A 72,089-nucleotide genomic window follows, 5' to 3' on the forward strand; every position below is an offset into this window, starting at 1 on the left:
GTAAGTGGATATTTGGATACCTCTAACAATTTCATTGGAAACGGGAATATCTTCATATAAAATCTAGACAGAAACATTCTCAGAAGCTTCTTTGTGATGAGTGTCCTCCACTAACAGAGTTCAACCATTCTTTTGATACAGAAGTTTGGATACTCTCTTTTTGTAGAATCTGTAAGTGGATATTTGGATACCTCTAAAGATTTCTTTGGAAACGGGAAAATCTTCATATAAAATCTAGACAGAAGCATTCCCAGAAACTTCTTTGTGATGTGTTTTCTCTCCTTACAGAGTTCAACCTTTCTTTTGATACAGCAGTTTGGAAACACTCTTTTTGTAGAATCGGCAAGTGGATATTTGGATAACTGTGAAGAGTTCGTTGGAAACGGGAATATCTTCATATAAAATCTAGACAGAAGCATTCTCAAAAGCTTGTTTGTGATGAGTGTCCTCAACTAACGGAGCTCAACCATTCTTTTGATACAGCAGTTTGGAAACACTCTTTTGGTAGAATCTGAAAGTGGATATTTGGATAACTGTGAAGATTTCATTGGAAACGGGAATATCTTCATTTGAAATCTAGACAGAAGCATTCTCATAAACTTCATTGTGATGTGTGTCCTCCACTAACAGAGTTCAAACTTTCTTTCAACACTGTAGTTTGGAAACACTCTTTTTGTAGAATCTGCAAGTGGATATTTCGATAACTGTGAAGATTTCGTTGAAAATGGGAATATCTTCATATAAAATCTAGACAGAAGCATTCTCAGAAACATCTTTTTGATGTGTGTCTTCAACTAACCGAGTTCCACCTTTCTTTTGATAGAGCAGTTTGGAAACACTCTTTTTGTAGAATCTGTAAGTGGATATTTGGATACCTCTAACAATTTCATTGGAAACGGGAATATCTTCATATAAAATCTAGACAGAAGCATTCCCCGAAACTTCTTTTTGATGTGTGTCCTCAACTAAGAGAGTTCAACCTTTCTTTTGATACAGCAGTTTGGAAACAATCTTTCTGTAGAATCTGCAAGTGGATATTTGGATAACTGTGAACATTTCGTTGGAAACGGAAATATCTTCATATAAAATCTAGACAGAAGCATTCTCAGAAACTTCTTTTTGATGTGTGTCCTCAACTAACCGAATTCAACCATTCTTTAGATATAGCACTTTGGAAACCCTCTTTTTGTAGAATCTGCAACTGGATACTTGGATAAATGTGAAGATTTCCCTGGAAACGGGAATATCTTCATATAAAATCTAGACAGAAGCATTTCCAGAAACTTCTTTGCAATGAGTGTCCTCAACTAACAGAGTTCAACCTTTCTTTTGATACAGAAGTTTGAAAACCCCCTTTTGGTAGAGTCTGCAAGTGGATATTTGGATAACTGTGAAGATTTCGTTTTAAACGGGAATATCTTCATATAAAATCTAGACAGAAGCATTCTCAGAAGCTTCTTTGTGATGAGTGTCCTCAACTAACAGAGTTCAACCATTCTTTTGATACAGCAGTTTGGATACTCTCTTTTTGTAGAATCTGTAAGTGGATATTTGGATACCTCTAAAGATTTCGTTGGAAACGGGAATATCTTCATATAAAATCTAGACAAAAGCATTCTCAGAAACTTCTTTGTGGTGTGCGTCCTCAACTAACAGAGTTCAACTTTCTTTAAATAGAGCAGTTTGGAAACTCTCTTTTTGTATAATCTGTAAGTGGATATATGGATAGCTCTAACGATTTCGTTGGAAACGGGAATATCTTCACATAAAATCTAGACAGAAGCATTCTCAAAAGCTTGTTTGTGATGAGTGTCCTCAACTAACGGAGCTCAACCATTCTTTTGATACAGCAGTTTGGAAACACTCTTTTGGTAGAATCTGCAAGTGGATATTTGGATAACTGTGAAGAGTTCGTTGGAAACGGGAATATCTTCATATAAAATCTAGACAGAAGCATTCTCAAAAGCTTGTTTGTGATGAGTGTCCTCAACTAACGGAGCTCAACCATTCTTTTGATACAGCAGTTTGGAAACACTCTTTTGGTAGAATCTGCAAGTGGATATTTGGATAAGTGTGAAGATTTCATTGGAAACGGGAATATCTTCATATAAAATCTAGACAGAAGCATTCTCAGAAGCTTCTTTGTGATCAGTGTCCTCAACTAACAGAGTTCAACCATTCTTTTGATACAACAGTTTGGATACTCTCTTTTTGTAGAATGTGTAAGTGGATATTTGGATACCTCTAAAGATTTCGTTGGAAACGGGAATATCTTCATATAAAATCTAGACAAAAGCATTCTCAGAAACTTCTTTGTGATGTGTGTCCTCAACTACCAGAGTTCAACCATTCTTTTAATACAGCACTTTGGAAACCCTCCTTTTGTAGAATCTGCAAGTGGATACTTGGATAACTGTGAAGAGTTCGTTGGAAACGGGAATATCTTCATATGAAATCTAGACAGAAGCATTCTCCGAAACTTCTTTGTGATGTGTGTCCTCAACTAACAGAGTGCAACTTTTCTTTTGATACAGCAGTTTGGAAACAATCTTTCTGTAGAATCTGCAAGTGGATATTTGGATAACTGTGAAGATTTCGTTGGAAACGGGAATATCTTCATATAAAATCTAGACGGAAGCATTCTCAGAAACATCTTTTTGATGTGTGTCTTCAACTAACCGAGTTCCACCTTTCTTTTGATAGAGCAGTTTGGAAACACTCTTTTTGTAGAATCTGTAAGTCGATATTTGGACACCTCTAACAATTTCATTGGAAACGGGAATATCTTCATATAAAATCTAGACAGAAGCATTCTCCGAAACTTCTTTGTCATGTGTGTCCTCAACAAACAGAGTTCAACCTTTCTTTTGATACAGAAGTTTGAAAACCCCCTTTTGGTAGAATCTGCAAGTGGATATTTGGATAACTGTGAAGATTTCGTTGGAAACGGGAATATCTTCATATAAAATCTAGACAGAAGCATTCTCAGAAACTTCTTTGTGATGTGTTTTCTCTACTTACAGAGTTCAACATTTCTTTTGATACAGCAGTTTGGAAACACACTTTTTGTAGAAACGGCAAGTGGATATTTGGATAACTGTGAAGAGTTCGTTGGAAACGGGAATATCTTCATATGAAATCTAGACAGAAGCATTCTCAAAAGCTTGTTTGTGATGAGTGTCCTCAAATAACGGAGCTCAACCATTCTTTTGATACAGCAGTTTGGAAACACTCTTTTGGTAGAATCTGCAAGTGGATATTTGGGTAACTGTGAATATTTCGTTGGAAACGGGAATATCTTCATATAAAATCTAGACAGAAGCATTCTCAGAAGCTTCTTTGTGATGAGTGTCCTCAACTAACAGAGTTCAACCATTCTTTTGATACAGCAGTTTGGATACTCTCTTTTTGTAGAATCTGTAAGTGGATATTTGGATACCTCTAAAGATTTCGTTGGAAACGTGAATATCTTCATATAAAATCTAGACAAAAGCATTGTCAGAAACTTCTTTGTGGTGTGCATCCTCAACTAACAGAGTTCAACCTTTCTTTAAATAGAGCAGTTTGGAAACTCTCTTTTTGTAGAATCTGTAAGTGGATATTTGGATAGCTCTAACGATTTCATTGGAAACGGGAATATCTTCATCTAAAACCTCACAGAAACAATGTCAGAAACTGCTTTGTGATATCTGCATTCAAGTCACAGAGCTGAACATTCCCTTTCATAGACCAGGTTTGAAACACTCTTTCTGTAGTATCTGGAAGTGGACATTTTGAGCGAATTCAGGCCTACGGTGAAAACAGAAATATCTTCCCATAAAAAAGAGACAGAAAGATTCTCAGAAACTTAATCGGGATGTGTGTACTCAGTTTCCAAAGTTGAACCTTTCTCTTGATACAGTAGTTTGGAAACACTCTTTTTGTGGAATCTGCAGGTGGATATTTGGATAACTGTGAAGATTTCGTTGGAAACGGGAATATCTTCATATAAAATCTAGACAGAAGCATTCTCAGATGTTTCTTTGTGATGAGTGTCCTCCACTAACAGTATTCAACCTTTCTTTTGATTGAGCAGTTTGGAATCACTCTTTTTGTAGAATCTGTAAGTGGATATTTGGATACCTCTAACAATTTCATTGGAAACGGGAATATCTTCATATAAAATCTAGACAGAAGCATTCTCCGAAACTTCTTTGTGATGTGTGTCCTCAACTAACAGAGTTCAACCTTTCTTTTGATACAGAAGTTTGAAAACCCCCTTTTGGTAGAATCTGCAAGTTTATATTTGGATAACTGTGAAGATTTCATTGGAAACTGGAGTATCTTCATATAAAATCTAGACAGAAGCATTCTCAGAAACTTCTTTGTGATGAGTGTCCTCCACTAACAGAGTTCAATCTTTCTTTTGATTGAGCAGTTTGGAAACACTCTTTTTGTAGAATCTGTATGTGGATATTTGGATACCTCTAACAATTTCGTTGGAAACGGGAATATCTTCATATAAAATCTAGACAGAAACATTCTCCGAAACTTCTTTGTGATGTGTGTCCTCAACTAACAGAGTCCAACCTTTCTTTTGATACAGCAGTTTGGAAACAATCTTTCTGTAGAATCTGCAACTGTATATTTGGATAACTGTGAAGATTTCGTTGGAAACGGGAATATCTTCATATAAAATCTAGACAGAAGCATTCTCAGAAACTTCTTTGTGATGAGGGTCCTCAACTAACAGAATTCAACCATTCTTTTGATACAGCACTTTGGAAACCCTCTTTTTGTAGAATCTGCAAGTGGATATTTGGATAAATATGAAGATTTCCTTCGAAACGGGAATATCTTCATATAAAATCTTGACACAAGCACTCCCAGAAACTTCTTTGCGATGAGTGTCCTCAGCTAACAGAGTTCAACCTTTCTTTTCATACAGCAGTTTTGAAACACTCTTTTTGTAGGATCTACAACTGGATATTTGGATAACTGTGAAAATTTCATTGGAAACGGGAATATCTTCATATAAAATCTAGACGGAAGCATTCTCAGAAACTTCTTTGAGATTAGTTTCCTCAACTAACGGAGTTCAACCTTTCTTTTCATACAGCAGTTTGGAAACCCTCTTTTAGAAGAATCTGCAAGTGGATATTTGGATAAGTGTGAAGATTTCGTTGGAAACGGGAATATCTTCATATAAAATCTAAACAGTAGCATTCTCATAAACTTTTTTGTGATGTGTGTCCTCCACTAGCAGAGTTCAAACTTTCTTTTGACACTGTAGTTTGGAAACACTCTTTTTTTAGAATCTGCAAGTGGATATTTCGATAACTGTGAAGATTTCGTTGGTTATGGGAATATCTTCATATAGAATCTAGACAGAAGCATTCTCAGAAACATCTTTTTGATGTGTGTCTTCAACTAACCGAGTTCCCCCTTTCTTTTGATAGAGCAGTTTGTAAACACTCTTTTTGTAGAATCTGTAAGTGGATATTTGGATACCTATAACAATTTCATTGGAAACGGGAATATCTTCATATAAAATCTAGACAGAAGCATTCTCCGAAACTTCTTTGTGATGTGTGTCCTCAACTAACAGAGTCCAACCTTTCTTTTGATACAGCAGTTTGGAAACAATCTTTCTGTAGAATCTGCAAGTGGATATTTGCATAACTGTGAAGATTTCGTTGGAAAAAGGAATATCTTCATATAAAATCTAGACAGAAGCATTCTCATAAACTTCTTTTTGATGTGTGTCCTCAACTAACAGAGTTCAACCATTCTTTTGATACAGCACTTTGGAAACCCTCTTTTTGTAGAATCTGCAAGTGGATGCTTGGATAAATGTGAAGATTTCCCTGGAAACGGGAATATCTTCATATAAAATCTAGACAGAAGCATTTCCAGAAACTTCTTTGCAATGAGTGTCCTCAACTAACAGAGTTCAACCTTTCTTTTCACAGCAGTTTTGAAACACTCTTTTTGTAGGATCTGCAACTGGAAATTTGGATAACTGTGAAGATTTCTTTGGAAACGGGAATATCTTCATATAAAATCCAGACGGAAGCATTCTCAGAAGCTTGTGATGAGTGTCCTCAACTAACAGAGTTCAACCATTCTTTTGATACAGCAGTTTGGATACTCTCTTTTTGTAGAATCTGTAAGTGGATATTTGGATACCTCTAAAGATTTCGTTGGAAACGGGAATATCTTCATATAAAATCTAGACAAAAGCATTCTCAGAAACTTCTTTGTGGTGTGCGTCCTCAACTAACAGAGTTCAACCTTTCTTTAAATAGAGCAGCATGGAAACTCTCTTTTTGTAGAATCTGCAAGTGGATATTTGGATAGCTCTAACGATTTCGTTGGAAACGGGAATATCTTCATCTAAAATCTACACAGAAGCATTGTCAGAAACTGCTTTGTGATATCTGCATTCAAGTCACAGAGCTGAACATTCCCTTTCATAGACCAGGTTTGAAACACTCTCTCTGTAGTATCTGGAAGTGGACATTTTGAGCGAATTCAGGCCTACGGTGAAAACAGGAATATCTTCCCATAAAAAAGAGACAGAAAGATTCTCAGAAACTTAATCGGGATGTGCGTACTCAGGTACCAGATTTGAAGCTTTTTGTTGATACAGTAGTTTGGAAACACTCTTTTTGTAGAATCTGCAAGTGGATATTTGGATAACTTTGAAGATTTCGTTGGAAACGGGAATATCTTCATATAAAATCTAGACAGAAGCATTCTCAGAAACTAATTTGTGATGTGTTTTCTCTACTTACAGAGTTCAACCTTTCATTTGATACAGCAGTTTGGAAACACTCTTTTTGTAGAATCGGCAAGTGGATATTTGGATAACTGTGAAGAGTTCGTTGGAAACGGGAATATCTTCATATAAAATCTAGACAGAAGCATTCTCAAAAGCTTGTTTGTGATGCGTGTCCTCAACTAACGGAGCTCAACCATTCTTTTGATTGAGCAGTTTGGAAACACTCTTTTGGTAGAATCTGCAAGTGGATATTTGGATAACTGTGAAGATTTCGTTGGAAACGGGAATATCTTCATATAAAATCTAGACAGAAGCATTCTCAGAAGCTTCTTTGTGGTGTGCGTCCTCAACTAACAGAGTTCAACCTTTCTTTAGATAGAGCAGTTTGGAAACTCTCTTTTTGTAGAATCTGTAAGTGGATATTTGGATAGCTCTAACGATTTCGTTGGAAACGGTAATATCTTCATCTAAAATCTACACAGAAGCACTGTCAGAAACTGCTTTGTGATATCTGCATTCAAGTCACAGAGCTGAACATTCCCTTTCATAGCCCTGGTTTGAAACACTCTTTCTGTAGTATCTGGAAGTGGACACTTTGAGCGAATTCAGGCCTACGGTGAAAACAGAAATATCATCCCATAAAAAAGAGACAGAAAGATTCTCAGAAACTTAATCGGGATGTGTATAATCAGTTACCGGAGCTGAATCTTTCTGTTGATATAGTAGTTTGGAAACACTCTTTTTGTAGAATCTGCAAGTGGATATTTGGATTACTATGAAGATTTCTTTGGAAACGGGAATATCTTCATATAAAATCTAGACAGAAGCATTCTCAGAAACTTCTTTGTGATGTGTTTTCTCTACTTACAGAGTTCAACCTTTTTTTTGATACAGCAGTTTGGAAACACTCTTTTTGTATAATCGGCAAGTGGATATTTGGATAACTGTGAAGAGTTCGTTGGAAACGGGAATATCTTCATATAAAATCTAGACAGAAGCATTCTCAAAAGCTTGTTTGTGATGAGTGTCCTCAACTAACGGAGCTCAACCATTCTTTTGATACAGCAGTTTGGAAACACTCTTTTGGTAGAATCTGCAAGTGGATATTTGGATAACTGTGAAGATTTCGTTGGAAACGGGAATATCTTCATATAAAATCTAGACAGAAGCACTCTCAGAAGCATCTTTGTGATAAGTGTCCTCAACTAACAGAGTTCAACCATTCTTTTGATACAGCAGTTTGGATACTCACTTTTTGTAGAATCTGTAAGTGGATATTTGGATACCTCTAAAGATTTCGTTGGAAACGGGAATATCTTCATATAAAATCTAGACAAAAGCATTCTCAGAAACTTCTTTGTGGTGTGCGTCCTCAACTAACAGAGTTCAACCTTTCTTTAAATAGAGCAGTTTGGAAACTCTCTTTTTGTAGAATCTGTAAGTGGATATTTGGATAGCTCTAACGATTTCGTTGGAAACGGGAATATCTTCATCTAAAATCTAGACAGAAGCACTGTCAGAAACTGCTTTGTGATATCTGCATTCAAGTCACAAAGCTGAACATTCCCTTTCATAGACCAGGTTTGAAACACTCTTTTTGTAGTATCTGGAAGTGGACATTTTGAGCGAATTCAGGCCTACGGTGAAAACAGAAATATCTTCCCATAAAAAAGAGACAGAAAGATTCTCTGAAACTTAATTGGGATGTGTGTACTCAGTTTCCAGAGTTGAACCTTTCTGTTGATACAGTAGTTTGGAAAAACACTTTTTGTAGAATCTGCAGGTGGATATTTGGATGACTGTGAAGATTTCGTTGGAAACGGGAATATCTTCATATAAAATCTAGAGAGAAGCATTCTCAGAAGCTTCTTTGTGATGAGTGTCCTCCACAAACAGAGTTCAACCATTCTTTTGATACAGCAGTTTGGATACTCTCTTTTTGTTGAATCTGTAAGTGGATATTTGGATAACTCAAAAGATTTCTTTGGAAACGGGAATATCTTCCTATAAAATCTAGACAAAAGCATTCTCAGAAGCTTTTTTGTGGTGTGCGTCCTCAACTAACAGAGTTCAACCTTTCTTTACATAGAGCAGTTTGGAAACTCTCTTTTTGTAGAATCTGTAAGTGGATATTTCGATAGCTCTAACGATTTCGTTGGAAACGGGCATATCTTCATCTAAAATCTACACAGAAGCACTGTCAGAAACTGCTTTGTGATATCTGCATTCAAGTCACAGAGCTGAACATTCCCTTTCATAGACCAGGTTTGAAACACTCTCTCTGTAGTATCTGGAAGTGGACATTTTGAGCGAATTCAGGCCTACGGTGAAATCAGGAATATCTTCCCATAAAAAAGAGACAGAAATATTCTCAGAAACTTAATCGGGATGTGTGTACTCAGTTACCAGAGTTGAACCTTACTGTTGATACAGTAGTTTGGAAACACTCTTTTTGTAGAATCTGCAAGTGGATATTTGCATAAATTTGAAGATTTCGTTGGAAACGGGAATATCTTCATATAAAATCTAGACAGAAGCATTCTCAGAAACTTCTTTGTGATGTGTTTTCTCTACTTACAGAGTTCCACCTTTCTTTTGATATCGCAGTTTGGAAACACTCTTTTTGTAGAATCGGCAAGTGGATGTTTGGATAACTGTGAAGAGTTCATTTTAAACGGGAATATCTTCAAATAAAATCTAGACAGAAGCATTCTCAAAAGCTTGTTTGTGATGAGTGTCCTCAACTAACGGAGCTCAACCATTCTTTTGATTGAGCAGTTTGGAAACACTCTTTTGGTAGAATCTGCAAGTGGATATTTGGATAACTGTGAAGATTTCTTTGGAAACGGGAATATCTTCATATAAAATCTACACAGAAGCATTCTCAGAAGCTTCTTTGTGATGAGTGTCCTCCACTAACGGAATTCAACCTTTCTTTTGATTGAGCAGTTTGGAATCACTCTTTTTGTAGAATCTGTAAGTGGATATTTGGATACCTCTAACAATTTCATTGGAAACGGGAATATCTTCATATAAAATGTAGACAGAGGCATTTCCAGAAATTTCTTTGTGATGTGTGTCCTCAACTAACAGAGTTCAACCTTTCTTTTGATACAGAAGTTTGAAAACCCCCTTTTGGTAGAATCTGCAAGTGGATATTTGGATAACAGTGAAGATTTCGTTGGAAACGGGAATATCTTCATATAAAATCTAGACAGAAGCATTCTCAGAAGCTTCTTTGTGATGAGTGTCCTCCACTAACAGAGTTCAACCATTCTTTTGATACAGCAGTTTGGATACTCTCTTTTTGTAGAATCTGTAAGTGGATATTTGGATAACTCAAAAGATTTCTTTGGAAACGGGAATATCTTCCTATAAAATCTAGACAAAAGCATTCTCAGAAACTTCTTTGTGGTGTGCATCCTCAACTAACAGAGTTCAACCTTTCTTTAAATAGAGCAGTTTGGAAACTCTCTTTTTGTAGAATCTCTAAGTGGATATATGGATAGCTCTAACGATTTCGTTGGAAACGGGTATAACTTCATCTAAAATCTACACAGAAGCACTGTCAGAAACTGCTTTGTGATATCTGTATTCAAGTCACAGATCTGAACATTCCCTTTCATAGACCAGGTTTGAAACACTCTTTCTGTAGTATCTGGAAGTGGACACTTTGAGCGAATTCAGGCCTACGGTGAAAACAGAAATATCTTCCCATAAAAAAGAGACAGAAAGATTCTCAGAAACTTAATCGGGATGTGTGTACTCAGTTACCGGAGTTGAACCTTTCTGTTAATACAGTAGTTTGGAAACACTCTTTTTGTAGAATCTGCAAGTGGATATTTGGATAACTTTGAAGATTTCGTTGGAAACGGGAATATCTTCACATAAAATCTAGACAGAAGCATTCTCAGAAACTTCTTTGTGATGTGTTTTCTCTACTTACAGAGTTCAACCTTTCTTTTGATACAGCAGTTTGGAAACACTCTTTTGGTAGAATCTGCAAGTGGATATTTGGGTAACTGTGAATATTTCGTTGGAAACGGGAATATCTTCATATAAAATCTAGACAGAAGCATTCTCAGAAGCTTCTTTGTGATGAGTGTCCTCAACTAACAGAGTTCAACCATTCTTTTGATACAGCAGTTTGGATACTCTCTTTTTGTAGAATCTGTAAGTGGATATTTGGATACCTCTAAAGATTTCGTTGGAAACGTGAATATCTTCATATAAAATCTAGACAAAAGCATTGTCAGAAACTTCTTTGTGGTGTGCATCCTCAACTAACAGAGTTCAACCTTTCTTTAAATAGAGCAGTTTGGAAACTCTCTTTTTGTAGAATCTGTAAGTGGATATTTGGATAGCTCTAACGATTTCATTGGAAACGGGAATATCTTCATCTAAAACCTCACAGAAACAATGTCAGAAACTGCTTTGTGATATCTGCATTCAAGTCACAGAGCTGAACATTCCCTTTCATAGACCAGGTTTGAAACACTCTTTCTGTAGTATCTGGAAGTGGACATTTTGAGCGAATTCAGGCCTACGGTGAAAACAGAAATATCTTCCCATAAAAAAGAGACAGAAAGATTCTCAGAAACTTAATCGGGATGTGTGTACTCAGTTTCCAAAGTTGAACCTTTCTGTTGATACAGTAGTTTGGAAACACTCTTTTTGTGGAATCTGCAGGTGGATATTTGGATAACTGTGAAGATTTCGTTGGAAACGGGAATATCTTCATATAAAATCTAGACAGAAGCATTCTCAGAAGTTTCTTTGTGATGAGTGTCCTCCACTAACAGTATTCAACCTTTCTTTTGATTGAGCAGTTTGGAATCACTCTTTTTGTAGAATCTGTAAGTGGATATTTGGATACCTCTAACAATTTCATTGGAAACGGGAATATCTTCATATAAAATCTAGACAGAAGCATTCTCCGAAACTTCTTTGTGATGTGTGTCCTCAACTAACAGAGTTCAACCTTTCTTTTGATACAGAAGTTTGAAAACCCCCTTTTGGTAGAATCTGCAAGTTTATATTTGGATAACTGTGAAGATTTCATTGGAAACTGGAGTATCTTCATATAAAATCTAGACAGAAGCATTCTCAGAAACTTCTTTGTGATGAGTGTCCTCCACTAACAGAGTTCAATCTTTCTTTTGATTGAGCAGTTTGGAAACACTCTTTTTGTAGAATCTGTATGTGGATATTTGGATACCTCTAACAATTTCGTTGGAAACGGGAATATCTTCATATAAAATCTAGACAGAAACATTCTCCGAAACTTCTTTGTGATGTGTGTCCTCAACTAACAGAGTCCAACCTTTCTTTTGATACAGCAGTTTGGAAACAATCTTTCTGTAGAATCTGCAACTGTATATTTGGATAACTGTGAAGATTTCGTTGGAAACGGGAATATCTTCATATAAAATCTAGACAGAAGCATTCTCAGAAACTTCTTTGTGATGAGGGTCCTCAACTAACAGAATTCAACCATTCTTTTGATACAGCACTTTGGAAACCCTCTTTTTGTAGAATCTGCAAGTGGATATTTGGATAAATATGAAGATTTCCTTCGAAACGGGAATATCTTCATATAAAATCTTGACACAAGCACTCCCAGAAACTTCTTTGCGATGAGTGTCCTCAGCTAACAGAGTTCAACCTTTCTTTTCATACAGCAGTTTTGAAACACTCTTTTTGTAGGATCTACAACTGGATATTTGGATAACTGTGAAAATTTCATTGGAAACGGGAATATCTTCATATAAAATCTAGACGGAAGCATTCTCAGAAACTTCTTTGAGATTAGTTTCCTCAACTAACGGAGTTCAACCTTTCTTTTCATACAGCAGTTTGGAAACCCTCTTTTAGAAGAATCTGCAAGTGGATATTTGGATAAGTGTGAAGATTTCGTTGGAAACGGGAATATCTTCATATAAAATCTAAACAGTAGCATTCTCATAAACTTTTTTGTGATGTGTGTCCTCCACTAGCAGAGTTCAAACTTTCTTTTGACACTGTAGTTTGGAAACACTCTTTTTTTAGAATCTGCAAGTGGATATTTCGATAACTGTGAAGATTTCGTTGGTTATGGGAATATCTTCATATAGAATCTAGACAGAAGCATTCTCAGAAACATCTTTTTGATGTGTGTCTTCAACTAACCGAGTTCCCCCTTTCTTTTGATAGAGCAGTTTGTAAACACTCTTTTTGTAGAATCTGTAAGTGGATATTTGGATACCTATAACAATTTCATTGGAAACGGGAATATCTTCATATAAAATCTAGACAGAAGCATTCTCCGAAACTTCTTTGTGATGTGTGTCCTCAACTAACAGAGTCCAAACTTTCTTTTGATACAGCAGTTTGGAAACAATCTTTCTGTAGAATCTGCAAGTGGATATTTGCATAACTGTGAAGATTTCGTTGGAAAAAGGAATATCTTCATATAAAATCTAGACAGAAGCATTCTCATAAACTTCTTTTTGATGTGTGTCCTCAACTAACAGAGTTCAACCATTCTTTTGATACAGCACTTTGGAAACCCTCTTTTTGTAGAATCTGCAAGTGGATGCTTGGATAAATGTGAAGATTTCCCTGGAAACGGGAATATCTTCATATAAAATCTAGACAGAAGCATTTCCAGAAACTTCTTTGCAATGAGTGTCCTCAACTAACAGAGTTCAACCTTTCTTTTCACAGCAGTTTTGAAACACTCTTTTTGTAGGATCTGCAACTGGAAATTTGGATAACTGTGAAGATTTCGTTGGAAACGGGAATATCTTCATATAAAATCCAGACGGAAGCATTCTCAGAAGCTTGTGATGAGTGTCCTCAACTAACAGAGTTCAACCATTCTTTTGATACAGCAGTTTGGATACTCTCTTTTTGTAGAATCTGTAAGTGGATATTTGGATACCTCTAAAGATTTCGTTGGAAACGGGAATATCTTCATATAAAATCTAGACAAAAGCATTCTCAGAAACTTCTTTGTGGTGTGCGTCCTCAACTAACAGAGTTCAACCTTTCTTTAAATAGAGCAGCATGGAAACTCTCTTTTTGTAGAATCTGCAAGTGGATATTTGGATAGCTCTAACGATTTCGTTGGAAACGGGAATATCTTCATCTAAAATCTACACAGAAGCACTGTCAGAAACTGCTTTGTGATATCTGCATTCAAGTCACAGAGCTGAACATTCCCTTTCATAGACCAGGTTTGAAACACTCTCTCTGTAGTATCTGGAAGTGGACATTTTGAGCGAATTCAGGCCTACGGTGAAAACAGGAATATCTTCCCATAAAAAAGAGACAGAAAGATTCTCAGAAACTTAATCGGGATGTGCGTACTCAGGTACCAGATTTGAAGCTTTTTGTTGATACAGTAGTTTGGAAACACTCTTTTTGTAGAATCTGCAAGTGGATATTTGGATAACTTTGAAGATTTCGTTGGAAACGGGAATATCTTCATATAAAATCTAGACAGAAGCATTCTCAGAAACTAATTTGTGATGTGTTTTCTCTACTTACAGAGTTCAACCTTTCATTTGATACAGCAGTTTGGAAACACTCTTTTTGTAGAATCGGCAAGTGGATATTTGGATAACTGTGAAGAGTTCGTTGGAAACGGGAATATCTCCATATAAAATCTAGACAGAAGCATTCTCAAAAGCTTGTTTGTGATGCGTGTCCTCAACTAACGGAGCTCAACCATTCTTTTGATTGAGCAGTTTGGAAACACTCTTTTGGTAGAATCTGCAAGTGGATATTTGGATAACTGTGAAGATTTCGTTGGAAACGGGAATATCTTCATATAAAATCTAGACAGAAGCATTCTCAGAAGCTTCTTTGTGGTGTGCGTCCTCAACTAACAGAGTTCAACCTTTCTTTAGATAGAGCAGTTTGGAAACTCTCTTTTTGTAGAATCTGTAAGTGGATATTTGGATAGCTCTAACGATTTCGTTGGAAACGGTAATATCTTCATCTAAAATCTACACAGAAGCACTGTCAGAAACTGCTTTGTGATATCTGCATTCAAGTCACAGAGCTGAACATTCCCTTTCATAGCCCTGGTTTGAAACACTCTTTCTGTAGTATCTGGAAGTGGACACTTTGAGCGAATTCAGGCCTACGGTGAAAACAGAAATATCATCCCATAAAAAAGAGACAGAAAGATTCTCAGAAACTTAATCGGGATGTGTATAATCAGTTACCGGAGCTGAATCTTTCTGTTGATATAGTAGTTTGGAAACACTCTTTTTGTAGAATCTGCAAGTGGATATTTGGATTACTATGAAGATTTCTTTGGAAACGGGAATATCTTCATATAAAATCTAGACAGAAGCATTCTCAGAAACTTCTTTGTGATGTGTTTTCTCTACTTACAGAGTTCAACCTTTTTTTTGATACAGCAGTTTGGAAACACTCTTTTTGTATAATCGGCAAGTGGATATTTGGATAACTGTGAAGAGTTCGTTGGAAACGGGAATATCTTCATATAAAATCTAGACAGAAGCATTCTCAAAAGCTTGTTTGTGATGAGTGTCCTCAACTAACGGAGCTCAACCATTCTTTTGATACAGCACTTTGGAAACACTCTTTTGGTAGAATCTGCAAGTGGATATTTGGATAACTGCGAAGATTTCGTTGGAAACGGGAATATCTTCATATAAAATCTAGACAGAAGCACTCTCAGAAGCATCTTTGTGATAAGTGTCCTCAACTAACAGAGTTCAACCATTCTTTTGATACAGCAGTTTGGATACTCACTTTTTGTAGAATCTGTAAGTGGATATTTGGATAACTCAAAAGATTTCTTTGGAAACGGGAATATCTTCCTATAAAATCTAGACAAAAGCATTCTCAGAAGCTTTTTTGTGGTGTGCGTCCTCAACTAACAGAGTTCAACCTTTCTTTACATAGAGCAGTTTGGAAACTCTCTTTTTGTAGAATCTGTAAGTGGATATTTCGATAGCTCTAACGATTTCGTTGGAAACGGGCATATCTTCATCTAAAATCTACACAGAAGCACTGTCAGAAACTGCTTTGTGATATCTGCATTCAAGTCACAGAGCTGAACATTCCCTTTCATAGACCAGGTTTGAAACACTCTCTCTGTAGTATCTGGAAGTGGACATTTTGAGCGAATTCAGGCCTACGGTGAAATCAGGAATATCTTCCCATAAAAAAGAGACAGAAATATTCTCAGAGACTTAATCGGGATGTGTGTACTCAGTTACCAGAGTTCAACCTTACTGTTGATACAGTAGTTTGGAAACACTCTTTTTGTAGAATCTGCAAGTGGATATTTGCATAAATTTGAAGATTTCGTTGGAAACGGGAATATCTTCATATAAAATCTAGACAGAAGCATTCTCAGAAACTTCTTTGTGATGTGTTTTCTCTACTTACAGAGTTCCACCTTTCTTTTGATATCGCAGTTTGGAAACACTCTTTTTGTAGAATCGGCAAGTGGATGTTTGGATAACTGTGAAGAGTTCATTTTAAACGGGAATATCTTCAAATAAAATCTAGACAGAAGCATTCTCAAAAGCTTGTTTGTGATGAGTGTCCTCAACTAACGGAGCTCAACCATTCTTTTGATTGAGCAGTTTGGAAACACTCTTTTGGTAGAATCTGCAAGTGGATATTTGGATAACTGTGAAGATTTCTTTGGAAATGGGAATATCTTCATATAAAATCTACACAGAAGCATTCTCAGAAGCTTCTTTGTGATGAGTGTCCTCCACTAACGGAATTCAACCTTTCTTTTGATTGAGCAGTTTGGAATCACTCTTTTTGTAGAATCTGTAAGTGGATATTTGGATACCTCTAACAATTTCATTGGAAACGGGAATATCTTCATATAAAATGTAGACAGAGGCATTTCCAGAAATTTCTTTGTGATGTGTGTCCTCAACTAACAGAGTTCAACCTTTCTTTTGATACAGAAGTTTGAAAACCCCCTTTTGGTAGAATCTGCAAGTGGATATTTGGATAACAGTGAAGATTTCGTTGGAAACGGGAATATCTTCATATAAAATCTAGACAGAAGCATTCTCAGAAGCTTCTTTGTGATGAGTGTCCTCCACTAACAGAGTTCAACCATTCTTTTGATACAGCAGTTTGGATACTCTCTTTTTGTAGAATCTGTAAGTGGATATTTGGATAACTCAAAAGATTTCTTTGGAAACGGGAATATCTTCCTATAAAATCTAGACAAAAGCATTCTCAGAAACTTCTTTGTGGTGTGCATCCTCAACTAACAGAGTTCAACCTTTCTTTAAATAGAGCAGTTTGGAAACTCTCTTTTTGTAGAATCTCTAAGTGGATATATGGATAGCTCTAACGATTTCGTTGGAAACGGGTATAACTTCATCTAAAATCTACACAGAAGCACTGTCAGAAACTGCTTTGTGATATCTGTATTCAAGTCACAGATCTGAACATTCCCTTTCATAGACCAGGTTTGAAACACTCTTTCTGTAGTATCTGGAAGTGGACACTTTGAGCGAATTCAGGCCTACGGTGAAAACGGAAATATCTTCCCATAAAAAAGAGACAGAAAGATTCTCAGAAACTTAATCGGGATGTGTGTACTCAGTTACCGGAGTTGAACCTTTCTGTTAATACAGTAGTTTGGAAACACTCTTTTTGTAGAATCTGCAAGTGGATATTTGGATAACTTTGAAGATTTCGTTGGAAACGGGAATATCTTCACATAAAATCTAGACAGAAGCATTCTCAGAAACTTCTTTGTGATGTGTTTTCTCTACTTACAGAGTTCAACCTTTCTTTTGATACAGCAGTTTGGAAACACTCTTTTTGTAGAATCGTCAAGTGGATATTTGGATAACTGTGAAGAGTTCGTTGTAAACGGGAATATCTTCATAGAAAATCTGGACAGAAGCACTCTCAAAAGCTTGTTTGTGATGAGTGTCCTCAACTGACGGAGCTCAACCATTCTTCTGATACAGCAGTTTAGAAACACTCTTTTGGTAGAATCTGCAAGTGGATATTAGGATAACTGTGAAGATTTCGTTGGAAACGGGATTATCTTCATATAAAATCTAGACAGAAGCATTCTCAGTAGCTTCTTTGTGAAGAGTGTCCTCAACTAACAGAGTTCAACCATTCTTTTGATACAGCACTTTGGATACTCTCTTTTTGTAGAATCTGTAAGTGGATATTTGGATACCTCAACAGATTTCGTTGGAAACAGGAATATCTTCATATAAAATCTAGACAGAAACATTCTCCCAAACTTCTTTGTGATGTGTGTCCTCAACTAACAGAGTCCAACCTATCTTTGATACAGCAGTTTGGAAACAATCTTTCTGTAGAATCTGCAAGTGGATATTTGGATACCTCTAACAATTTCGTTGGAAACGGGAATATCTTCATATAAAATCTAGACAGAAGCATTCTCAGAAACTTCTTTTTTATGTGTGTCCTCAACTAACAGAGTTCAACCATTCTTTTGATACAGCACTTTGGAAACCCTCTTTTTGTAGAATCGGCAAGTGGATACTTGTTTAAATGTGAAGATTTCCCTGGAAAAGGGAATATCTTCATATAAAATCTAGACAGAAGCATTTCCAGAAACTTCTTTGCAATGAGTGTCCTCAACTAACTGAGTTCAACCTTTCTTTTCATATAGCAGTTTTGAAACACTTTTTTTGTAGGATCTGCAAGTGGATATTTGGATAACTGTGAAGATTTCGTTGGAAACGGGAATATCTTCATATAAAATCTAGACGGAAGCATTCTCAGAACCTTGTGATGAGTGTCCTCAACTAACAGAGTTCAACCATTCTTTTGATACAGCAGTTTGGATACTCTCTTTTCGTAGAATCTGTAAGTGGATATTTAGATACCTCTTAAGATTTCGTTGGAAACGGGAATATCTTCATATAAAATCTAAACAGAAGCATTCTCAGAAACTTCATTGTGATGTGTGTCCTCCACTAACAGAGTTCAAACTTTCTTTTAACACTGTAGTTTGGAAACACTCTTTTTTCAGAATCTGCAAGTGGATATTTCGATAACTGTGAAGATTTCGTTGGAAATGGGAATATCTTCATATAAAATCTAGACAGAAGCATTCTCAGAAACATCTTTTTGATGTGTGTCTTCAACTAACCGAGTTCCACCTTTCTTTTGATAGAGCAGTTTGGAAACACTCTTTTTGTAGAATCTGTAAGTGGATATTTGTATACCTCTAACAATTTCATGGGGAATCGGGAATATCTTCATATAAAATCTAGACAGAAGCATTCTCCGAAACTTCTTTGTGATGTGTGTCCTCAACTAACAGAGTTCAACCTTTCTTTTGATACAGAAGTTTGAAAACCCCCTTTTGGTAGAATCTGCAAGTGGATATTTGGATACCTCAACAGATTTCGTTGGAAACAGGAATATCTTCATATAAAATCTAGACAAAAGCATTCTCAGAAACTTCTTAGTGGTGTGCGTAGTCAACTAACAGAGTTCAACCTTTCTTTAAATAGAGCAGTTTGGAAACTCTCTTTTTGTAGAATCTGTAAGTGGATATTTGGATACCTCTAACAATTTCATTGGAAACGGGAATATCTTCATATAAAATCTAGACAGAAACATTCTCCGAAACTTCTTGGTGATGTGTGTCCTCAACTAACAGAGTCCAAACTTTCTTTTGACATAGCAGTTTGGAAACAATCTTTCTGTAGAATCTGGAAGTGGATATTTGGATAACTGTGAAGATTTTGTTGGAAACGGGAATATCTTCATATAAAATCTAGACAGAAGCATTCTCAGAAACTTCTTTTTGATGTGTGTCCTCAACTAACAGAGTTCAACCATTCTTTTGACACAGCACTTTGGAAACCCTCTTTTTGTAGAATCTGCAAGTGGATACTTGGATAAATGTGAAGATTTCCCTGGAAACGGGAATATATTCATATAAAATCTAGACAGAAGCATTTCCAGAAACTTCTTTGCAATGAGTGTCCTCAAATAACAGAGTTCAACCTTTCTTTTCGTACAGCACTTTGGAAACCCTCTTTTTGTAGAATCTGCAAGTGGATACTTGGATAAATGTGAAGATTTCCCTGGAAACGGGAATACCTTCATATAAAATCTAGACGGAAGCATTCTCAGAAGCTTGTGATGAGTGTCCTCCACTAACAGAGTTCAACCATTCTTTTGATACAGCAGTTTGGATACTCTCTTTTTGTGGAATCTGTAAGTGCATATTTGGATACCTCTAACGATTTCGTTGGAAACGGGAATATCCTCATATAAAATCTAGACAAAAGCATTCTCAGAAGCTTCTTTGTGGTGTGCGACCTCAACTAACAGAGTTCAACCTTTCTTTAAATAGAGCAGTTTAGAAACTCTCTTTTTGCAGAATCTGTAAGTGGATATATGGATAGCTCTAATGATTTCGTTGGAAACGGTAATATCTTCATCTAAAATCTACACAGAAGCACTGTCAGAAACTGCTTTGTGATATCTGCATTCAAGTCACAGAGCTGAACATTCCCTTTCATAGACCAGGTTTGAAACACTCTTTCTGTAGTATCTGGAAGTGGACATTTTGAGCGAATTCAGGCGTACGGTGAAAACAGAAATATCTTCCCATAAAAAAGAGACAGAAAGATTCTCAGAAACTTAATCGGGATGTGTGTACTCAGTTACCAGAGTTGAACCTTTCTGTTGATACAGTAGTTTGGAAACACTCTTTTTGTAGAATCTGCAAGTGGGTATTTAGATAACTTTGAAGATTTCGTTGGAAACGGGAATATCTTCATATAAAATCTAGACAGAAGCATTCTCAGAAACTTCTTTGTGATGTGTTTTCTCTACTTACAGAGTTCAACCTTTCTTTTGATACAGCAGTTTGGAAACACTCTTTTTGTAGAATAAGCAAGTGGATATTTGGATAAGTGTGAAGAGTTCGTTGGAAACGGGAATGTCTTCATCTAAAATCTACACAGAAGCACTGTCAGAAACTGCTTTGTGATATCTGCATTCAAGTCACAAAGCTGAACATTCCCTTTCGTAGACCAGGTTAGAAACACTCTTTTTGTAGTATCTGGAAGTGGACATTTTGAGCGAATTCAGGCCTACGGTGAAAACAGAAATATCTTCCCATATAAAAGAGACAGAAAGATTCTCACAAACTTAATCGGGATGTGAGTACTCAGTTTCCAGAGTTGAACCTTTCTGTTGATACAGTAGTTTGGAAACAATCTTTTTGTAGAATCTGCAGGTGGATATTTGGATAACTGTGAAGATTTCATTGGAAACGGGAATATCTTCATATAAAATCTAGACAGAAGCATTCTCAGAAACTTCTTTGTGATGAGTGTCCTCCACTAACAGAGTTCAACCTTTCTTTTGATTGAGCAGTATGGAATCACTCTTTTTGTAGCATCTGTAAGTGGATATTTGGATACCTCTAACAATTTCATTGGAAACGGGAATATCTTCATATAAAATCTAGACAGAAGCATTCTCCGAAACTTCTTTGTGATGTGTGTCCTCATCTAACAGAGTTCAACCTTTCTATTGATACAGAAGTTTGAAAACCCCCTTTTGGTAGAATCTGCAAGTGGATATTTGGATAACTGTGAAGATTTCATTGTAAACGGGAGTATCTTCATATAAAATCTAGACAGAAGCATTCTCAGAAAGTTCTTTGTGATGAGTGTCCTCCAGTAGCAGAGTTCAACCTTTCTTTTGTTGAGCAGTTTCGAAACACTCTTTTTGTAGAATCTGTGAGTGGATATTTGAATACCTCTAACAATTTCGTTGGAAACGGGAATATCTTCATAGAAAATCTAGACAGAAACATTCTCCGAAACTTCTTTGTGATGTGTGTCCTCAACTAACAGAGTCCAACCTTTCTTTTGATACAGCAGTTTGGAAACAATCTTTCTTTAGAATCTGCAGGTGGATATTTGGATAACTGTGAAGATTTCGTTGGAAACGGGAATATCTTCATATAAAATCTAGACAGACGCATTCTCAGAAGCTTCTTTGTGATGAGGGTCCACAACTAACAGAATTCAACCATTCTTTTGATAAAGCACTCTGGAAACCCTCTTTTTGTGGAATCTGCAAGTGGATATTTGGATAAATATGAAGATTTCCCTGGAAACGGGAATATCTTCATATAAAATCTAGACAGAAGCATTCCCAGAAACTTCTTTGCGATGAGTGTCCTCAGCTAACAGAGTTCAACCTTTCTTTTCATACAGCAGTTTTGAAACACTCTTTTTGTAGGATCTGCAACTGGATATGTGGATAACTGTGAAAATTTCGTTGGAAACGGGAATATCTTCATATAAAATCTAGACGGAAGCATTCTCAGAGACTTCTTTGAGATGAGTTTCCTCAACTAACGGAGTTCAACCTTTCTTTTTATACAGCAGTTTGGAAACCCTCTTTTAGCAGAATCTGCAAGTGGATATTTGGATAAGTGTGAAGATTTCGTTGGAAACGGGAATATCTTCATATAAAATCTAAACAGAAGCATTCTCATAAACTTCATTGTGATGTGTGTCCTCCACTAACAGAGTTCAAACTTTCTTTTGACACTGTAGTTTGGAAACACTCTTTTTTCAGAATCTGCAAGTGGATATTTCGATAACTGTGAAGATTTCGTTGGAAATGGGAATATCTTCATATAAAATCTAGACAGAAGCATTCTCAGAAACATCTTTTTGATGTGTGTCTTCAACTAACCGAGTTCCACATTTCTATTGATAGAGCGGTTTGGAAACACTCTTTTTGTAGAATTTGTAAGTGGATACTTGTATACCTCTAACAATTTCATGGGAAACGGGAATATCTTAATATAAAATCTAGACAGAAGCATTCTCCGAAACTTCTTTGTGATGTGTGTCCTCAACTAACTGAGTTCAACCTTTCTTTTGATACAGAAGTTTTAAAACCCCCTTTTGGTAGAATCTGCAAGTGGATATTTGGATACCTCAACAGATTTCGTTGGAAACAGGAATATCTTCATATAAAATCTAGACAAAAGAATTCTCAGAATCTTCTTAGTGGTGTGCGTAGTCAACTAACAGAGTTCAACCTTTCTTTAAATAGAGCAGTTTGGAAACTCTCTTTTTGTAGAATCTGTAAGTGGATATTTGGATACGTCTAACAATTTCCTTGGAAACGGGAATATCTTCATATAAAATCTAGACAGAAACATTCTCCGAAACTTCTTTGTGATGTGTGTCCTCAACTAACAGAGTCCAACCTTTCTTTTGATACAGCAGTTTGGAAACAATCTTTCTGTAGAATCTGGAAGTGGATATTTGGATAACTGTGAAGATTTCGTTGGAAACGGGAATATCTTCATATAAAATCTAGACAGAAGCATTCTCAGAAACTTCTTTTTGATGTGTGTCCTCAACTAACAGAGTTCAACCATTCTTCTCATACAGCACTTTGGAAAGCCTCTTTTTGTAGAATCTGCAAGTGGATACTTGGATAAATGTGAAGATTTCCCTGGAAACGGGAATATATTCATATAAAATCTAGACAGAAGCATTTCCAGAAACTTCTTTGAAATGAGTGTCCTCAAATAACAGAGTTCAACCTTTCTTTTCGTACAGCACTTTGGAAACCCTCTTTTTGTAGAATCTGCAAGTGGATACTTGGATAAATGTGAAGATTTCCCTGGAAACGGGAATACCTTCATATAAAATCTAGACGGAAGCATTCTCAGAAGCTTGTGATGAGTGTCCTCCACTAACAGAGTTCAACCATTCTTTTGATACAGCAGTTTGGATACTCTCTTTTTGTGGAATCTGTAAGTGCATATTTGGATACCTCTAACGATTTCGTTGGAAACGGGAATATCCTCATATAAAATCTAGACAAAAGCATTCTCAGAAGCTTCTTTGTGGTGTGCGACCTCAACTAACAGAGTTCAACCTTTCTTTAAATAGAGCAGTTTAGAAACTCTCTTTTTGCAGAATCTGTAAGTGGATATATGGATAGCTCTAATGATTTCGTTGGAAACGGTAATATCTTCATCTAAAATCTACACAGAAGCACTGTCAGAAACTGCTTTGTGATATCTGCATTCAAGTCACAGAGCTGAACATTCCCTTTCATAGACCAGGTTTGAAACACTCTTTCTGTAGTATCTGGAAGTGGACATTTTGAGCGAATTCAGGCGTACGGTGAAAACAGAAATATCTTCCCATAAAAAAGAGACAGAAAGATTCTCAGAAACTTAATCGGGATGTGTGTACTCAGTTACCAGAGTTGAACCTTTCTGTTGATACAGTAGTTTGGAAACACTCTTTTTGTAGAATCTGCAAGTGGGTATTTAGATAACTTTGAAGATTTCGTTGGAAACGGGAATATCTTCATATAAAATCTAGACAGAAGCATTCTCAGAAACTTCTTTGTGATGTGTTTTCTCTACTTACAGAGTTCAACCTTTCTTTTGATACAGCAGTTTGGAAACACTCTTTTTGTAGAATAAGCAAGTGGATATTTGGATAAGTGTGAAGAGTTCGTTGGAAACGGGAATGTCTTCATCTAAAATCTACACAGAAGCACTGTCAGAAACTGCTTTGTGATATCTGCATTCAAGTCACAAAGCTGAACATTCCCTTTCGTAGACCAGGTTAGAAACACTCTTTTTGTAGTATCTGGAAGTGGACATTTTGAGCGAATTCAGGCCTACGGTGAAAACAGAAATATCTTCCCATATAAAAGAGACAGAAAGATTCTCACAAACTTAATCGGGATGTGAGTACTCAGTTTCCAGAGTTGAACCTTTCTGTTGATACAGTAGTTTGGAAACAATCTTTTTGTAGAATCTGCAGGTGGATATTTGGATAACTGTGAAGATTTCATTGGAAACGGGAATATCTTCATATAAAATCTAGACAGAAGCATTCTCAGAAACTTCTTTGTGATGAGTGTCCTCCACTAACAGAGTTCAACCTTTCTTTTGATTGAGCAGTATGGAATCACTCTTTTTGTAGCATCTGTAAGTGGATATTTGGATACCTCTAACAATTTCATTGGAAACGGGAATATCTTCATATAAAATCTAGACAGAAGCATTCTCCGAAACTTCTTTGTGATGTGTGTCCTCATCTAACAGAGTTCAACCTTTCTATTGATACAGAAGTTTGAAAACCCCCTTTTGGTAGAATCTGCAAGTGGATATTTGGATAACTGTGAAGATTTCATTGTAAACGGGAGTATCTTCATATAAAATCTAGACAGAAGCATTCTCAGAAAGTTCTTTGTGATGAGTGTCCTCCAGTAGCAGAGTTCAACCTTTCTTTTGTTGAGCAGTTTCGAAACACTCTTTTTGTAGAATCTGTGAGTGGATATTTGAATACCTCTAACAATTTCGTTGGAAACGGGAATATCTTCATAGAAAATCTAGACAGAAACATTCTCCGAAACTTCTTTGTGATGTGTGTCCTCAACTAACAGAGTCCAACCTTTCTTTTGATACAGCAGTTTGGAAACAATCTTTCTTTAGAATCTGCAGGTGGATATTTGGATAACTGTGAAGATTTCGTTGGAAACGGGAATATCTTCATATAAAATCTAGACAGACGCATTCTCAGAAGCTTCTTTGTGATGAGGGTCCACAACTAACAGAATTCAACCATTCTTTTGATAAAGCACTCTGGAAACCCTCTTTTTGTGGAATCTGCAAGTGGATATTTGGATAAATATGAAGATTTCCCTGGAAACGGGAATATCTTCATATAAAATCTAGACAGAAGCATTCCCAGAAACTTCTTTGCGATGAGTGTCCTCAGCTAACAGAGTTCAACCTTTCTTTTCATACAGCAGTTTTGAAACACTCTTTTTGTAGGATCTGCAACTGGATATGTGGATAACTGTGAAAATTTCGTTGGAAACGGGAATATCTTCATATAAAATCTAGACGGAAGCATTCTCAGAGACTTCTTTGAGATGAGTTTCCTCAACTAACGGAGTTCAACCTTTCTTTTTATACAGCAGTTTGGAAACCCTCTTTTAGCAGAATCTGCAAGTGGATATTTGGATAAGTGTGAAGATTTCGTTGGAAACGGGAATATCTTCATATAAAATCTAAACAGAAGCATTCTCAGAAACTTCATTGTGATGTGTGTCCTCCACTAACAGAGTTCAAACTTTCTTTTGACACTGTAGTTTGGAAACACTCTTTTTTCAGAATCTGCAAGTGGATATTTCGATAACTGTGAAGATTTCGTTGGAAATGGGAATATCTTCATATAAAATCTAGACAGAAGCATTCTCAGAAACATCTTTTTGATGTGTGTCTTCAACTAACCGAGTTCCACATTTCTATTGATAGAGCGGTTTGGAAACACTCTTTTTGTAGAATTTGTAAGTGGATACTTGTATACCTCTAACAATTTCATGGGAAACGGGAATATCTTAATATAAAATCTAGACAGAAGCATTCTCCGAAACTTCTTTGTGATGTGTGTCCTCAACTAACTGAGTTCAACCTTTCTTTTGATACAGAAGTTTTAAAACCCCCTTTTGGTAGAATCTGCAAGTGGATATTTGGATACCTCAACAGATTTCGTTGGAAACAGGAATATCTTCATATAAAATCTAGACAAAAGAATTCTCAGAATCTTCTTAGTGGTGTGCGTAGTCAACTAACAGAGTTCAACCTTTCTTTAAATAGAGCAGTTTGGAAACTCTCTTTTTGTAGAATCTGTAAGTGGATATTTGGATACGTCTAACAATTTCCTTGGAAACGGGAATATCTTCATATAAAATCTAGACAGAAACATTCTCCGAAACTTCTTTGTGATGTGTGTCCTCAACTAACAGAGTCCAACCTTTCTTTTGATACAGCAGTTTGGAAACAATCTTTCTGTAGAATCTGGAAGTGGATATTTGGATAACTGTGAAGATTTCGTTGGAAACGGGAATATCTTCATATAAAATCTAGACAGAAGCATTCTCAGAAACTTCTTTTTGATGTGTGTCCTCAACTAACAGAGTTCAACCATTCTTCTCATACAGCACTTTGGAAAGCCTCTTTTTGTAGAATCTGCAAGTGGATACTTGGATAAATGTGAAGATTTCCCTGGAAACGGGAATATATTCATATAAAATCTAGACAGAAGCATTTCCAGAAACTTCTTTGAAATGAGTGTCCTCAAATAACAGAGTTCAACCTTTCTTTTCGTACAGCACTTTGGAAACCCTCTTTTTGTAGAATCTGCAAGTGGATACTTGGATAAATGTGAAGATTTCCCTGGAAACGGGAATACCTTCATATAAAATCTAGACGGAAGCATTCTCAGAAGCTTGTGATGAGTGTCCTCCACTAACAGAGTTCAACCATTCTTTTGATACAGCAGTTTGGATACTCTCTTTTTGTGGAATCTGTAAGTGCATATTTGGATACCTCTAACGATTTCGTTGGAAACGGGAATATCCTCATATAAAATCTAGACAAAAGCATTCTCAGAAGCTTCTTTGTGGTGTGCGACCTCAACTAACAGAGTTCAACCTTTCTTTAAATAGAGCAGTTTAGAAACTCTCTTTTTGCAGAATCTGTAAGTGGATATATGGATAGCTCTAATGATTTCGTTGGAAACGGTAATATCTTCATCTAAAATCTACACAGAAGCACTGTCAGAAACTGCTTTGTGATATCTGCATTCAAGTCACAGAGCTGAACATTCCCTTTCATAGACCAGGTTTGAAACACTCTTTCTGTAGTATCTGGAAGTGGACATTTTGAGCGAATTCAGGCGTACGGTGAAAACAGAAATATCTTCCCATAAAAAAGAGACAGAAAGATTCTCAGAAACTTAATCGGGATGTGTGTACTCAGTTACCAGAGTTGAACCTTTCTGTTGATACAGTAGTTTGGAAACACTCTTTTTGTAGAATCTGCAAGTGGGTATTTAGATAACTTTGAAGATTTCGTTGGAAACGGGAATATCTTCATATAAAATCTAGACAGAAGCATTCTCAGAAACTTCTTTGTGATGTGTTTTCTCTACTTACAGAGTTCAACCTTTCTTTTGATACAGCAGTTTGGAAACACTCTTTTTGTAGAATAAGCAAGTGGATATTTGGATAAGTGTGAAGAGTTCGTTGGAAACGGGAATGTCTTCATCTAAAATCTACACAGAAGCACTGTCAGAAACTGCTTTGTGATATCTGCATTCAAGTCACAAAGCTGAACATTCCCTTTCGTAGACCAGGTTAGAAACACTCTTTTTGTAGTATCTGGAAGTGGACATTTTGAGCGAATTCAGGCCTACGGTGAAAACAGAAATATCTTCCCATATAAAAGAGACAGAAAGATTCTCACAAACTTAATCGGGATGTGAGTACTCAGTTTCCAGAGTTGAACCTTTCTGTTGATACAGTAGTTTGGAAACAATCTTTTTGTAGAATCTGCAGGTGGATATTTGGATAACTGTGAAGATTTCATTGGAAACGGGAATATCTTCATATAAAATCTAGACAGAAGCATTCTCAGAAACTTCTTTGTGATGAGTGTCCTCCACTAACAGAGTTCAACCTTTCTTTTGATTGAGCAGTATGGAATCACTCTTTTTGTAGCATCTGTAAGTGGATATTTGGATACCTCTAACAATTTCATTGGAAACGGGAATATCTTCATATAAAATCTAGACAGAAGCATTCTCCGAAACTTCTTTGTGATGTGTGTCCTCATCTAACAGAGTTCAACCTTTCTATTGATACAGAAGTTTGAAAACCCCCTTTTGGTAGAATCTGCAAGTGGATATTTGGATAACTGTGAAGATTTCATTGTAAACGGGAGTATCTTCATATAAAATCTAGACAGAAGCATTCTCAGAAAGTTCTTTGTGATGAGTGTCCTCCAGTAGCAGAGTTCAACCTTTCTTTTGTTGAGCAGTTTCGAAACACTCTTTTTGTAGAATCTGTGAGTGGATATTTGAATACCTCTAACAATTTCGTTGGAAACGGGAATATCTTCATAGAAAATCTAGACAGAAACATTCTCCGAAACTTCTTTGTGATGTGTGTCCTCAACTAACAGAGTCCAACCTTTCTTTTGATACAGCAGTTTGGAAACAATCTTTCTTTAGAATCTGCAGGTGGATATTTGGATAACTGTGAAGATTTCGTTGGAAACGGGAATATCTTCATATAAAATCTAGACAGACGCATTCTCAGAAGCTTCTTTGTGATGAGGGTCCACAACTAACAGAATTCAACCATTCTTTTGATAAAGCACTCTGGAAACCCTCTTTTTGTGGAATCTGCAAGTGGATATTTGGATAAATATGAAGATTTCCCTGGAAACGGGAATATCTTCATATAAAATCTAGACAGAAGCATTCCCAGAAACTTCTTTGCGATGAGTGTCCTCAGCTAACAGAGTTCAACCTTTCTTTTCATACAGCAGTTTTGAAACACTCTTTTTGTAGGATCTGCAACTGGATATGTGGATAACTGTGAAAATTTCGTTGGAAACGGGAATATCTTCATATAAAATCTAGACGGAAGCATTCTCAGAGACTTCTTTGAGATGAGTTTCCTCAACTAACGGAGTTCAACCTTTCTTTTTATACAGCAGTTTGGAAACCCTCTTTTAGCAGAATCTGCAAGTGGATATTTGGATAAGTGTGAAGATTTCGTTGGAAACGGGAATATCTTCATATAAAATCTAAACAGAAGCATTCTCAGAAACTTCATTGTGATGTGTGTCCTCCACTAACAGAGTTCAAACTTTCTTTTGACACTGTAGTTTGGAAACACTCTTTTTTCAGAATCTGCAAGTGGATATTTCGATAACTGTGAAGATTTCGTTGGAAATGGGAATATCTTCATATAAAATCTAGACAGAAGCATTCTCAGAAACATCTTTTTGATGTGTGTCTTCAACTAACCGAGTTCCACATTTCTATTGATAGAGCGGTTTGGAAACACTCTTTTTGTAGAATTTGTAAGTGGATACTTGTATACCTCTAACAATTTCATGGGAAACGGGAATATCTTAATATAAAATCTAGACAGAAGCATTCTCCGAAACTTCTTTGTGATGTGTGTCCTCAACTAACTGAGTTCAACCTTTCTTTTGATACAGAAGTTTTAAAACCCCCTTTTGGTAGAATCTGCAAGTGGATATTTGGATACCTCAACAGATTTCGTTGGAAACAGGAATATCTTCATATAAAATCTAGACAAAAGAATTCTCAGAATCTTCTTAGTGGTGTGCGTAGTCAACTAACAGAGTTCAACCTTTCTTTAAATAGAGCAGTTTGGAAACTCTCTTTTTGTAGAATCTGTAAGTGGATATTTGGATACGTCTAACAATTTCCTTGGAAACGGGAATATCTTCATATAAAATCTAGACAGAAACATTCTCCGAAACTTCTTTGTGATGTGTGTCCTCAACTAACAGAGTCCAACCTTTCTTTTGATACAGCAGTTTGGAAACAATCTTTCTGTAGAATCTGGAAGTGGATATTTGGATAACTGTGAAGATTTCGTTGGAAACGGGAATATCTTCATATAAAATCTAGACAGAAGCATTCTCAGAAACTTCTTTTTGATGTGTGTCCTCAACTAACAGAGTTCAACCATTCTTCTCATACAGCACTTTGGAAAGCCTCTTTTTGTAGAATCTGCAAGTGGATACTTGGATAAATGTGAAGATTTCCCTGGAAACGGGAATATATTCATATAAAATCTAGACAGAAGCATTTCCAGAAACTTCTTTGAAATGAGTGTCCTCAAATAACAGAGTTCAACCTTTCTTTTCGTACAGCACTTTGGAAACCCTCTTTTTGTAGAATCTGCAAGTGGATACTTGGATAAATGTGAAGATTTCCCTGGAAACGGGAATACCTTCATATAAAATCTAGACGGAAGCATTCTCAGAAGCTTGTGATGAGTGTCCTCCACTAACAGAGTTCAACCATTCTTTTGATACAGCAGTTTGGATACTCTCTTTTTGTGGAATCTGTAAGTGCATATTTGGATACCTCTAACGATTTCGTTGGAAACGGGAATATCCTCATATAAAATCTAGACAAAAGCATTCTCAGAAGCTTCTTTGTGGTGTGCGACCTCAACTAACAGAGTTCAACCTTTCTTTAAATAGAGCAGTTTAGAAACTCTCTTTTTGCAGAATCTGTAAGTGGATATATGGATAGCTCTAATGATTTCGTTGGAAACGGTAATATCTTCATCTAAAATCTACACAGAAGCACTGTCAGAAACTGCTTTGTGATATCTGCATTCAAGTCACAGAGCTGAACATTCCCTTTCATAGACCAGGTTTGAAACACTCTTTCTGTAGTATCTGGAAGTGGACATTTTGAGCGAATTCAGGCGTACGGTGAAAACAGAAATATCTTCCCATAAAAAAGAGACAGAAAGATTCTCAGAAACTTAATCGGGATGTGTGTACTCAGTTACCAGAGTTGAACCTTTCTGTTGATACAGTAGTTTGGAAACACTCTTTTTGTAGAATCTGCAAGTGGGTATTTAGATAACTTTGAAGATTTCGTTGGAAACGGGAATATCTTCATATAAAATCTAGACAGAAGCATTCTCAGAAACTTCTTTGTGATGTGTTTTCTCTACTTACAGAGTTCAACCTTTCTTTTGATACAGCAGTTTGGAAACACTCTTTTTGTAGAATAAGCAAGTGGATATTTGGATAAGTGTGAAGAGTTCGTTGGAAACGGGAATGTCTTCATCTAAAATCTACACAGAAGCACTGTCAGAAACTGCTTTGTGATATCTGCATTCAAGTCACAAAGCTGAACATTCCCTTTCGTAGACCAGGTTAGAAACACTCTTTTTGTAGTATCTGGAAGTGGACATTTTGAGCGAATTCAGGCCTACGGTGAAAACAGAAATATCTTCCCATATAAAAGAGACAGAAAGATTCTCACAAACTTAATCGGGATGTGAGTACTCAGTTTCCAGAGTTGAACCTTTCTGTTGATACAGTAGTTTGGAAACAATCTTTTTGTAGAATCTGCAGGTGGATATTTGGATAACTGTGAAGATTTCATTGGAAACGGGAATATCTTCATATAAAATCTAGACAGAAGCATTCTCAGAAACTTCTTTGTGATGAGTGTCCTCCACTAACAGAGTTCAACCTTTCTTTTGATTGAGCAGTATGGAATCACTCTTTTTGTAGCATCTGTAAGTGGATATTTGGATACCTCTAACAATTTCATTGGAAACGGGAATATCTTCATATAAAATCTAGACAGAAGCATTCTCCGAAACTTCTTTGTGATGTGTGTCCTCATCTAACAGAGTTCAACCTTTCTATTGATACAGAAGTTTGAAAACCCCCTTTTGGTAGAATCTGCAAGTGGATATTTGGATAACTGTGAAGATTTCATTGTAAACGGGAGTATCTTCATATAAAATCTAGACAGAAGCATTCTCAGAAAGTTCTTTGTGATGAGTGTCCTCCAGTAGCAGAGTTCAACCTTTCTTTTGTTGAGCAGTTTCGAAACACTCTTTTTGTAGAATCTGTGAGTGGATATTTGAATACCTCTAACAATTTCGTTGGAAACGGGAATATCTTCATAGAAAATCTAGACAGAAACATTCTCCGAAACTTCTTTGTGATGTGTGTCCTCAACTAACAGAGTCCAACCTTTCTTTTGATACAGCAGTTTGGAAACAATCTTTCTTTAGAATCTGCAGGTGGATATTTGGATAACTGTGAAGATTTCGTTGGAAACGGGAATATCTTCATATAAAATCTAGACAGACGCATTCTCAGAAGCTTCTTTGTGATGAGGGTCCACAACTAACAGAATTCAACCATTCTTTTGATAAAGCACTCTGGAAACCCTCTTTTTGTGGAATCTGCAAGTGGATATTTGGATAAATATGAAGATTTCCCTGGAAACGGGAATATCTTCATATAAAATCTAGACAGAAGCATTCCCAGAAACTTCTTTGCGATGAGTGTCCTCAGCTAACAGAGTTCAACCTTTCTTTTCATACAGCAGTTTTGAAACACTCTTTTTGTAGGATCTGCAACTGGATATGTGGATAACTGTGAAAATTTCGTTGGAAACGGGAATATCTTCATATAAAATCTAGACGGAAGCATTCTCAGAGACTTCTTTGAGATGAGTTTCCTCAACTAACGGAGTTCAACCTTTCTTTTTATACAGCAGTTTGGAAACCCTCTTTTAGCAGAATCTGCAAGTGGATATTTGGATAAGTGTGAAGATTTCGTTGGAAACGGGAATATCTTCATATAAAATCTAAACAGAAGCATTCTCATAAACTTCATTGTGATGTGTGTCCTCCACTAACAGAGTTCAAACTTTCTTTTGACACTGTAGTTTGGAAACACTCTTTTTTCAGAATCTGCAAGTGGATATTTCGATAACTGTGAAGATTTCGTTGGAAATGGGAATATCTTCATATAAAATCTAGACAGAAGCATTCTCAGAAACATCTTTTTGATGTGTGTCTTCAACTAACCGAGTTCCACATTTCTATTGATAGAGCGGTTTGGAAACACTCTTTTTGTAGAATTTGTAAGTGGATACTTGTATACCTCTAACAATTTCATGGGAAACGGGAATATCTTAATATAAAATCTAGACAGAAGCATTCTCCGAAACTTCTTTGTGATGTGTGTCCTCAACTAACTGAGTTCAACCTTTCTTTTGATACAGAAGTTTTAAAACCCCCTTTTGGTAGAATCTGCAAGTGGATATTTGGATACCTCAACAGATTTCGTTGGAAACAGGAATATCTTCATATAAAATCTAGACAAAAGAATTCTCAGAATCTTCTTAGTGGTGTGCGTCGTCAACTAACAGAGTTCAACCTTTCTTTAAATAGAGCAGTTTGGAAACTCTCTTTTTGTAGAATCTGTAAGTGGATATTTGGATACGTCTAACAATTTCCTTGGAAACGGGAATATCTTCATGTAAAATCTAGATAGAAACATTCTCCGAAACTTCTTTGTGATGTGTGTCCTCAACTAACAGAGTCCGACCTTTCTTTTGATACAGCAGTTTGGAAACAATCTTTCTGTAGAATCTGCAAGTGTATATTTGGATAACTGTGAAAATTTCGTTGGAAACGGGAATATCTTCATATAAAATCTAGACAGAAGCATTCTCAGAAACTTCTTTGTGATGAGGGTCCTCAACTAACAGAATTCAACCATTCTTTTGATACAGCACTTTGGAAACCCTCTTTTTGTAGAATCTGCATGTGGATATTTGGATAAATATGAAGATTTCCCTGGAAACGGGAATATCTTCATATAAAATCTAGACAGAAGCATTCCCAGAAACTTCTTTGCGATGAGTGTCCTCAGCTAACAGAGTTCAACCTTTCTTTTCATACAGCAGTTTGGAAACACTCTTTTTGTAGGATCTGCAACTGGATATTTGGATAACTGTGAAAATTTCATTGGAAACGGCAATACCTTCATATAAAATCTAGACGGAAGCATTCTCAGAAACTTCTTTGAGATGAGTTTCCTCAACTAACGGAGTTCAAACTTTCTTTTCAAATAGCAGTTTGGAAACCCTCTTTTAGAAGAATCTGCAAGTGGATATTTGGATAAGTGTGAAGATTTCGTTGGAAACGGGAATATCTTCATATAAAATCTAAACAGAAGCATTCTCATAAACTTCATTGTGATGTGTGTCCTCCTCTATGAGAGTTCAAACTTTCTTTTGACACTGTAGTTTGGAAACACTCTTTTTGTAGAATCTGCAAGTGGATATTCCGATAACTGTGAAGATTTCGTTGGAAATGGGAATATCTTCATATAAAATCTAGACAGAAGCATTCTCAGAAACATCATTTTGATGTGTGTCTTCAACTAACCGAGTTCCACCTTTCTTTTGATAGAGCAGTTTGGAAACACTCTTTTTGTAGAATCTGTAAGTGGATATTTGGATACCTCTAACAATTTCATTGGAAACGGGAATATCTTCATATAAAATCTAGACAGAAGCATTCTCAGAAGCTTCTTTGTGATGAGTGTCCTCCACTAACAGAGTTCAACCATTCTTTTGATACAGAAGTTTGGATACTCTCTTTTTGTAGAATCTGTAAGTGGATATTTGGATACCTCTAAAGATTTCTTTGGAAACGGGAATATCTTCATATAAAATCTAGACAGAAGCATTCTCAGAAACTTCTTTGTGATGTGTTTTCTCTCCTTACAGAGTTCAACCTTTCTTTTGATACAGCAGTTTGGAAACACTCTTTTTGTAGAATCGGCAAGTGGATATTTGGATAACTGTGAAGAGTTCGTTGGAAACGGGAATATCTTCATATAAAATCTAGACAGAAGCATTCTCAAAAGCTTGTTTGTGATGAGTGTCCTCAACTAACGGAGCTCAACCATTCTTTTGATACAGCAGTTTGGAAACACTCTTTTGGTAGAATCTGCAAGTGGATATTTGGATAACTGTGAAGATTTCATTGGAAACGGGAATATCTTCATTTGAAATCTAGACAGAAGCATTCTCATAAACTTCATTGTGATGTGTGTCCTGCACTAACAGAGTTCAAACTTTCTTTCAACACTGTAGTTTGTAAACACTCTTTTTGTAGAATCTGCAAGTGGATATTTCGATAACTGTGAAGATTTCGTTGAAAATGGGAATATCTTCATATAAAATCTAGACAGAAGCATTCTCAGAAACATCTTTTTGATGTGTGTCTTCAACTAACCGAGTTCCACCTTTCTTTTGATAGAGCAGTTTGGAAACACTCTTTTTGTAGAATCTGTAAGTGGATATTTGGATACCTATAACAATTTCATTGGAAACGGGAATAACTTCATATAAAATCTAGACAGAAGCATTCTCCGAAACTTCTTTGTGATGTGTGTCCTCAACTAAGAGAGTTCAACCTTTCTTTTGATACAGCAGTTTGGAAACAATCTTTCTGTAGAATCTGCAAGTGGATATTTGGATAACTGTGAACATTTCGTTGGAAACGGAAATATCTTCATATAAAATCTAGACAGAAGCATTCTCAGAAACTTCTTTTTGATGTGTGTCCTCAACTAACCGAATTCAACCATTCTTTAGATACAGCACTTTGGAAACCCTCTTTTTGTAGAATCTGCAACTGGATACTTGGATAAATGTGAAGATTTCCCTGAAAACGGGAATATCTTCATATAAAATCTAGACAGAAGCATTTCCAGAAACTTCTTTGCAATGAGTGTCCTCAACTAACAGAGTTCACCCTTTCTTTTCATACAGCAGTTTTGAAACACTCTTTTTGTAGGATCTGCAAGTGGATATTTGGATAACTTTGAAGATTTCGTTGGAAACGGGAATATCTTCATATAAAATCTAGTCGGAAGCATTCTCAGAAGATTGTGATGAGTGTCCTCAACTAACAGAGTTCCACCATTCTTTTGATACAGCAGTTTGGATACTCTCTTTTTGTAGAATCTGTAAGTGGATATTTGGATACCTCTAAAGATTTCGTTGGAAACGGGAATATCTTCATATAAAATCTAGACAAAAGCACTCTCAGAAACTTCTTTGTGGTGTGCGTCCTCAACTAACAGAGTTCAACCTTTCTTTAAATAGAGCAGTTTGGAAACTCTCTTTTTGTAGAATCTGTAAGTGGATATTTGGATAGCTATAACGATTTCGTTGGAAACGGGAATATCTTCATCTAAAATCTACACAGAAGCACTGTCAGAAACTGCTTTGTGATATCTGCATTCAAGTCACAGAGCTGAACATTCCCTTTCATAGACCAGGTTTGAAACACTCTCTCTGTAGTATCTGGAAGTGGACATTTTGAGCGAATTCAGGCGTACGGTGAAAAAAGGAATATGTTCCCATAAAAAAGAGACAGAAAGATTCTCAGAAACTTAATCGGGATGTGTGTGCTCAGTTACCAGAGTTGAAAATTTCTGTTGATACAGTAGTTTGGAAACACTCTTTTTGTAGTATCTGCAAGTGGATATTTGCATAACTTTGAAGATTTCGTTGGAAACGGGAATATTTTCATATAAAATCTAGACAGAAGCATTCTCAGAAACTTCTTTGTGATGTGTTTTCTCTACTTAAAGAGTTCAACCTTTCTTTTGATAAAGCAGTTTGGAAACACTCTTTTGGTAGGATCTGCAAGTGGATATTTGGATAACTGTGAAGAGTTCGTTGGAAACGGGAATATCTTCATATAAAATCTAGACAGAAGCATTCTCAGAAACTTCTTTGTGATGAGTGTGCTCCACTAACAGATTTCAACCTTTCTTTTGATTGAGCAGTTTGGAAACACTCTTTTTTTAGAATCTGTAAGTGGATATTTGGATACCTCTAACAATTTCTTTGGAAACGGGAATATCTTCATATAAAACCTAGACAGAAGCATTCTCAGAAACTTCTTTGTGATGAGGGTCCTCAACTAACAGAATTCAACCATTCTTTTGATACAGCACTTTGGAAACCCTCTTTTTGTAGAATCTGCATGTGGATATTTGGATAAATATGAAGATTTCCCTGGAAACGGGAATATCTTCTTATAAAATCTAGACAGAAGCATTCTCAGAAACTACTTTGTGATGTGTGTCCTCAACTAACAGACTTCAACCTTTCTTTTCATACAGAGGTTTGAAAACCCCCTTTTGGTAGAGTCTGCAAGTGGATATTTTGATAACTGTGAAGATTTCGTTTTAAACGGCAATATCTTCATATAAAATCTAGACAGAAGCATTCTCCGAAACTTCTTTGTGATGTGTGTCCTCAACTAACAGAGTTCAACCTTTCTTTTGATACAGAAGTTTGAAAACCCCCTTTTGGTAGAATCTGCAAGTGGATATTTGGATAACTGTGAAGATTTCATTGGAAAAGGGAGTATCTTCATATAAAATCTAGACAGAAGCATTCTCAGAAACTTCTTTGTGATGAGTGTCCTCCACTAACAGAGTTCAACCTTTCTTTTGATTGAGCAGTTTGGAAACAGTCTTTTTGTAGAATCTGTAAGTGGATATTTGGATACCTCTAACAATTTCTTTGGAAACGGGAATATCTTCATGTAAAATCTAGATAGAAACATTCTCCGAAACTTCTTTGTGATGTGTGTCCTCAACTAACAGAGTCCGACCTTTCTTTTGATACAGCAGTTTGGAAACAATCTTTCTGTAGAATCTGCAAGTGTATATTTGGATAACTGTGAAAATTTCGTTGGAAACGGGAATATCTTCATATAAAATCTAGACAGAAGCATTCTCAGAAACTTCTTTGTGATGAGGGTCCTCAACTAACAGAATTCAACCATTCTTTTGATACAGCACTTTGGAAACCCTCTTTTTGTAGAATCTGCATGTGGATATTTGGATAAATATGAAGATTTCCCTGGAAACGGGAATATCTTCATATAAAATCTAGACAGAAGCATTCCCAGAAACTTCTTTGCGATGAGTGTCCTCAGCTAACAGAGTTCAACCTTTCTTTTCATACAGCAGTTTGGAAACACTCTTTTTGTAGGATCTGCAACTGGATATTTGGATAACTGTGAAAATTTCGTTGGAAACGGCAATACCTTCATATAAAATCTAGACGGAAGCATTCTCAGAAACTTCTTTGAGATGAGTTTCCTCAACTAACGGAGTTCAAACTTTCTTTTCAAATAGCAGTTTGGAAACCCTCTTTTAGAAGAATCTGCAAGTGGATATTTGGATAAGTGTGAAGATTTCGTTGGAAACGGGAATATCTTCATATAAAATCTAAACAGAAGCATTCTCATAAACTTCATTGTGATGTGTGTCCTCCTCTATGAGAGTTCAAACTTTCTTTTGACACTGTAGTTTGGAAACACTCTTTTTGTAGAATCTGCAAGTGGATATTCCGATAACTGTGAAGATTTCGTTGGAAATGGGAATATCTTCATATAAAATCTAGACAGAAGCATTCTCAGAAACATCATTTTGATGTGTGTCTTCAACTAACCGAGTTCCACCTTTCTTTTGATAGAGCAGTTTGGAAACACTCTTTTTGTAGAATCTGTAAGTGGATATTTGGATACCTCTAACAATTTCATTGGAAACGGGAATATCTTCATATAAAATCTAGACAGAAGCATTCTCAGAAGCTTCTTTGTGATGAGTGTCCTCCACTAACAGAGTTCAACCATTCTTTTGATACAGAAGTTTGGATACTCTCTTTTTGTAGAATCTGTAAGTGGATATTTGGATACCTCTAAAGATTTCTTTGGAAACGGGAATATCTTCATATAAAATCTAGACAGAAGCATTCTCAGAAACTTCTTTGTGATGTGTTTTCTCTCCTTACAGAGTTCAACCTTTCTTTTGATACAGCAGTTTGGAAACACTCTTTTTGTAGAATCGGCAAGTGGATATTTGGATAACTGTGAAGAGTTCGTTGGAAACAGGAATATCTTCATATAAAATCTAGACAGAAGCATTCTCAAAAGCTTGTTTGTGATGAGTGTCCTCAACTAACGGAGCTCAACCATTCTTTTGATACAGCAGTTTGGAAACACTCTTTTGGTAGAATCTGCAAGTGGATATTTGGATAACTGTGAAGATTTCACTGGAAACGGGAATATCTTCATTTGAAATCTAGACAGAAGCATTCTCATAAACTTCATTGTGATGTGTGTCCTCCACTAACAGAGTTCAAACTTTCTTTCAACACTGTAGTTTGGAAACACTCTTTTTGTAGAATCTGCAAGTGGATATTTCGATAACTGTGAAGATTTCGTTGAAAATGGGAATATCTTCATATAAAATCTAGACAGAAGCATTCTCAGAAACATCTTTTTGATGTGTGTCTTCAACTAACCGAGTTCCACCTTTCTTTTGATAGAGCAGTTTGGAAACACTCTTTTTGTAGAATCTGTAAGTGGATATTTGGATACCTCTAACAATTTCATTGGAAACGGGAATATCTTCATATAAAATCTAGACAGAAGCATTCCCCGAAACTTCTTTTTGATGTGTGTCCTCAACTAAGAGAGTTCAACCTTTCTTTTGATACAGCAGTTTGGAAACAATCTTTCTGTAGAATCTGCAAGTGGATATTTGGATAACTGTGAACATTTCATTGGAAACGGAAATATCTTCATATAAAATCTAGACAGAAGCATTCTCAGAAACTTCTTTTTGATGTGTGTCCTCAACTAACCGAATTCAACCATTCTTTAGATACAGCACTTTGGAAACCCTCTTTTTGTAGAATCTGCAACTGGATACTTGGATAAATGTGAAGATTTCCCTGGAAACGGGAATATCTTCATATAAAATCTAGACAGAAGCATTTCCAGAAACTTCTTTGCAATGAGTGTCCTCAACTAACAGAGTTCAACCTTTCTTTTGATACAGAAGTTTGAAAACCCCCTTTTGGTAGAGTCTGCAAGTGGATATTTGGATAACTATGAAGATTTCGTTTTAAACGGGAATATCTTCATATAAAATCTAGACAGAAGCATTCTCAGAAGCTTCTTTGTGATGAGTGTCCTCAACTAACAGAGTTCAACCATTCTTTTGATACAGCAGTTTGGATACTCTCTTTTTGTAGAATCTGTAAGTGGATATTTGGATACCTCTAAAGATTTCGTTGGAAACGGGAATATCTTCATATAAAATCTAGACAAAAGCATTCTCAGAAACTTCTTTGTGGTGGGCGTCCTCAACTAACAGAGTTCAACTTTCTTTAAATAGAGCAGTTTGGAAACTCTCTTTTTGTAGAATCTGTAAGTGGATATATGGATAGCTCTAACGATTTCGTTGGAAACGGTAATATCTTCACATAAAATCTAGACAGAAGCATTCTCAAAAGCTTGTTTGTGATGAGTGTCCTCAACTAACGGAGCTCAACCATTCTTTTGATACAGCAGTTTGGAAACACTCTTTTGGTAGAATCTGCAAGTGGATATTTGGATAACTGTGAAGAGTTCGTTGGAAACGGGAATATCTTCATATAAAATCTAGACAGAAGCATTCTCAAAAGCTTGTTTGTGATGAGTGTCCTCAACTAACGGAGCTCAACCATTCTTTTGATACCGCAGTTTGGAAACACTCTTTTGGTAGAATCTGCAAGTGGATATTTGGATAAGTGTGAAGATTTCATTGGAAACGGGAATATCTTCATATAAAATCTAGACAGAAGCATTCTCAGAAGCTTCTTTGTGATGAGTGTCCTCAACTAACAGAGTTCAACCATTCTTTTGATACAACAGTTTGGATACTCTCTTTTTGTAGAATGTGTAAGTGGATATTTGGATACCTCTAAAGATTTCGTTGGAAACGGGAATATCTTCATATAAAATCTAGACAAAAGCATTCTCAGAAACTTCTTTGTGATGTGTGTCCTCAACTATCAGAGTTCAACCATTCTTTTAATACAGCACATTGGAAACCCTCCTTTTGTAGAATCTGCAAGTGGATACTTGGATAACTGTGAAGAGTTCGTTGGAAACGGGAGTATCTTCATATAAAATCTAGACAGAAGCATTCTCAGAAACTTCTTTTTGATGTGTGTCCTCAACTAACCGAATTCAACCATTCTTTAGATACAGCACTTTGGAAACCCTCTTTTTGTAGAATCTGCAACTGGATACTTGGATAAATGTGAAGATTTCCCTGGAAACGGGAATATCTTCATATAAAATCTAGACAGAAGCATTTCCAGAAACTTCTTTGCAATGAGTGTCCTCAACTAACAGAGTTCAACCTTTATTTTGATACAGAAGTTTGAAAACCCCCTTTTGGTAGAGTCTGCAAGTGGATATTTGGATAACTATGAAGATTTCGTTTTAAACGGGAATATCTTCATATAAAATCTAGACAGAAGCATTCTCAGAAGCTTCTTTGTGATGAGTGTCCTCAACAAACAGAGTTCAACCATTCTTTTGATACAGCAGTTTGGATACTCTCTTTTTGTAGAATCTGTAAGTGGATATTTGGATACCTCTAAAGATTTCGTTGGAAACGGGAATATCTTCATATAAAATCTAGACAAAAGCATTCTCAGAAACTTCTTTGTGGTGGGCGTCCTCAACTAACAGAGTTCAACTTTCTTTAAATAGAGCAGTTTGGAAACTCTCTTTTTGTAGAATCTGTAAGTGGATATATGGATAGCTCTAACGATTTCGTTGGAAACGGTAATATCTTCACATAAAATCTAGACAGAAGCATTCTCAAAAGCTTGTTTGTGATGAGTGTCCTCAACTAACGGAGCTCAACCATTCTTTTGATACAGCAGTTTGGAAACACTCTTTTGGTAGAATCTGCAAGTGGATATTTGGATAACTGTGAAGAGTTCGTTGGAAACGGGAATATCTTCATATAAAATCTAGACAGAAGCATTCTGAAAAGCTTGTTTGTGATGAGTGTCCTCAACTAACGGAGCTCAACCATTCTTTTGATACAGCAGTTTGGAAACACTCTTTTGGTAGAATCTGCAAGTGGATATTTGGATAAGTGTGAAGATTTCATTGGAAACGGGAATATCTTCATATAAAATCTAGACAGAAGCATTCTCAGAAGCTTCTTTGTGATGAGTGTCCTCAACTAACAGAGTTCAACCATTCTTTTGATACAACAGTTTGGATACTCTCTTTTTGTAGAATGTGTAAGTGGATATTTGGATACCTCTAAAGATTTCGTTGGAAACGGGAATATCTTCATTTAAAATCTAGACAAAAGCATTCTCAGAAACTTCTTTGTGATGTGTGTCCTCAACTATCAGAGTTCAACCATTCTTTTAATACAGCACTTTGGAAACCCTCCTTTTGTAGAATCTGCAAGTGGATACTTGGATAACTGTGAAGAGTTCGTTGGAAACGGGAGTATCTTCATATAAAATCTAGACAGAAGCATTCTCCGAAACTTCTTTGTGATGTGTGTCCTCAACTAACAGAGTGCAACCTTTCTTTTGATACAGCAGTTTGGAAACAATCTTTCTGTAGAATCTGCAAGTGCATATTTGGATAACTGTGAAGATTTCGTTGGAAATGGGAATATCTTCATATAAAATCTAGACGGAAGCATTCTCAGAAACATCTTTTTGATGTGTGTCTTCAACTAACCGAGTTCCACCTTTCTTTTGATAGAGCAGTTTGGAAACACTCTTTTTGTAGAATCTGTAAGTCGATATTTGGACACCTCTAACAATTTCATTGGAAACGGGAATATCTTCATATAAAATCTAGACAGAAGCATTCTCCGAAACTTCTTTGTCATGTGTGTCCTCAACAAACAGAGTTCAACCTTTCTTTTGATACAGAAGTTTGAAAACCCCCTTTTGGTAGAATCTGCAAGTGGATATTTGGATAACTGTGAAGATTTCGTTGGAAACGGGAATATCTTCATATAAAATCTAGACAGAAGCATTCTCAGAAACTTCTTTGTGATGTGTTTTCTCTACTTACAGAGTTCAACATTTCTTTTGATACAGCAGTTTGGAAACACACGTTTTGTAGAAACGGCAAGTGGATATTTGGATAACTGTGAAGAGTTCGTTGGAAACGGGAATATCTTCATATGAAATCTAGACAGAAGCATTCTCAAAAGCTTGTTTGTGATGAGTGTCCTCAAATAACGGAGCTCAACCATTCTTTTGATACAGCAGTTTGGAAACACTCTTTTGGTAGAATCTGCAAGTGGATATTTGGGTAACTGTGAATATTTCGTTGGAAACGGGAATATCTTCATATAAAATCTAGACAGAAGCATTCTCAGAAGCTTCTTTGTGATGAGTGTCCTCAACTAACAGAGTTCAACCATTCTTTTGATACAGCAGTTTGGATACTCTCTTTTTGTAGAATCTGTAAGTGGATATTTGGATACCTCTAAAGATTTCGTTGGAAACGTGAATATCTTCATATAAAATCTAGACAAAAGCATTCTCAGAAACTTCTTTGTGGTGTGCATCCTCAACTAACAGAGTTCAACCTTTCTTTAAATAGAGCAGTTTGGAAACTCTCTTTTTGTAGAATCTGTAAGTGGATATTTGGATAGCTCTAACGATTTCATTGGAAACGGGAATATCTTCATCTAAAACCTCACAGAAACAATGTCAGAAACTGCTTTGTGATATCTGCATTCAAGTCACAGAGCTGAACATTCCCTTTCATAGACCAGGTTTGAAACACTCTTTCTGTAGTATCTGGAAGTGGACATTTTGAGAGAATTCAGGCCTACGGTGAAAACAGAAATATCTTCCCATAAAAAAGAGACAGAAATATTCTCAGAAACTTAATCGGGATGTGTGTACTCAGTTTCCAAAGTTGAACCTTTCTGTTGATACAGTAGTTTGGAAACACTCTTTTTGTGGAATCTGCAGTTGGATATTTGGATAACTGTGAAGATTTCGTTGGAAACGGGAATATCTTCATATAAAATCTAGACAGAAGCATTCTCAGAAGTTTCTTTGTGATGAGTGTCCTCCACTAACAGTATTCAAACTTTCTTTTGATTGAGCAGTTTGGAATCACTCTTTTTGTAGAATCTGTAAGTGGATATTTGGATACCTCTAACAATTTCATTGGAAACGGGAATATCTTCATATAAAATCTAGACAGAAGCATTCTCCGAAACTTCTTTGTGATGTGTGTCCTCAACTAACAGAGTTCAACCTTTCTTTTGATACAGAAGATTGAAAACCCCCTTTTGGTAGAATCTGCAAGTTTATATTTGGATAACTGTGAAGATTTCATTGGAAACTGGAGTATCTTCATATAAAATCTAGACAGAAGCATTCTCAGAAACTTCTTTGTGATGAGTGTCCTCCACTAACAGAGTTCAATCTTTCTTTTGATTGAGCAGTTTGGAAACACTCTTTTTGTAGAATCTGTATGTGGATATTTGGATACCTCTAACAATTTCGTTGGAAACGGGAATATCTTCATATAAAATCTAGACAGAAACATTCTCCGAAACTTCTTTGTGATGTGTGTCCTCAACTAACAGAGTCCAACCTTTCTTTTGATACAGCAGTTTGGAAACAATCTTTCTGTAGAATCTGCAACTGTATATTTGGATAACTGTGAAGATTTCGTTGGAAACGGGAATATCTTCATATAAAATCTAGACAGAAGCATTCTCAGAAACTTCTTTGTGATGAGGGTCCTCAACTAACAGAATTCAACCATTCTTTTGATACAGCACTTTGGAAACCCTCTTTTAGAAGAATCTGCAAGTGGATATTTGGATAAGTGTGAAGATTTCGTTGGAAACGGGAATATCTTCATATAAAATCTAAACAGTAGCATTCTCATAAACTTTTTTGTGATGTGTGTCCTCCACTAGCAGAGTCCAAACTTTCTTTTGACACTGTAGTTTGGAAACACTCTTTTTTTAGAATCTGCAAGTGGATATTTCGATAACTGTGAAGATTTCGTTGGTTATGGGAATATCTTCATATAGAATCTAGACAGAAGCATTCTCAGAAACATCTTTTTGATGTGTGTCTTCAACTAACCGAGTTCCCCCTTTCTTTTGATAGAGCAGTTTGTAAACACTCTTTTTGTAGAATCTGTAAGTGGATATTTGGATACCTATAACAATTTCATTGGAAACGGGAATATCTTCATATAAAATCTAGACAGAAGCATTCTCCGAAACTTCTTTGTGATGTGTGTCCTCAACTAACAGAGTCCAACCTTTCTTTTGATACAGCAGTTTGGAAACAATCTTTCTGTAGAATCTGCAAGTGGATATTTGGATAACTGTGAAGATTTCGTTGGAAAAAGGAATATCTTCATATAAAATCTAGACAGAAGCATTCTCATAAACTTCTTTTTGATGTGTGTCCTCAACTAACAGAGTTCAACCATTCTTTTGATACAGCACTTTGGAAACCCTCTTTTTGTAGAATCTGCAAGTGGATGCTTGGATAAATGTGAAGATTTCCCTGGAAACGGGAATATCTTCATATAAAATCTAGACAGAAGCATTTCCAGAAACTTCTTTGCAATGAGTGTCCTCATCTAACAGATTTCAACCTTTCTTTTCACAGCAGTTTTGAAACACTCTTTTTGTAGGATCTGCAACTGGAAATTTGGATAACTGTGAAGATTTCGTTGGAAACGGGAATATCTTCATATAAAATCCAGACGGAAGCATTCTCAGAAGCTTGTGATGAGTGTCCTCAACTAACAGAGTTCAACCATTCTTTTGATACAGCAGTTTGGATACTCTCTTTTTGTAGAATCTGTAAGTGGATATTTGGATACCTCTAAAGATTTCGTTGGAAACGGGAATATCTTCATATAAAATCTAGACAAAAGCATTCTCAGAAACTTCTTTGTGGTGTGCGTCCTCAACTAACAGAGTTCAACCTTTCTTTAAATAGAGCAGCATGGAAACTCTCTTTTTGTAGAATCTGCAAGTGGATATTTGGATAGCTCTAACGATTTCGTTGGAAACGGGAATATCTTCATCTAAAATCTACACAGAAGCACTGTCAGAAACTGCTTTGTGATATCTGCATTCAAGTCACAGAGCTGAACATTCCCTTTCATAGACCAGGTTTGAAACACTCTCTCTGTAGTATCTGGAAGTGGACATTTTGAGCGAATTCAGGCCTACGGTGAAAACAGGAATATCTTCCCATAAAAAAGAGACAGAAAGATTCTCAGAAACTTAATCGGGATGTGCGTACTCAGGTACCAGATTTGAAGCTTTTTGTTGATACAGTAGTTTGGAAACACTCTTTTTGTAGAATCTGCAAGTGGATATTTGGATAACTTTGAAGATTTCGTTGGAAACGGGAATATCTTCATATAAAATCTAGACAGAAGCATTCTCAGAAACTAATTTGTGATGTGTTTTCTCTACTTACAGAGTTCAACCTTTCATTTGATACAGCAGTTTGGAAACACTCTTTTTGTAGAATCGGCAAGTGGATATTTGGATAACTGTGAAGAGTTCGTTGGAAACGGGAATATCTTCATATAAAATCTAGACAGAAGCATTCTCAAAAGCTTGTTTGTGATGCGTGTCCTCAACTAACGGAGCTCAACCATTCTTTTGATTGAGCAGTTTGGAAACACTCTTTTGGTAGAATCTGCAAGTGGATATTTGGATAACTGTGAAGATTTCGTTGGAAACGGGAATATCTTCATATAAAATCTAGACAGAAGCATTCTCAGAAGCTTCTTTGTGGTGTGCGTCCTCAACTAACAGAGTTCAACCTTTCTTTAGATAGAGCAGTTTGGAAACTCTCTTTTTGTAGAATCTGTAAGTGGATATTTGGATAGCTCTAACGATTTCGTTGGAAACGGTAATATCTTCATCTGAAATCTACACAGAAGCACTGTCAGAAACTGCTTTGTGATATCTGCATTCAAGTCACAGAGCTGAACATACCATTTCATAGACCAGGTTTGAAACACTCTTTCTGTAGTATCTGGAAGTGGACATTTTGAGCGAATTCAGGCCTACGGTGTAAACAGAAATATCTTCCCATAAAAAAGAGACAGAAAGATTCTCAGAAACTTAATCAGGATGTGTGTACTCAGTTACCGGAGTTGAACCTTTCTGTTGATACAGTAGTTTGGAAACACCCTTTATGGAGAATCTGCAAGTGGATATTTGGATAACTTTGAAGATTTCGTTGGAAATGGGAATATCTTCATATAAAATCTAGACAGAAGCATTCTCAAAAGCTTGTTTGTGATGCGTGTCCTCAACTAACGGAGCTCAACCATTCTTTTGATTGAGCAGTTTGGAAACACTCTTTTGGTAGAATCTGCAAGTGGATATTTGGATAACTGTGAAGATTTCGTTGGAAACGGGAATATCTTCATATAAAATCTAGACAGAAGCATTCTCAGAAGCTTCTTTGTGGTGTGCGTCCTCAACTAACAGAGTTCAACCTTTCTTTAGATAGAGCAGTTTGGAAACTCTCTTTTTGTAGAATCTGTAAGTGGATATTTGGATAGCTCTAACGATTTCGTTGGAAACGGTAATATCTTCATCTAAAATCTACACAGAAGCACTGTCAGAAACTGCTTTGTGATATCTGCATTCAAGTCACAGAGCTGAACATACCCTTTCATAGACCAGGTTTGAAACACTCTTTCTGTAGTATCTGGAAGTGGACATTTTGAGCGAATTCAGGCCTACGGTGTAAACAGAAATATCTTCCCATAAAAAAGAGACAGAAAGATTCTCAGAAACTTAATCAGGATGTGTGTACTCAGTTACCGGAGTTGAACCTTTCTGTTGATACAGTAGTTTGGAAACACCCTTTATGGAGAATCTGCAAGTGGATATTTGGATAACTTTGAAGATTTCGTTGGAAATGGGAATATCTTCAGATAAAATCTAGACAGAAGCATTCTCAGAAACTTCTTTGTGATGTGTTTTCTCTACTTACAGAGTTCATCCTTTCTTTTGATACAGCAATTTGGAAACACTCTTTTTGTAGAATCGGCAAGTGGATATTTTGATAACTGTGAAGAGTTCATTGGAAACTGGAATATCTTCATATAAAATCTAGACAGAAGCATTCTCAAAAGCTTGTTTGTGATGAGTGTCCTCAACTAACGGAGCTCAACCATTCTTTTGATACAGCAGTTTGGAAACACTCTTTTGGAAGAATCTGCAAGTGGATATTTGGATAACTGTGAAGATTTCGTTGGAAACGGGAATATCTTCATATAAAATCTAGACAGAAGCATTCTCCGAAACTTCTTTGTGATGTGTGTCCTCAACTAACAGAGTGCAACCTTTCTTTTGATACAGCAGTTTGGAAACAATCTTTCTGTAGAATCTGCAAGTGGATATTTGGATAACTGTGAAGATTTCGTTGGAAACGGGAATATCTTCATATAAAATCTAGACGGAAGCATTCTCAGAAACATCTTTTTGATGTGTGTCTTCAACTAACCGAGTTCCACCTTTCTTTTGATAGAGCAGTTTGGAAACACTCTTTTTGTAGAATCTGTAAGTCGATATTTGGACACCTCTAACAATTTCATTGGAAACGGGAATATCTTCATATAAAATCTAGACAGAAGCATTCTCCGAAACTTCTTTGTCATGTGTGTCCTCAACAAACAGAGTTCAACCTTTCTTTTGATACAGAAGTTTGAAAACCCCCTTTTGGTAGAATCTGCAAGTGGATATTTGGATAACTGTGAAGATTTCGTTGGAAACGGGAATATCTTCATATAAAATCTAGACAGAAGCATTCTCAGAAACTTCTTTGTGATGTGTTTTCTCTACTTACAGAGTTCAACATTTATTTTGATACAGCAGTTTGGAAACACACTTTTTGTAGAAACGGCAAGTGGATATTTGGATAACTGTGAAGAGTTCGTTGGAAACGGGAATATCTTCATATAAAATCTAGACAGAAGCATTCTCAAAAGCTTGTTTGTGATGAGTGTCCTCAAATAACGGAGCTCAACCATTCTTTTGATACAGCAGTTTGGAAACACTCTTTTGGTAGAATCTGCAAGTGGATATTTGGGTAACTGTGAAGATTTCGTTGGAAACGGGAATATCTTCATATAAAATCTAGACAGAAGCATTCTCAGAAGCTTCTTTGTGATGAGTGTCCTCAACTAACAGAGTTCAACCATTCTTTTGATACAGCAGTTTGGATACTCTCTTTTTGTAGAATCTGTAAGTGGATATTTGGATACCTCTAAAGATTTCATTGGAAACGTGAATATCTTCATATAAAATCTAGACAAAAGCATTCTCAGAAACTTCTTTGTGGTGTGCATCCTCAACTAACAGAGTTCAACCTTTCTTTAAATAGAGCAGTTTGGAAACTCTCTTTTTGTAGAATCTGTAAGTGGTTATTTGGATAGCTCTAACGATTTCATTTGAAACGGGAATATCTTCATCTAAAACCTCACAGAAACACTGTCAGGAACTGCTTTGTGATATCTGCATTCAAGTCACAGAGCTGAACATTCCCTTTCATAGACCAGGTTTTAAACACTCTTTCTGTAGTATCTGGAAGTGGACATTTTGAGAGAATTCAGGCCTACGGTGAAAACAGAAATATCTTCCCATAAAAAAGAGACAAAAAGATTCTCAGAAACTTAATCGGGATGTGTGTACTCAGTTTCCAAAGTTGAACCTTTCTGTTGATACAGTAGTTTGGAAACACTCTTTTTGTGGAATCTGCAGGTGGATATTCGGATAACTGTGAAGATTTCGTTGGAAACGGGAATATCTTCATATAAAATCTAGACAGAAGCATTCTCAGAAGCTTCTTTGTGATGAGTGTTCTCCACTAACAGTATTCAACCTTTCTTCTGATTGAGCAGTTTGGAATCACTCTTTTTGTAGAATCTGTAAGTGGATATTTGGATACCTCTAACAATTTCATTGGAAACGGGAATATCTTCATATAAAATCTAGACAGAAGCATTCTCCGAAACTTCTTTGTGATGTGTGTCCTCAACTAACAGAGTTCAACCTTTCTTCTGATACAGAAGTTTGAAAACCCCCTTTTGGTAGAATCTGCAAGTTTATATTTGGATAACTGTGAAGATTTCATTGGAAACTGGAGTATCTTCATATAAAATCTAGACAGAAGCATTCTCAGAAACTTCTTTGTGATGAGTGTCCTCCACTAACAGAGTTCAACCTTTCTTTTGATTGAGCAGTTTGGAAACACTCTTTTTGTAGAATCTGTATGTGGATATTTGGATACCTCTAACTATTTCGTTGGAAACGGGAATATCTTCATATGAAATCTAGACAGAAACATTCTCCGAAACTTCTTTGTGATGTGTGTCCTCAACTAACAGAGTCCAACATTTCTTTTGATACAGCAGTTTGGAAACAATCTTTCTGTAGAATCTGCAACTGTATATTTGGATAACTGTGAAGATTTCGTTGGAAACGGGAATATCTTCATATAAAATCTAGACAGAAGCATTCCCAGAAACTTCTTTGTGATGAGGGTCCTCAACTAACAGAATTCAACCATTCTTTTGATACAGCACTTTGGAAACCCTCTTTTTGTAGAATCTGCAAGTGGATATTTGGATAAATATGAAGATTTCCATCGAAACGGGAATATCTTCATATAAAATCTTGACAGAAGCACTCAGAGAAACTTCTTGGCGATGAGTGTCCTCAGCTAACAGAGTTCAACCTTTCTTTTCATACAGCAGTTTGGAAACACTCTTTTTGTAGGATCTACAACTGGATATTTGGATAACTGTGAAAATTTCATTGGAAACGGGAATATCTTCATATAAAACCTAGACGGAAGCATTCTCAGAAACTTCTTTGAGATTAGTTTCCTCAACTAACGGAGTTCAACCTTTCTTTTCATACAGCAGTTTGGAAACCCTCTTTTAGAAGAATCTGCAAGTGGATATTTGGATAAGTGTGAAGATTTCGTTGGAAATGGGAATATCTTCATATAAAATCTAAACAGTGGCATTCTCATAAACTTCTTTGTGATGTGTGTCCTCCACTAGCAGAGTTCAAACTTTCTTTTGACACTGTAGTTTGGAAACACTCTTTTTTTAGAATCTGCAAGTGGATATTTCGATAACTGTGAAGATTTCGTTGGATATGGGAATATCTTCATATAGAATCTAGACAGAAGCATTCTAAGAAACATCTTTTTGATGTGTGTCTTCAACTAACCGAGTTCCCCCTTTCTTTTGATAGAGCAGTTTGTAAACACTCTTTTTGTAGAATCTGTAAGTGGATATTTGGATACCTCTAACAATTTCATTGGAAACGGGAATATCTTCATATAAAATCTAGACAGAAGCATTCTCCGAAACTTCTTTGTGATGTGTGTCCTCAACTAACAGAGTCCAACCTTTCTTTTGATACAGCAGTTTGGAAACAATCTTTCTGTAGAATCTGCAAGTGGATATTTGGATAACTGTGAAGATTTCATTGGAAAAAGGAATATCTTCATATAAAATCTAGACAGAAGCATTCTCATAAACTTCTTTTTGATGTGTGTCCTCAAGTAACAGAGTTCAACCATTCTTTTGATACAGCCCTTTGGAAACCCTCTTTTTGTAGAATCTGCAAGTGGATGCTTGGATAAATGTGAAGATTTCCCTGGAAACGGGAATATCTTCATATAAAATCTAGACAGAAGCATTTCCAGAAACTTCTTTGCAATGAGTGTCCTCAACTAACAGAGTTCAAACTTTCTTTTCACAGCAGTTTTGAAACACTCTTTTTATAGGATCTGCAAGTGGAAATTTGGATAACTGTGAAGATTTCGTTGGAAACGGGAATATCTTCATATAAAATCCAGACGGAAGCATTCTCAGAAGCTTGTGATGAGTGTCCTCAACTAACAGAGTTCAACCATTCTTTTGATACAGCAGTTTGGATACTCTCTTTTTGTAGAATCTGTAAGTGGATATTTGGATACCTCTAAAGATTTCGTTGGAAAAAGGAATATCTTCATATAAAATCTAGACAAAAGCATTCTCAGAAACTTCTTTGTGGTGTGCGTCCTCAACTAACAGAGTTCAACCTTTCTTTAAATAGAGCAGCTTGGAAACTCTCTTTTTGTAGAATCTGTAAGTGGATATTTGGATAGCTCTAACGATTTCGTTGGAAACGGGAATATCTTCATCTAAAATCTACACAGAAGCACTGTCAGAAACTGCTTTGTGATATCTGCATTCAAGTCACAGAGCTGAACATTCCCTTTCATAGACCAGGTTTGAAACACTCTCTCTGTAGTATCTGGAAGTGGACATTTTGAGCGAATTCAGGCCTACGGTGAAAACAGGAATATCTTCCCATAAAAAAGAGACAGAAAGATTCTCAGAAACTTAATCGGGATGTGCGTACTCAGGTACCAGATTTGAAGCTTTTTGTTGATACAGTAGTTTGGAAACACTCTTTTTGTAGAATCTGCAAGTGGATATTTGGATAACTTTGAAGATTTCGTTGGAAACGGGAATATCTTCATATAAAATCTAGACAGAAGCATTCTCAGAAACTAATTTGTGATGTGTTTTCTCTACTTACAGAGTTCAACCTTTCATTTGATACAGCAGTTTGGAAACACTCTTTTTGTAGAATCGGCAAGTGGATATTTGGATAACTGTGAAGAGTTCGTTGGAAACGGGAATATCTTCATATAAAATCTAGACAGAAGCATTCTCAAAAGCTTGTTTGTGATGAGTGTCCTCAAATAACGGAGCTCAACCATTCTTTTGATTGAGCAGTTTGGAAACACTCTTTTGGTAGAATCTGTAAGTGGATATTTGGATACCTCCAAAGATTTCGTTGGAAACGGGAATATCTTCATATAAAATCTAGACAAAAGCATTCTCAGAAACTTCTTTGTGGTGTGCGTCCTCAACTAACAGAGTTCAACCTTTCTTTAAATAGAGCAGTTTGGAAACTCTCTTTTTGTAGAATCTGTAAGTGGATGTTTGGATAGCTCTAACGATTTCATTGGAAACGGTAATATCTTCATCTAAAATCTACACAGAAGCACTGTCAGAAACTGCTTTGTGATATCTTCATTCAAGTCACAGAGCTGAACACTCCCTTTCATAGACCAGGTTTGAAACACTCTTTCTGTAGTATCTGGAATTGGACATTTTGAGCGAATTCAGGCCTACGGTGAAAACAGAAATATCTTCCGATAAAAAAGAGACAGAAAGATTCTCAGAAACTTAATCGGGATGTGTGTACTCAGTTACCAGAGTTGAACCTTTCTGTTGATACAGTAGTTTGGAAACAATCTTTTAGTAGAATCTGCAAGTGGATATTTGGATAACTTTGAAGATTTCATTGGAAACGGGAATATCTTCATACAAAATCTAGACAGAAGCATTCTCAGAAACTTCTTTGTGATGTGTTTTCTCTACTTACAGAGTTCCAACTTTCTTTTGATAGAGCAGTTTGGAAACACTCTTTTTGTAGAATTGGCAAGTGCATATTTTGATAACTGTGAAGAGTTCGTTGGAAACGGGAATATCTTCATATAATATCTAGACAGAAGCATTCTCCGAAACTTCTTTGTGATGTGTGTCCTCAACTAAGAGAGTTCAACCTTTCGTTTGACACAGAATTTTGAAAACCCCCTTTTGGTAGAATCTGCTAGTGGATATTTGGATAACTGTGAAGATTTCGTTGGAAACGGGATTATCTTCATATAAAATCTAGACAGAAGCATTCTCATAAACTTCTTTGTGATGAGTGTCCTCCACTAACAGAGTTCAACCTTTCTTTTGATTGAGCAGTTTGGAAACACTCTTTTTGTAGAATCTGTAAGTGGATATTTGGATACCTCTAACAATTTCGTTGGAAACGGGAATAACTTCTTTTAAAATATAGACAGAAATATTCTCCGAAACTTCTTTGTGATGTGTGTCCTCAACTAGCAGAGTCCAATCTTTCTTTTGATACAGCAGTTTGGAAACAATCTTTCAGAAGATTCTGCAAGTGGATATTTGGATAACTGTGAAGATTTCGTTGGAAACGTGAACATCTTCATATAAAATCTAGACAAAAGCATTCTCATAAACTTCTTTGTGATGTGTGTCCTCAACTAACAGAGTTCAACCATTCTTTTGATACAGCACTTTGGAAACCCTCTTTTTGTAGAATCTGCAAGTGGATACTTGGATAACTGTGAAGAGTTCGTTGGAAACGGGAATATCTTCATATAAAATCTAGACAGAAGCATTCTCAAAAGCTTGTTTGTAATGAGTGTCCTCAACTAACGGAGCTCAACCATTGTTTTGATTGAGCAGTTTGGAAACACTCTTTTGGTTGAATCTGCAAGTGGATATTAGGATAACTGTGAAGATTTCGTTGGAAACGGGAATATCTTCATATAAAATCTAGACAGAAGCATTCTCAGAAGCTTCTTTGTGGTGTGCGTCCTCAACTAACAGTGTTCAACCTTTCTTTAAATAGAGCAGTTTGGAAACTCTCTTTTTGTAGAATCTGTAAGTGGATATTTGGATAGCTCTAACGATTTTGTTGGAAACGGGAATATCTTCATCTAAAATCTACACAGAAGCACTGTCAGAAACTGCTTTGTGATATCTGCATTCAAGTCACAGAGCTGAACATTCCCTTTCATAGACCAGGTTTGAAACACTCTTTCTGTAGTATCTGGAAGTGGACATTTTGAGCGAATTCAGGCCTACGGTGTAAACAGAAATATCTTCCCATAAAAAAGAGACAGAAAAATTCTCAGAAACTTAATCGGGATGTGTGTACTCAGTTACCAGAGTTGAACCTTTCTGTTGATACAGTAGTTTGGAAACACCCTTTATGTAGAATCTGCAAGTGGATATTTGGATAACTTTGAAGATTTCGTTGGAAACGGGAATATCTTCAGATAAAATCTAGACAGAAGCATTCTCAGAAACTTCTTTGTGATGTGATTTCTCTACTTACAGAGTTCAACCTTTCTTTTGATACAGCAGTTTGGAAACACTCTTTTTGTAGAATCGGCAAGTGGATATTTTGATAACTGTGAAGAGTTCATTGGAAACGGGAATATCTTCATATAAAATCTAGACAGAAGCATTCTCAAAAGCTTGTTTGTGATGAGTGTCCTCAACTAACGGAGCTTAACCATTCTTTTGATACAGCAGTTTGGAAACACTCTTTTGGAAGAATCTGCAAGTGGATATTTGGATAACTGTGAAGATTTCGTTGGAAACAGGAATATCTTCATATAAATTCTAGACAGAAGCATTCTCAGAAGCTTCTTTGTGGTGTGCATCCTCAACTAACAGAGTTCAACCTTTCTTTAAATAGAGCAGTTTTTAAACTCTCTTTTTGTAGAATCTGTAATTGGATATTTGGATACCTCTAACGATTTCGTTTGAAACGGGAATATCTTCATCTAAAATCAAGACAGAAGCACTGTCAGAAACTGCTTTGTGATATCTGCATTCAAGTCACAAAGCTGAACATTCGCTTTCACAGACCAGGTTTGAAACACTCCTTTTGTACTATCTGGAAGTGGACATTTTGAGCGAGTTCAGGCCTAAGGTGAAAAAAGAAATATCTTCAAAGAAAAAAGAGACAGAAAGATTCTCAGAAACTTAATCGGGATGTGTGTACTCAGTTTCCAGAGTTGAAACTTTCTGTTGATACAGTAGTTTGGAAACACTCTTTTTGTAGAATCTGCAGGTGGATATTTGGATAACTGTGAAGATTTCGTTGGAAACGGGAATATCTTCATATAAAATCTAGACAGAAGCATTCTCAGAAGCTTCTTTGTGATGAGTGTCCTCCACTAACAGAGTTCAACCTTTCTTTTGATTGAGCAGTTTGGAATCACTCTTTTTGTAGAATCAAGTGGATATTTGGATAAATATGAAGATTTCCCTGCAAACGGGAATATCTTCATATAAAATCTAGACAGAAGCATTCCCAGAAACTTCTTTGCGATGAGTGTCCTCAGCTAAGAGAGGTCAAACTTTCTTTTCATACAGCAGTTTTGAAACACTCTTTTTGTAGGATCTACAACTGGATATTTGGATAACTGTGAAAATTTCGTTGGAAACGGGAATATCTTCATATAAAATCTAGACGGAAGCATTCTCAGAAACTTCTCTGAGATGTGTTTCCTCAACTAACGGAGTTCAACATTTCTTTTCATACAGCACTTTGGAAACCCTCTTTTAGAAGAATCTGCAAGTGGATATTTGGATAAGTGTGAAGATTACCTTGTAAACGGGAATATCTTCATATAAACTCTAAACAGAAGCATTCTCATAAACTTCATTGTGATGTGTGTCCTCCACTAACAGAGTTCAAACTTTCTTTTCACACTGTAGTTTGGAAACACTCTTTTTGTAGAATCTGCAAGTGGATATTTCGATAACTGTGGAGATTTCGTTGGAAATGGGAATATCTTCATATAAAATCTAGACAGAAGCATTCTCATAAACTTCTTTGTGATGAGTGTCCTCCACTAACAGAGTTCAACCTTTCTTTTGATTGAGCAGTTTGGAAACTCTCTTTTTGTAGAATCTGTAAGTGCATATTTGGATACCTCTAACAATTTCGTTGGAAAAGGGAATATCTTCATATAAAATCTAGACAGAAACATTCTCCGAAACTTCTTTGTGATGTGTGTCCTCAACTAACAGAGTCCAACCTTTCTTTTGATACAGCAGTTTGGAAACAATCTTTCTGTAGAATCTGCAAGTGTGTATTTGGATAACTGTGAAGATTTCTTTGGAAACGGGAATATCTTCATATAAAATCTAGACAGAAGCATTCTCAGAAACTTCTTTGTGATGGGATCCTCAACTAGCAGAACTCAACCATTCTTTTGATACAGCACTTTGGAAACCCTTTTTTAGAAGAATCTGCAAGTGGATATTTGGATAAGTGTGAAGATTTCGTTGGAAACGGGAATATCTTCATATAAAATCTAGACAGAAGCATTCTCGGAAGCTTCTTTGTGATGAGTGTCCTCAACTAACAGAGTTCAACCATTCTTTTGATACAGCAGTTTGGATACTCTCTTTTTGTAGAATCTGTAAGTGGATATTTGGATACCTCCAAAGATTTCGTTGGAAACGGGAATATCTTCATATAAAATCTAGACAAAAGCATTCTCAGAAACTTCTTTGTGGTGTGCATCCTCAACTAACAGAGTTCAACCTTTCTTTAAATAGAGCAGTTTGGAAACTCTCTTTTTGTAGAATCTGTAAGTGGATATATGGATAGCTCTAACGATTTCGTTGGAAACGGGAATATCTTCATCTAAAATCTACACAGAAGCACTGTCAGAAACTGCTTTGTGATATCTGCATTCAAGTCACAGAGCTGAACATTCCCTTTCATAGACTAGGTTTGAAACACTCTTTCTGTACTATCTGGAAGTGGACATTTTGAGCGAATTCAGGCCTACGGTGAATACAGAAATATCTTCCCATAAAAAAGAGACAGAAAGATTCTCAGAAACTTAATCGGGATGTGTGTACTCAGTTACCAGAGTTGAACCTTTCTGTTGATACAGTAGTTTGGAAACACTCTTTTTGTAGGATCTGCAAGTGGATATTTGGATGACTGTGAAGATTTCGTTGGAAACGGGAATATCTTCATATAAAATCTAGACAGAAGCATTCTCAGAAACTTCTTTGTGATGTGTTTTCTCTACATACAGAGTTCAACCTTTCTTTTGATACAGCAGTTTGGAAACACTCTTTTTGTAGAATCGGCAAGTGGATATTTGGATAACTGTGAAGAGTTCGTTGGAAACGGGAATATCTTCATATAAAATCTAGACAGAAGCATTATCTGAGGCTTGTTTGTGATGAGTGCCCTCAACTAACGGATCTCAACCATTGTTTTGATACAGCAGTTTGGAAACACTCTTTTGGTAGAATCTGCAATTGGATATTTGGATAACTGTGAAGATTTCGTTGGAAACGGGAATATCTTCATATAAAATCTAGACAGAAGCATTCTCTGAAGCTTCTTTGTGATGAGTGTCCGCACCTAACAGAGTTCAACCATTCTTTTGATACAGCAGTTTGGATACTCTCTTTTTGTAGAATCTGTAAGTGGATATTTGGATATCTCTAAAGATTTCAGTGGAAACGGGAATATCTTCATATAAAATCTAGACAAAAGCATTCTCAGAAACTTCTTTGTGGTGTGCGCCCTCAACTAACAGAGTTCAACCTTTCTTTAAATAGAGCAGTTTGGAAACTCTCTTTTTGTAGAATCTGTAAGTGGATATTTGGATAGCTCTAACGATTTCGTTGGAAACGGGAATATCTTCATCTAAAATCTAGACAGAAGCACTGTCAGAAACTGCTTTGTGATATCTGCATTCAAGTCACAGAGCTGAACATTCCCTTTCATAGACCAGGTTTGAAACACTCTCTCTGTAGTATCTGGAAGTGGACATTTTGAGCGAATTCAGGCCTACGGTGAAAACAGGAATATCTTCCCATAAAAAAGAGACAGAAAGATTCTCAGAAACTTAATCGGGATGTGCGTACTCAGGTACCAGATTTGAAGCTTTTTGTTGATACAGTAGTTTGGAAACACTCTTTTTGTAGAATCTGCAAGTGGATATTTGGATAACTTTGAAGATTTCGTTGGAAACGGGAATATCTTCATATAAAATCTAGACAGAAGCATTCTCAGAAACTAATTTGTGATGTGTTTTCTCTACTTACAGAGTTCAACCTTTCATTTGATACAGCAGTTTGGAAACACTCTTTTTGTAGAATCGGCAAGTGGATATTTGGATAACTGTGAAGAGTTCGTTGGAAACGGGAATATCTTCATATAAAATCTAGACAGAAGCATTCTCAAAAGCTTGTTTGTGATGAGTGTCCTCAAATAACGGAGCTCAACCATTCTTTTGATTGAGCAGTTTGGAAACACTCTTTTGGTAGAATCTGTAAGTGGATATTTGGATACCTCCAAAGATTTCGTTGGAAACGGGAATATCTTCATATAAAATCTAGACAAAAGCATTCTCAGAAACTTCTTTGTGGTGTGCGTCCTCAACTAACAGAGTTCAACCTTTCTTTAAATAGAGCAGTTTGGAAACTCTCTTTTTGTAGAATCTGTAAGTGGATGTTTGGATAGCTCTAACGATTTCATTGGAAACGGTAATATCTTCATCTAAAATCTACACAGAAGCACTGTCAGAAACTGCTTTGTGATATCTTCATTCAAGTCACAGAGCTGAACACTCCCTTTCATAGACCAGGTTTGAAACACTCTTTCTGTAGTATCTGGAATTGGACATTTTGAGCGAATTCAGGCCTACGGTGAAAACAGAAATATCTTCCGATAAAAAAGAGACAGAAAGATTCTCAGAAACTTAATCGGGATGTGTGTACTCAGTTACCAGAGTTGAACCTTTCTGTTGATACAGTAGTTTGGAAACAATCTTTTAGTAGAATCTGCAAGTGGATATTTGGATAACTTTGAAGATTTCATTGGAAACGGGAATATCTTCATACAAAATCTAGACAGAAGCATTCTCAGAAACTTCTTTGTGATGTGTTTTCTCTACTTACAGAGTTCCAACTTTCTTTTGATAGAGCAGTTTGGAAACACTCTTTTTGTAGAATTGGCAAGTGCATATTTTGATAACTGTGAAGAGTTCGTTGGAAACGGGAATATCTTCATATAATATCTAGACAGAAGCATTCTCCGAAACTTCTTTGTGATGTGTGTCCTCAACTAAGAGAGTTCAACCTTTCGTTTGACACAGAATTTTGAAAACCCCCTTTTGGTAGAATCTGCTAGTGGATATTTGGATAACTGTGAAGATTTCGTTGGAAACGGGATTATCTTCATATAAAATCTAGACAGAAGCATTCTCATAAACTTCTTTGTGATGAGTGTCCTCCACTAACAGAGTTCAACCTTTCTTTTGATTGAGCAGTTTGGAAACACTCTTTTTGTAGAATCTGTAAGTGGATATTTGGATACCTCTAACAATTTCGTTGGAAACGGGAATAACTTCTTTTAAAATATAGACAGAAATATTCTCCGAAACTTCTTTGTGATGTGTGTCCTCAACTAGCAGAGTCCAATCTTTCTTTTGATACAGCAGTTTGGAAACAATCTTTCAGAAGATTCTGCAAGTGGATATTTGGATAACTGTGAAGATTTCGTTGGAAACGTGAACATCTTCATATAAAATCTAGACAAAAGCATTCTCATAAACTTCTTTGTGATGTGTGTCCTCAACTAACAGAGTTCAACCATTCTTTTGATACAGCACTTTGGAAACCCTCTTTTTGTAGAATCTGCAAGTGGATACTTGGATAACTGTGAAGAGTTCGTTGGAAACGGGAATATCTTCATATAAAATCTAGACAGAAGCATTCTCAAAAGCTTGTTTGTAATGAGTGTCCTCAACTAACGGAGCTCAACCATTGTTTTGATTGAGCAGTTTGGAAACACTCTTTTGGTTGAATCTGCAAGTGGATATTAGGATAACTGTGAAGATTTCGTTGGAAACGGGAATATCTTCATATAAAATCTAGACAGAAGCATTCTCAGAAGCTTCTTTGTGGTGTGCGTCCTCAACTAACAGTGTTCAACCTTTCTTTAAATAGAGCAGTTTGGAAACTCTCTTTTTGTAGAATCTGTAAGTGGATATTTGGATAGCTCTAACGATTTTGTTGGAAACGGGAATATCTTCATCTAAAATCTACACAGAAGCACTGTCAGAAACTGCTTTGTGATATCTGCATTCAAGTCACAGAGCTGAACATTCCCTTTCATAGACCAGGTTTGAAACACTCTTTCTGTAGTATCTGGAAGTGGACATTTTGAGCGAATTCAGGCCTACGGTGTAAACAGAAATATCTTCCCATAAAAAAGAGACAGAAAAATTCTCAGAAACTTAATCGGGATGTGTGTACTCAGTTACCAGAGTTGAACCTTTCTGTTGATACAGTAGTTTGGAAACACCCTTTATGTAGAATCTGCAAGTGGATATTTGGATAACTTTGAAGATTTCGTTGGAAACGGGAATATCTTCAGATAAAATCTAGACAGAAGCATTCTCAGAAACTTCTTTGTGATGTGATTTCTCTACTTACAGAGTTCAACCTTTCTTTTGATACAGCAGTTTGGAAACACTCTTTTTGTAGAATCGGCAAGTGGATATTTTGATAACTGTGAAGAGTTCATTGGAAACGGGAATATCTTCATATAAAATCTAGACAGAAGCATTCTCAAAAGCTTGTTTGTGATGAGTGTCCTCAACTAACGGAGCTTAACCATTCTTTTGATACAGCAGTTTGGAAACACTCTTTTGGAAGAATCTGCAAGTGGATATTTGGATAACTGTGAAGATTTCGTTGGAAACAGGAATATCTTCATATAAATTCTAGACAGAAGCATTCTCAGAAGCTTCTTTGTGGTGTGCATCCTCAACTAACAGAGTTCAACCTTTCTTTAAATAGAGCAGTTTTTAAACTCTCTTTTTGTAGAATCTGTAATTGGATATTTGGATACCTCTAACGATTTCGTTTGAAACGGGAATATCTTCATCTAAAATCAAGACAGAAGCACTGTCAGAAACTGCTTTGTGATATCTGCATTCAAGTCACAAAGCTGAACATTCGCTTTCACAGACCAGGTTTGAAACACTCCTTTTGTACTATCTGGAAGTGGACATTTTGAGCGAGTTCAGGCCTAAGGTGAAAAAAGAAATATCTTCAAAGAAAAAAGAGACAGAAAGATTCTCAGAAACTTAATCGGGATGTGTGTACTCAGTTTCCAGAGTTGAAACTTTCTGTTGATACAGTAGTTTGGAAACACTCTTTTTGTAGAATCTGCAGGTGGATATTTGGATAACTGTGAAGATTTCGTTGGAAACGGGAATATCTTCATATAAAATCTAGACAGAAGCATTCTCAGAAGCTTCTTTGTGATGAGTGTCCTCCACTAACAGAGTTCAACCTTTCTTTTGATTGAGCAGTTTGGAATCACTCTTTTTGTAGAATCAAGTGGATATTTGGATAAATATGAAGATTTCCCTGCAAACGGGAATATCTTCATATAAAATCTAGACAGAAGCATTCCCAGAAACTTCTTTGCGATGAGTGCCCTCAGCTAAGAGAGGTCAAACTTTCTTTTCATACAGCAGTTTTGAAACACTCTTTTTGTAGGATCTACAACTGGATATTTGGATAACTGTGAAAATTTCGTTGGAAACGGGAATATCTTCATATAAAATCTAGACGGAAGCATTCTCAGAAACTTCTCTGAGATGTGTTTCCTCAACTAACGGAGTTCAACATTTCTTTTCATACAGCACTTTGGAAACCCTCTTTTAGAAGAATCTGCAAGTGGATATTTGGATAAGTGTGAAGATTACCTTGTAAACGGGAATATCTTCATATAAACTCTAAACAGAAGCATTCTCATAAACTTCATTGTGATGTGTGTCCTCCACTAACAGAGTTCAAACTTTCTTTTCACACTGTAGTTTGGAAACACTCTTTTTGTAGAATCTGCAAGTGGATATTTCGATAACTGTGGAGATTTCGTTGGAAATGGGAATATCTTCATATAAAATCTAGACAGAAGCATTCTCATAAACTTCTTTGTGATGAGTGTCCTCCACTAACAGAGTTCAACCTTTCTTTTGATTGAGCAGTTTGGAAACTCTCTTTTTGTAGAATCTGTAAGTGCATATTTGGATACCTCTAACAATTTCGTTGGAAAAGGGAATATCTTCATATAAAATCTAGACAGAAACATTCTCCGAAACTTCTTTGTGATGTGTGTCCTCAACTAACAGAGTCCAACCTTTCTTTTGATACAGCAGTTTGGAAACAATCTTTCTGTAGAATCTGCAAGTGTGTATTTGGATAACTGTGAAGATTTCTTTGGAAACGGGAATATCTTCATATAAAATCTAGACAGAAGCATTCTCAGAAACTTCTTTGTGATGGGATCCTCAACTAGCAGAACTCAACCATTCTTTTGATACAGCACTTTGGAAACCCTTTTTTAGAAGAATCTGCAAGTGGATATTTGGATAAGTGTGAAGATTTCGTTGGAAACGGGAATATCTTCATATAAAATCTAGACAGAAGCATTCTCGGAAGCTTCTTTGTGATGAGTGTCCTCAACTAACAGAGTTCAACCATTCTTTTGATACAGCAGTTTGGATACTCTCTTTTTGTAGAATCTGTAAGTGGATATTTGGATACCTCCAAAGATTTCGTTGGAAACGGGAATATCTTCATATAAAATCTAGACAAAAGCATTCTCAGAAACTTCTTTGTGGTGTGCATCCTCAACTAACAGAGTTCAACCTTTCTTTAAATAGAGCAGTTTGGAAACTCTCTTTTTGTAGAATCTGTAAGTGGATATATGGATAGCTCTAACGATTTCGTTGGAAACGGGAATATCTTCATCTAAAATCTACACAGAAGCACTGTCAGAAACTGCTTTGTGATATCTGCATTCAAGTCACAGAGCTGAACATTCCCTTTCATAGACTAGGTTTGAAACACTCTTTCTGTACTATCTGGAAGTGGACATTTTGAGCGAATTCAGGCCTACGGTGAATACAGAAATATCTTCCCATAAAAAAGAGACAGAAAGATTCTCAGAAACTTAATCGGGATGTGTGTACTCAGTTACCAGAGTTGAACCTTTCTGTTGATACAGTAGTTTGGAAACACTCTTTTTGTAGGATCTGCAAGTGGATATTTGGATGACTGTGAAGATTTCGTTGGAAACGGGAATATCTTCATATAAAATCTAGACAGAAGCATTCTCAGAAACTTCTTTGTGATGTGTTTTCTCTACATACAGAGTTCAACCTTTCTTTTGATACAGCAGTTTGGAAACACTCTTTTTGTAGAATCGGCAAGTGGATATTTGGATAACTGTGAAGAGTTCGTTGGAAACGGGAATATCTTCATATAAAATCTAGACAGAAGCATTATCTGAGGCTTGTTTGTGATGAGTGCCCTCAACTAACGGATCTCAACCATTGTTTTGATACAGCAGTTTGGAAACACTCTTTTGGTAGAATCTGCAATTGGATATTTGGATAACTGTGAAGATTTCGTTGGAAACGGGAATATCTTCATATAAAATCTAGACAGAAGCATTCTCTGAAGCTTCTTTGTGATGAGTGTCCGCAACTAACAGAGTTCAACCATTCTTTTGATACAGCAGTTTGGATACTCTCTTTTTGTAGAATCTGTAAGTGGATATTTGGATATCTCTAAAGATTTCAGTGGAAACGGGAATATCTTCATATAAAATCTAGACAAAAGCATTCTCAGAAACTTCTTTGTGGTGTGCGCCCTCAACTAACAGAGTTCAACCTTTCTTTAAATAGAGCAGTTTGGAAACTCTCTTTTTGTAGAATCTGTAAGTGGATATTTGGATAGCTCTAACGATTTCGTTGGAAACGGGAATATCTTCATCTAAAATCTAGACAGAAGCACTGTCAGAAACAGCTTTGTGATATCTGCATTCAAGTCACACAGCTGAACATTCCCTTTCATAGACCAGGTTTGAAACACTCTTTTTGTAGTATCTGGAAGTGGACATTTTGAGAGAATTCAGGCCTACGGTGAAAACAGAAATATCTTCCCATAAAAAAGAGACAGAAAGATTCTCAGAAACTTAATCGAGATGTGTGTACTCAGTTACCAGAGTTGAACCTTTCTGTTGATACAGTAGTTTGGAAACACACTTTTTGTAGAAACTGCAGGTGGATATTTGGATAACTGTGAAGATTTCGTTGGAAACGGGAATATCTTCATATAAAATCTAGACAGAAGCATTCTCAGAAACTTCTTTGTGATGAGTGTCCTCCACTAACAGAGTTCAACCTGTCTTTTGATTGAGCAGTTTGGAATCACTCTTTTTGTAGAATCTGTAAGTGGATATTTGGATACCTCTAACAATTTCATTGGAAACGGGAATATCTTCATATAAAATTTAGACAGAAGAATTCTCCGAAACTTCTTTGTGATGTGTGTCCTCAACTAACAGAGTTCAACCTTTCTTTTGATACAGAAGTTTGAAAACCCCCTTTTGGTAGAATCTGCAGGTGGATGTTTGGATAGCTGTGAAGATTTCATTGGAAACGGGAGTATCTTCATATAAAATCTAGACAGAAGCATTCTCAGAAACTTCTTTGTGATGAGGGTCCTCAACTAAAAGAGTCCAACCTTTCTTTTGATACAGCAGTATGGAAACAATATTTCTGTAGAATCTGCAAGTGTATATTTGGAAAACTGTGAAGATTTCGTTGTAAACGGGAATATCTTCATATAAAATCTAGACAGAAGCATTCTCAGAAACTTCTTTGTGATGAGGGTCCTCAACTAACAAAATTCAACCATTCTTTTGATACAGCACTTTGGAAACCCTCTTTTTCTAGAATCTGCATGTGAATATTTGGATAAATATGGAGATTTCCCTGGAAACGGGAATATCTTCATATAAAATCTAGACAGAAGCATTCCCAGAAACTTCTTTGCGATGAGTGTCCTCAGCTAATAGAGTTCAACCTTTCTTTTCATACAGCAGTTTTGGAACACTCTTTTTGTAGGATCTGCAACTGGATATTTGGATAACTGTGAAAATTTCGTTGGAAACGGGAATATCTTCATATAAAATCTAGACGGAAGCATTCTCAGAAACTTCTTTGAGATGAGTTTCCTCAACAAACGGAGTTCAACCTTTCTTTTCATACAGCAGTTTGGAAACCCTCTTTTAGAAGAATCTGCAAGTGGATATTTGGATAAGTGTGAAGATTTCGTTGGAAACGGGAATATCTTCATATAAAATCTAAACAGAAGCATTCTCATAAACTTCATTGTGATGTGTGTCCTCCTCTAACAGAGTTCAAACTTTCTTTTGACACTGTAGTTTGGAAACACTCTTTTTTTAGAATCTGCAAGTGGATATTTCGATAACTGTGAAGATTTCGTTGGAAATGGGAATATCTTCATATAAAATCTAGACAGAAGCATTCTCAGAAACATCTTTTTGATGTGTGTCTTCAACTAACCGAGTTCCACCTTTGTTTTGATAGAGCAGTTTGGAAACACTCTTTTTGTGGAATCTGTAAGTGGATATTTGGATACCTCTAACAATTTCATTGGAAACGGGAATATCTTCATATAAAACCTAGACAGAAGCATTCTCCGAAACTTCTTTGTGATGTGTGTCCTCAACTAACAGAGTTCAACCTTTCTTTTGATACAGAAGTTTGAAAACCCCCTTTTGGTAGAATCTGCAAGTGGATATTTGGATAACCGTGAAGATTTCGTTGGAAACGGGAATATCTTCATATAAAATCTAGACAGAAGCATTCTCAGAAACTTCTTTTTGATGTGTGTCCTCAACTAACAGAGTTCAACCATTCTTTTGATACAGCACTTTTGAAAACCTCTTTTTGTAGAATCTGCAACTGGATACTTGGATAAATGTGAAGAGTTCTTTGGAAACGGGAATATCTTCATATAAAATCTAGACGGAAGCATTCTCAGAAGCTTCTTTGTGATGAGTGTCCTCAACTAACAGAGTTCAACAATTCTTTTGATACAACAGTTTGGATACTCTCTTTTTGTAGAATCTGTAAGTGGATATTTGGATACCTCTAAAGATTTCGTTGGAAACCGGAATATCTTCATTTAAAATCTAGACAAAAGCATTCTCAGAAACTTCTTTGTGGTGTGCGTCCTCAACTAACAGAGTTCAACCTTTCTTTAAATAGAGCAGTTTGGAAACTCTCTTTTTGTAGAATCTGTAAGTGGATATTTGGATAGCTCTAACGATTTCGTTGGAAACGGGAATATCTTCATATAAAATCTACACAGAAGCACTGTCAGAAACTGCTTTGTGATATCTGCATTCAAGTCACAGAGCTGAACATTCCCTTTCATAGACCAGGTTTGAAACACTCTTTCTGTGGTATCTCGAAGTGGACATTTTGAGCGAATTCAGGCCTACGGTGAAAACAGAAATGTCTTCCCATAAAAAAGAGACAGAAAGATTCTCAGAAACTTAATCGAGATGTGTGTACTCAGTTTCCAGAGTTGAACCTTTCTGTTGATACTGTAGTTTGGAAACACACTTTTTGTAGAATCTGCAGGTGGATATTTGGATAACTGTGAAGATTTCATTGGAAACGGGAATATCTTCATATAAAATCTAGACAGAAGCATTCTCAGAAACTTCTTTGTGATGAGTGTCCTCCACTAACAGAGTTCAACCTTTCTTTTGATAGAGCAGTTTGGAATCACTCTTTTTGTAGAATCTGTAAGTGGATATTTGGATACCTCTAACAATTTCATTGGAAACGGGAATATCTTCATATAAAATCTAGACAGAAGCATTCTCCGAAACTTCTTTGTGATGTGTGTCCTCAACTTACAGAGTTCAACCTTTCTTTTGATACAGAAGTTTGAAAACTCCCTTTTGGTAGAATCTGCAAGTGGATATTTGGATAACTGTGAAGATTTCGTTGGAAACGGGAATATCTTCATATAAAATCTAGACAGAAGCATTCTCAGAAGCTTCTTTGTGATGAGTGTCCTCAACTAACAGAGTTCAACCATTCTTTTGATACAGCAGTTTGGATACTCTCTTTTTGTAGAATCTGTAAGTGGATATTTGGATACCTCTAAAGATTTCGTTGGAAACGGGAATATCTTCATATAAAATCTAGACAAAAGCATTCTCAGAAAGTTCTGTGTGGTGTGCGTCCTCAACTAACAGAGTTCAACCTTTCTTTAAATAGAGCAGTTTGGAAACTCTCTTTTTGTAGAATCTGTAAGTGGATATATGGATAGCTCTTACGATTTCGTTGGAAACGGGAATATCTTCATATAAAATCTAGACAGAAGCATTCTCAGAAACTTCTTTTGATGAGTGTCCTCCACTAACAGAGTTCAACCATTCTTTTGATTGAGCAGTTTGGAATCCCTCTTTTTGTAGAATCTGTAAAGTGGATATTTGGATACCTCTAACAATTTCATTGGAAACGGGAATATCTTCATATAAAATATAGACAGAAGCATTCTCCGAAACTTCTTTGTGATGTGTGTCCTCAACTAACAGAGTTCACCCTTTCTTTTGATACAGAAGTTTGAAAACCCCCTTTTGGTAGAATCTGCAAGTGGATATTTGGATAACTGTGAAGATTTCGTTGGAAACGGGATTATCTTCATGTAAAATCTAGACAGAAGCATTCTCATAAACTTCTTTGTGATGAGTGTCCTCCCCGAACAGATTTCAACCTTTGTTTTGATTGAGCAGTTTGGAAACACTCTTTTTGTAGAATCTGTAAGTGGATATTTGGATACCTCTAACAATTTTCTTGGAAACGGGAATATCTTCATATAAAATCTGGACAGAAACATTGTCCGAAACTTCTTTGTGATGTGGGTCCTCAACTAACAGAGTCCAACCTTTCTTTTGATACAGCAGTTTGGAAATCATCTTTCTGTAGAATCTGCAAGTGGATATTTGGATAACTGTGAAGATTTCGCTGTAAACGGGAATATCTTCATATAAAATCTAGACAGAAGCATTCTCAGAAACTTCTTTTTGATGTGTGTCCTCAACTAACAGAGTTCAACCATTCTTTTGATACAGCACTTTGGAAACCCTCTTTTTGTAGGATCTGCAAGTGGATACTTGGATAAATGTGAAGATTTCACTGGAAACGGGAATATATTCATATGAAATCTAGACAGAAGCATTTCCAGAAACTTCTTTGCAATGAGTGTCCTCAACTAACAGAGCTCAACCTTTCTTTTCATACAGCAGTTTTGAAACACACTTTTTGTAGGATCTGCAAGTGGAAATTTGGATAACTGAAGATTTCGTTGGAAACGGGAACATCTTCATATAAAATCTAGACAGAAGCATTCTCAGAAACTTCTTTGTGATGTGTTTTCTCCACTTGCAGAGATCAACCGTTCTTTTGATAGAGCAGTTTGGAAACACTCTTTTTGTAGAATCGGCAAGTGGATATTTGGATAACTGTGAAGAGTTCGTTGGAAACGGGAATATCTTCATATAAAATCTTGACAGAAGCATTCTCAAAAGCTTGTTTGTGATGAGTGTCCTCAACTAACGGAGCTCAACCATTCTTTTGATACAGCAGTTTGGAAACACTCTTTTGGTAGAATCTGCAAGTGGATATTTGGATAACTGTGAAGATTTCATTGGAAACGGGAATATCTTCATATAAAATCTAGACAGAAGCATTATCATAAGCTTCTTTGTCATGAGTGTCCTCAACTAACAGAGTTCAACCATTCTTTTGATACAGCAGTTTGGATACTCTCTTTTTGTAGAATCTGTAAGTGGATATTTGGATACCTCTAAAGATTTCGTTGGAAACGGGAATATCTTCAGATAAGATCTAGACAAAAGCATTCTCAGAAACTTCTTTGTGGTGTGCGTCCTCAACTAACAGAGTTCAACCTTTCTTTAAAAGAGCAGTTTGGAAACTCTCTTTTTGTAGAATTTGTAAGTGGATATTTGGACATCTCTAACGATTTCGTTGGAAACGGGAATATATTCATCTAAAATCTAGACAGAAGCACTGTCAGAAACTGCTTTGTGATATCTGCATTCAAGTCACAAAGCTGAACATTCCCTTTCATAGACCATGTTTGAAACACACTTTTTGTAGTATCTGGAAGTGGACATTTTGAGCGAATTCAGGCCTACGGTGAAAACAGAAATATCTTCCCATAAAAAAGAGACAGAAAGATTATCAGAAACTTAATCGGGATGTGTGTACTCAGGTTCCAGAGTTGAACCTTTCTCTTGATACAGTAGTTTGGAAACACTCTTTTTGATGAATCTGCAGGTGGATATTTGGATAACTATGAAGATTCCGTTGGAAACGGGAATATCTTCATATAAAATCTAGACAGAAGCATTCTAAGAAACATCTTTTTGATGTGTGTCTTCATCTAACCGAGTTCAACCTTTCTTTTGATAGAGCAGTTTGGAAACACTCTTTTTGTAGAATCTGTAAGTGGATATTTGGATACCTCTAACAATTTCATTGGAAATGGGAATATCTTCATATAAAATCTAGACAGAAGCATTCTCAGAAACTTCTTTGTGATGTGTGTCCTCAACTAAGAGAGTTCAACCTTTCTTTTGATACAGAAGTTTGAAAACCCCCTTTCGGTAGAATTTGCAAGTGGATATTTGGATAACTGTGAAGATTTCGTTGGAAACGGGAGTATCTTCATATAAAATCTAGACAGAAGCATTCTCATAAACTTCTTTGTGATGAGTGTCCTCCACTAACAGAGTTCAACCATTCTTTTGATTGAGCAGTTTGGAAACACTCTTTTTGTAGAATCTGTAAGTGGATATTTGGATACCTCTAACAATTTCGTTGGAAACGGGAATATCTTCATATAAAATCTAGACAGAAACATTCTCCGAAAATTCTTTGTGATGTTTGTCCTCAATTAACAGATTCCTACCTTTCTTTTGATACAGCAGTTTGGAAACAATCTTTCTGTAAAATCTGCAAGTGGATATTTGGATAACTGTGAAGATTTCGTTGGAAAAGGGAATATCTTCATATAAAATCTAGACAGAAGCATTCTCAGAAACTTCTTTTTAATGTGTGTCCTCAACTAACAGAGTTCAACCATTCTTTTGATACAGCACATTGGAAACCCTCTTTTTGTAGAATCTGCAAATGGATACTTGGATAAATGTGAAGATTTCCCTGGAAACGGGAATATCTTCATATAAAATCTAGACAGAAGCATTTCCAGAAACTTCTTTGCAATGAGTGTCCTCAACTAGCAGAGTTCAACCTTTCTTTTCATACAGCAGTTTTGAAACAATCTTTTTGTAGGATCTGCAAGTGGATATTTGGATAACTGTGAAGATTCGTTGGAAACGGGAATATCTTCATATAAAATCTAGACAGAAGCATTCTCAGAAACTTCTTTGTGGTGTGCGTCCTCAACTAACAGAGTTCAAACTTTCTTTAAATAGAGCAGTTTGGAAACTCTCTTTTTGTAGAATCTTTAAGTGGATATTTGGATAGCTCTAACGATTTCGTTGGAAACGGGAATATCTTCACCTAAAACCTACACAGAAGCACTGTCAGAAACTGCTTTGTGATATCTGCATTCATGTCACAGAGCTGAACATTCCCTTTCATAGACCAGGTTTGAAACACTCTTTCTGTAGTATCTGGAAGTGGACATTTTCAGCGAATTCAGGCCTATGGTGAAAACAGAAATATCTTCCCATAAAAGAGAGACAGAAAGATTCTCAGAAACTTAATCGGGATGTGTGTACTCAGTTTGCAGAGTTGAACCATTCTGTTGATACAGTAGTTTGGAAACACTCTTTTTGTAGAATCTGCAGGTGGATATTTGGATAACTGTGAAGATTTCATTGGAAACGGGAATATCCTCATATAAAATTTGACAGAAGCATTCTCAGAAGCTTCTTTGTGATGAGTGTCCTCCACTAACAAAATTCAACCTTTCTTTTGATTGAGCAGTTTGGAATCATTCTTTTTGTAGAATCTGTAAGTGGATATTTGGATACCTCTAACAATTTCGTTGGAAACGGGAGTATCTTCATATAAAATCTAGACAGAAGCATTCTCCGAAACTTCTTTGTGATGTGTGTCCTCAACTAACAGAGTTCAACCTTTCTTTTGATACAGAAGTTTGAAAACCCCCTTTTGGTAGAATCTGCAAGTGGATATTTGGATAACTGTGAAAATTTCGTTGGAAACGGGAGTATCTTCATATAAAATCTAGACAGAAGCATTCTCAGAAACTTCTTTGACATGAGTTTCCTCAACTAAAGGAGTTCAACCTATCTTTTCATACAGCAGTTTGGAAAACCTCTTTTACAAGAATC

Source organism: Gorilla gorilla, chromosome 15 (genome assembly GCF_029281585.2).
Source record: "Gorilla gorilla gorilla isolate KB3781 chromosome 15, NHGRI_mGorGor1-v2.1_pri, whole genome shotgun sequence".
NCBI lineage: Eukaryota > Metazoa > Chordata > Mammalia > Primates > Hominidae > Gorilla > Gorilla gorilla.